This window comes from Sciurus vulgaris, assembly GCF_902686455.1.
Source record: "Sciurus vulgaris genome assembly, chromosome: 13".
Classification (NCBI taxonomy): Eukaryota; Metazoa; Chordata; class Mammalia; order Rodentia; family Sciuridae; genus Sciurus; species Sciurus vulgaris.
The window spans coordinates 12,999,931-13,060,878 of record NC_136474.1 but is presented as its reverse complement, the minus strand read 5'-3'; the positions used below and the strand labels follow the sequence as shown (position 1 = coordinate 13,060,878).

The window sequence follows — 60,948 nt, the reverse complement described above, 5'->3', positions numbered from 1 at the left end:
GTGGAAGTGAAACTGCACAGCGCGGTGCTGCGGGGTCGCCAGCATTTCCAGGAGGAGAGCCACTCTGGAAATGCAAGCCCTCACTGCGCTTTTAAAACCAGGGCTGAGCCTTGGGCTTCATAGTCATCGCTGTATTATGCTGAAAAAATGTACGTGGCTTCTTTGGATCTTGGGCTCAATAATCACTTTGATGTTTTATTTATTGATGCAAAAAGTTCTTGCCTTTCAAGTTTGTTATCTCTCATTTCAATGGACTTTTTCAAAGTATTAAGAAACCGGCTCGGCAGTCCCGTCTACCCTGCCTGAAATTGGCAGGAGATGCTGAAGTGTTACTGGGGCCCCTGGGGGTTTCCTGCCTGCTGATATTGAGCTCAGAAGGAAGCAGAGCCAGCGAGCGGTGGCCCTGAATGTGCAGCGTGCTGGAGGCCTCACGGGGGCCTCTGCAGAGCTGGCTTGGTCCCTCCGGGGACTTCGACTCCAGGCGGTAGGGGTGGTTCGTATTTGGAAATCAGCGCGATTTCTCATCTTTGACCAAACATCTCATGAGGTCTAATCTCGAAATGGACACACATTCCATCTGTGACATCACTGAGCGGTTGGTTTCCATGGTAAATGACAGCCATCAAGGCAGAGGCAAAGTGGAACACCGGGCTTCGGGGGAAGGCTTGCCCAGTGTTTAAAGCAGGGTCCCTACAGACCCCTCTGCCGGCCGCCTCCTGTGCTGGCCTGTCGCGGCCTGTGCAGCGTGGCTCCTCGATGTGCTGCTGTCCGTCAGTTTCTGTGGTTGTCGCCTGTGCTTCTGGGGTGACTTCCCCGACGTAGCTGCACGGACTTGTCAGGGAGCGTTCAGGTCCTCCTAGGAATCTCCGCTTCAGGTCTCCCACCATCCTGAGTGCCCTTCCCGGGGGTGGAGGGCTGCACGTGGACAGTCGCCATTGGTGCGACTGTCCTTTCCCGGGTGTGTTGGGTGCCTTTCAGAAGACTGGTTCACTGCACGGGCCTGGGTCCATGCCTGCATGCCCCCGCCCCTCAGGTCTCTGTCTGTCTCGGCACCTGGCTTTGTGACATGTCTCAAAATCAGGCGGAGCGATGCCTCAGACCTGTTCTTCCTTTTTGGGGCCTTTCGTGGTGTAATGTTAGTTCTGGGTCTGTTTTCTCTATTCCTGTGAAGCTGGTCGTTTGGACTTGGTTAGGTGTGTGTCATTCACACGCTTAGCCGATTTATTCCTCGGTGAAAAGGAAACCCACCCACACCTGACAAAGGTCAATAGGAAAGTGCACGGGAGGCCGCTGCCCTGGACTCCGCACGTCTTTTGCCTGGGCGCTGCTGCCATGGCCGGAGGCCTTCTCTTGAGGAACAGCTGCCCCAACACCACAGCCCCGGTGCCCGAGGACTTGTCTCCAGGTGCTGCTGCTGCTGCTGCTGCTGTTGGTGCTGTTGCCGTCGCTGACCCCCAGGGCCTGCTGCCCTGGAGCCGCCTCAGAGGGCTGGCTGCCATCTACACTGCTGCCACCAAAGCCGCTGCCGCTCCCTGAGGTCCCTGAGGTCTCCTCTCCGGGAGCTGCTGCAGCTGCAACCACAGCCACAGGCCCTCACCTGCTGCTGACCCAGGGACATCTGTGCTGCTGCTGACCCCCTCCTGCTCCACTGTGCCTGCCATTACCGCTTCCACCACTGCCCATTGGGCCGTTGCCGGGGAGACTCCAGGTCTGGTTGCACGCGGCCACGTCCATTCTGAGATCTCATTCAGAGCCTGGGGTTTGTTTGGGGTGCTGGTAGGTTTGCTGACACTGCCATCTTGGGGCTCAGCCACCTCTGTCAGGGGACACTGACCAGGACCTGGAGGTTCAGTGTTGGGGTGCCTGTGGGTTTGGCTGCCCCTGGGGTCTTCCTCCTGGGAGTGGGGTTGCCACTCTGGTTACCGTCTCTCAGGGTTGCTCCTCCCTGGTGGGCTCTCTCCAAGTCCCAGTGGCCTTGAGATCTCAGAATTGCAACGTGGCCAAACCCAGGGCTTCTGAGGCCCAGATGGTGAGAGAGTGACTGGATCTGCAGGGCCTCTTGGGTCAGACAGGCTGGTGTGAAGTCAGGGACAGGGCAGAGGGGCTTCCAGAGACAATTGCTCAAATTTCCCCCGAGATTGATTTTGTTTTTATTTTTTCCTTCTCTGGCATCTCTCTCCACCATATTTGGAGCAGGGTGTTTTTGTGCATCAGTTTGTTGAATACGGTAAGATAGGCAAGGTGTTTTGCAGTTCTGCTGCATATTCTACATATTCTTAAATTTTTAATTTTTTCCTTCTCTTTGTATGTATTCTTCCTCTCTTATCTGTCTTCCTGGATTCCCTTCTGACCTTTTCTCCACCTACCAGTCAATCTCTGTTGATTGTTCTTCCACTCTTACTGTGCATTTTTGCTTCTGGCTTCTCTCTTTCTCCCTCATGAACACCATGTCCGTCACTGTTTCTGTTCTTTATTTGACTACTAGTTGAGATTGTAAATCCATTTAGCAAATTTTCTGTCTTTATAGTGGACAGTGATTGAACTCATCATTGCTGTTTATAGTGAGAGGACAGTGGAACCCTTGCTGGGAGCTATTGGATTTGAGGCTGTATATTGTTTGCACTGGGGACTGATGATGTTGATCTCCCTCTTAAAGACAGGATAGTGAAAATCTTCACTGACGATATAGGTCTACAGGGTACAATCCGTGTTGCCTCAGACCTGTATACTAGATGGGAACACACACAGGCAACATGAAAAAACAAGGGAACAAAATGCCACAAACAAACCAAGATGTCCCAATAAAAGAATCCACTGACAACACAGTAGAAGAAATATCCAAGAAGAAGTGTAGAATGAACATAGTTAATCTGATCTGTGAAGTAAAGGATGGTATAAAGAGTGAAATCAAAGAGAAAATGCAGGAAGTGAAAGATCACTTTGATAAACAGATTGTGAAAAAAATCAAGCAGAAATCCTCAAAATGAAGGAATCAATAAATCAAATTATAAACTCAATGGAAAGCATCACCAACAGACTAGATCATTTGGCAGACAGAACCTCAGACAATGAAGACAGAAGATTTAATATTGAAAATAAAGTCGACGATGCAGAGAAGATGATAAGAACCCATGAACAGAACTTCCAAGAATTATGGGATAACATGAAAAGCCTAAATGTAAGAGTTATCTACATCAACAAAGGAGCAGAAATACAAACCAAGGGAATGCACAATCTTTTCAATGACATAATATCAGAAAATTTCCCAAACCTAAAGAATGAAATGGAAAATCAAATACAGGAGGCTTACAGGACCCCAAATGTACAAAACTACCCACACCAAGACACATAATGAAAATGACTGAAATACAGAATAAGGATAAAATCTTAAAGTCTGTGAGAGAACAAAAAAAGCAAATTACATATAGGGGAAAACCAATGCAGATCTCAACTGATTTCTCAACCCAGACCCTCAAAGCTAGGAGGTCATGGAACAACATATTTCAAGACCTCCCATGCTCCTGGATAGGCAGAATTAATATTCTCAAAATGGCAATACTACCAAAGGAGTTATACAGATTCAATGCAGTTCCTATTAAAATCACAATGACGTTCTTCATAGAACTAGAACTAGAAAAAGCAATCAAATTTATTTGGAAAATCAAGAGACCCAGAATAGCCAAGGCAGTCCTTAGCAAGAAAAGTGAAGCTGGAGGCATCACAATACCAGACCTCAAACCATACTACAGACCTATAGTAATAAAAACAGCATGGTATTGGCACCAAAACAGAATGTAGACCAATGGTACAGAATAGAAGACACAGAGACAAACCCACATAAGTACAGGTATCTCATACTAGACAAGGTGCCAAAAACATTCACTGGAGAAAAGATAGCTTATTCAACAAATGGTGCTGGGAAGAGTGGAAATTCACCTGTAACAAAATGAAATTAAACCCTTATCTCTCACCCTGCATGAAACTCAATTCACTGTGGATCAAAGGTACTAGAACAGAGACCCTGTGACTTCTAGAAGAAAAAGTAGGCCCAAATCTTCACCATATTGACCTAGGACCTGACTTCTCTAACAAGATCCCTAAAGCACAAGAAGTTAAATCAAGGATCAATAAACTGGGATGGACTCAAATTAAAAAGCTTCTTTTCAGCAAAAGAAACAATAATGTGAAGAGAGAGCCCACAGATTGGGAGAAAATCTTTACCACATGCACTTCAGATAAAGCATTAATCTCTAGGATATATATAAAGAACTCAAAAAACTTAACACCAAAAAACAAAACAAAACAAAACAAAACAAAAAAACCCCCGATCAATAAATCAACAAATGGGCTAAAGAACTGAACAGACAACTTCACAGAAGAAGAAATATAATCAATAAACAAATATATGAAAAAATGTTCAACATCTCTAGCAATTAGAGAAATGTGAATCAAAACTACTCTAAGATTTCGTCTCACTCCAATGAGAATGGTAATTATTAAGAATACAAGCAGCAATAAATGTTGGTGAGGATGTGGGGGAAGGGCACACTCATATGTTGGTGGGAATGCAAAATGGTGCAACCATTATGGAAAGCAGCATGGAGATTCCTCATAAAATTTGAAATGGAACCACCATTTGACCCAGCTATCCTACTCCTTGTTTTATACCCAAAGTACTTAAAAATCAACATACTACAGTGATACAGTCACATCAATGTTTATAGCAGCTCAGTTCACAATAGCTAAACTATGGAACCAGCCTACATGCCCTCTAAAGATAAAGGGATAAAGAAAATGTGGTATATATTCAATGGAACATTACTCAGCTTTAAAGAAGAATGAAATTCTGGCATTTGCTGGTAAATGGGAGTTAGAGAATATCATGCTAAGTGAAATAAGCCAAATCCAAAAAACTAAAGACCATATGTTTTCTCTGATATGCGGAAGCTAATTCACAATAAGGGGTAGGGGGGATAGGGAAGAATAGTTAATTTAGATTAGGTAGAGGGGAGAGAAGGGAAGGGAAGGGGATTGGGGGAAGGAATGATAGTAGAGTGAAACAGACATTATTACCTCATGTACATGTATGACTGCATGGCTGATATGATCCTGCTTGACATGTATAATCAGAAAAATGAGAAGTTACACTTCATTTCCGTATGATCTATCAAAATGTATAAATGCACTCTACTGTCATGTACGACTAATTAGAACAAATAAAATAAAAATTTTTAAAAAATACATAAAGAACTCCAAACCAGAAAAGAAAATTAATTAACGAAATGGGTAGACTGTTTGAATAGACAGTTTTCCAAAGAAGACGTGCAAAAATGAACAATAAGAACATGAAAAGACGCTCCATCTCTGACACTGGGGTGTGCAAGGCAGAACCAGGGTGAGCTATCCCCTCACACTATGGAGCCGGCTGTCATCAAGGAGCTGAGCTGAGTGGAGCCCGTCCAGGAAGAACATAGGAGCTGGAACTCTGCTTGGGGTGGAGTGTGACGGTGCAGCGCCGTGCACCATGGTGTGCGTCCCCGGACATCGAGGAGAGGAACCGCGCACGGTGGTGTGTGTCCCCCGACGACGAGGAGAGGAACCGCGCACAGTGGTGTGCGTCCCCCGACGACGAGGACGGGGACCGCGCACAGTGGTGTGTGTCCCTGGACAAGGAGGACGGAACTGTCACGGCCAGCACTCCCAGGCCTGGGATGGCCAGAGGGCTCCACTTTGCTGCACACAGCATTCCATACGATGGTCAGGACACAGAACCAACCTGGGCTCCCTCCAGGGATGGAGGGTGAGGAAAAGGACATGCACACATGGCCTGGAATACCGTGTGGCAGCCCTGTGGCCTGGCAACAGGGACGGGCCTGCAGAGCTTGGTGCTCATGAGCAGGCCAGTCCACAAGGGCAGTGTAGTATCACCCCAGCCACTGAGGTAACTAAAAGGCCAATGCTCCAAACAGTGGAGTGCGATCGTCGGCGTGTGGAGGGGAGATGTGGAGCTGCCCTCCCTGCATGGAAAGCTCTACTTCACCAGAGGGCTGAGTTTCTGAGAGCGGCACAGCACCTGCCTGCGGTGAACAGCCCTGGACAGTACAAGCGGAGACTGCTGAGAGTGCGGGTAGCTCATGCCAGTGTTCTGACCGCAACCAGGTGTGGCCGGCATTTTAACACCTGCGTGTTGGCACTGGGGACTTTTCATGTTGCAGATAAGAGCAGCCCTTGATGGAAGCCCGTGGCTGGAAGCAGCCGGTGAGAAGAGACATGCAAATACATGGTCAGCACTGGACGGTCACCTCCTCTGGTGCACAGTGGTATTCGCGTGATCTGGAAACTGTTTTTCCCTCTCATGCCCACAGGGAACCTGGGCAGTTCTGCTCCCTGTTTGAGCTCTGCTGTCTTCCCCTGTTCACACACCGTAGGGTCTGGGGGAAGGTGACAAGTGACCATTTTGGTGTGAGGCATGTGCCAGAGGATGGTGTCAGCTGCAGGGGGCTCTACTGTTTATAAAATGAAGCATGTCCTCAAATTTGGCACCCAGTTTGATCGGATGGCCTGGAGGCACGAAGGAGGCATCTGAAAGATGATTCCCGCTCCTCTGTGTAATCAGATACCCAACAAGAAAATCAGACTCAAATGTGATCATCAAAAGGGGGCTTTTTATGAAGATTACATGCAAAAGATGTTCCATCCAGAGCTCAGGAGGCTCCACCAGGGCTAGGCAGCATCCAGGGCGGGCCGTGGGAGCCGCCGCTCCCCCAGGGGAGGCTGCCCGGAAGGGCTGAGACCCGGGGCGTCTCTTCAACACCAACCCACAGAGACCAGCGGCAAAGGGCTGGGGAACCAGCCCTACCCCTCCCACCCACCCTAGATGGTCCAGCTGGAGCGGAGGAGGGCCCGGCCGCTGTCTGAGAGGAAGGAGGCCCTGTAAGCCCCCTGGGAAGCCTCTCCAGGCCCATCCTCTTCTGCCCAGCAGGCCCTCCCCACCCGAGGACCCCATGCTCAAACTGTGGCAAAGCCTCTGTACCTGCAGTGCCCAGACTGTGGACCGGCTCACACGGTCCCTCACTCATGGGCAATGCTGCACATCTGAGGGGCACGGCCACCGGGAGAGGGCAGGGGCCTGTGAGGGCCAGGCAGTGAGGGCAGGTGTGGGCATCTCAGTGACCATGTGTAAGTGAGGCCTGATCAGAGGGCAGTAAGCCGTGAAGTGCAAGCAGAGGACTGGAGGATCCTCTAAAGGACAATCTGTCCACAGGCCAGCAGAGGACCCCTCCACCCCGTGGGTTTCCATGGAGGATCTTGACCTCATTGACCCTCTCCTGTTTGACCTAAGTCTCCAGACATTTGTCTCCTGAAAGGAAGCCCCGGAGCAGCAGGCCATCCCGGAAGAGCTGCAGGCTCTGCCCTGCAGACCGGGGCCCACAAAGATCTGAAGGGTCCTTCTTGGGAAGGCTGACAACCAGAGGGTCGCACAAGCCCCAGTGAGTGTAGGGGCTGAAATTACCCTCTTGTGGTGCAGAGGGCACCCGTGGCTCTGCCTGGGCCGTTGCCGAGGACAGCAGGCCCGCCTGGCTTGCCGGAGTCCGGATGAGGGAGCGCGGGCCCAGGAATCCCACTCTCCAAGTTAAAAGCAGTCTTCTGCCCCACCGATTCCTCCTTTCTGCTCCCCAGTCAGGGACCAGACCTGAGCTTCGTAAGCTTCCCCAGGTCTCCATGGTCTGCAGGGCTCAGCAATGAAGTCTTTAAAATGAAGAGGTCTGATTGGGCGAGCACACTGCAAACTAGCGAGGTATTCTGGTAGGAAGTCCATGTTGGGCAGTTGTGGAGTGGACACAAAGCAATCTGCACAAGAAACCGTGTGCGAAGTCATACGTGTGGTGCGCTTTCAGAAGTGGTGGTTCTTGCAATGGCTGAGAAAGCTGGGCTCAAATTCTGGAGCAAAGACAGGAAGAGGCGCTAATCAGTCTCTTTGGCCCAGGGAGTTTTGCTTGGAGAGGGCACTGGGAGATGCGCATGGCTTCCAGCCAGCTCCAGGGCCAGCCCAAGTGGCCCAGGCATCCAGAGCCTTCCTCCCTGGACCTGCGTGGAGGGGAGCCAACTTGCTGCGGTGTGCACTGCCCACTCCCGACATCACGACACCACAAGCTGTCCTGCTCCAGAAGCCCTAGGGTGGGCAGCCCCTCCAGGACCGTTATGTAAAGAGCGCTCTAGGAGCCATTGGGCAAGCCCCTGGGAGTAGTCAGTACCTTCTTCCACACACATCAGGCTGAGCCTGAGACATAACACGGCTTTGCTTCCCAGTGAGTGGAGGATAAGACTTCAACATGCAGCGGTGCTTCCCAGTGAGTGGAGGATAAGACTTCAACATGCAGTGGTGCTTCCCAAGTGAGTGGAGGATAAGCTTCAACATGCAGCAGACAGCTCCATTGTTTGGTTGTTGCCCGTGGGTCCCAGGGTGCGTGCGTTACCCCATGCTCCTCTGCGGGAGCCGAGTGTGGATTCAGGAGGAGGAGATCTGACAGGAGCCATCTCTGGAGAGACTGTCCTTCACTTGTTTGCTGTCACCTTGATCGTGAAGGCTGTAGACTCAGTGTTCTAGCACGTAGTCTTAGCCACAGGACAAGACTCGGCCTCAGAGGCCAGAGTCCTCAGAGAGCACGTTCTCCTCCTCCTGAAGGATCGTCTGCCACTGGCTTCACCTGAGAGGAAGAGACTTAATGAGACGTAGGAAGGCTAACGCCATTCCTGATTCATCACCGTGGCCAGCAGTGCTAACTGCCCCCCGGCATGGGAGGGGAAGGCCTGCAGCTCCCTGCCTCTGGGCCTCCCATGCCTCTGCACTCCCAAACCCACCGTGGCTCAAGGTAAAGGGGCGGAACCATCCCGAGGGGTTGCAGGGGTGGGGTTGAGCCATACATGACGGGGTTCACGGGAACCCCCACCCTGCCTTCCAGTGTGACTGCGCCTTGGAGGACAGGACACACCCCACTTTGGGTGGCATATCACTTGGTTTCCCTGGGTCTCCGCGACTGGGTGGGATAGGATAAGTGTGTGACTTTGTTCACATCTCAGTCAACAGAGAAGCCAGAGGCCATAACTTTTCTGTTTGTTTTGTGTTTAAAGCACAATAGCGTTGCATCTGTCAATTGAAACACCAGGGAAAGGGGAAAGGGGACTCAGACCCAATGGGGGCCTGAGTTTGCAATCGGTGACTGTTTGCCTTGCAAGCCAGGAGACCCTTGATCACCACAGACACACGATTTTATTACAGGTAAGAAAAGCAGGTTGCATTTCCCCATGTCGAGAACCCAGTGGAAAGCATTTGTCCAAACACCTTCATTCACTCTTACACAAGCACCTCCAAGTGGAGGTCTGGGCACAGGGAGCTCAGCCGCCTCAGGACGCTGGTGACACTGTGTGGGTGGCAAGCCTCTGGGCTCCCTCTGTCCCACCCACCCTTCTCATTGCCACCCAGCTCTGGTGCATCTTCCTTGGGGACAGTGTCCTGCATAGCTAGCTGGCGTGCTGTGGTGTCTTGGGTGTCTTACGGGGTTGGCCATCTTAAACCTGGGCACTGTGGTGTCTGTGTGTGCTGGGGTGAGTGAAGACTTAAGTGCTGAGGACTTATTTAAAGAGGCGTGGTGCAGAGAATGACCCTTTGAGTCTCACCTGAGCTTTTCCTTCACCAGAAACCATGGTCTTACTCTCAAGTCCGTCCAAAGGGGTGTGAGGCCCTATCATGGATGTGCTGGACGGGCCCCGGTCCAGTGGGTCCTTGATATAGGGCACTGGACAAGGGGGACTGCTGCGGTGGCCACGTGGAGGTCATGGAGGCTGGGCAGGACTTGAGAAGCTGCTCTGGAAGGCCAGGGTGAATTTGCCGGAGAAGAGCAACCCCGGGGTCTGTGCTGGTAACAGGAGTGGCACATGTCTCGTGAGCTGAGGGGCAGTTTGAATTTTAGAGGGTGAAGTCTTAACTACCTCCAAACCTTACTGTTACCAGAGAGCAACTGTCTGACCCCAGTCCTCATGGGCTGGGTTAGAGGGCCCTGGGCCGTGGGGTGAGCCCTCAGGCACAGAGTGACGCCTTCCTCTTGGAAGGTGGGCCTGGACGAGTTGGCATGGGAGTGGCTGTCTCAGGGCCAGCTACACCTCAGGTCTGACCACTCCAACACACAGTGGCTTCCACCTCCCATCATGCACAGGGGCCCTTGCCAGAGCAGTCACCTAACTTTGGGCTTCTGGTCTCCAGAACTGAGTCAAAGCAAACCTTTCTTCTTTGTAAGTTCCCTGGGCTCAGGTATTCTACTACAGCAATGGACTGAGACACCCTGTTGCAGCGGGGTCAGGTCTGTCAGAGCCTCCCTTTCTTATCCCCCCTTTCTCCAAACCACGTAAAGAGAATCCCCGGCCACTGAGCCGGAGAGACTTGTCAGCTCCCAAGTGCATGGTGTGTTTCTGGGGTGCCTTGGACTCCTTATAGAATGTTCCAGGAGGAGACATCCTTGACCTCAGAGCCCATCTTGGTTTCCAGTCAGCACTGCTGACCCACATCTGAAAGGCCCTATGCCTTCAAGGTGATGGGCAGCCAGACGTGAAGCTCAGCGTGGGGTGTGCAGAGAGCGAGTGTAAGAGATGCTCCCGGGTGTTGGTGTTCCAGGACCCAGCAAGACGTCACGTGCATGGGGTGCGTGAAGGCGTCCACCTGTGGGTCAGCCTTCATGGCAAGTCATGTTCGTCCTTCTGCACTGATTCATCCTGCTCAGAATGTGACACGGCCTGGGAATTCCAGGTCATCCTAAGACTCACACGCTCACGTCCCTGGTGTACCTGCTTGTGCCCGTGCATCTGGTGTGGGTGTAGGTATGTGGCAGGCTTTTAAGAAGGACAGCCTGCTAAGGTGGGTGTCGGTGGTGGATGAGTGGTATGAGTCTGTCACTGGTGGTAAGTGCTGGGTGTTCTGTAGCAGTGAACACAGTTTGACAAGCAGTTTCATTATGTCCTGTAATAACAATATCAGAATTAATTTAAAAAACCCACCAGGCGCAGCAGCAAACACCTGCAATCCTAGTGGCTCGGGAGGCCGTGGCAGGAGGATCGTGAGTTCAAGGCCAGCCTCAGCAAAAGTGAGGCTCTAAGCAACTCAGTGAGACCCTGTCTCTAAATAAAAAACAGAATAGGGCTAGGGATGTGGCTCAGTGGTCGAGTACCTCTGAGTTCAATCCCTAGTACCAAAAAAAAAAAAAAAAAAAGATCCACAGACAAAAAAGTATTTTGTGGGAGTGTTCTGACCTCTCTGTGTATCAAACTCGGCAGATGTTGAGCTAGCGTTTTGATTTTGATCAATCCCCTGGGTATGCAGCACTTCCTAGAATCTGACCTAAGCACCAAGCGCTTTGCCGGTCCGCGCTGTCACTCCCCCGCCAGGAGGAAACCACGCAGCGAATGGGGGCTGTCTCTGGCTCGTGGAGCGTTCACCACACTGCACAGACCCTGTGCGCCGCTGCTCCTGCGGTCCAGCGACAGGGCTGCTTCTGCTCTTCCCCCGACTGCCCGCCCACCTTGAGGTGAACGAGGAGGCGGCTTGCAACCGGCACCCAGCACCAGCCTGGAGCAAGTCTCTCCTCTCAGAGTGAAAACCGTGATGCACAAATGGTTTAAATTACGTCAAAACTTTAATTACAGATTTTCCCCACTCCACAGTTCTACACATCGTGCTTCTCTTTTTGCACAAGTGCCACCTCAGCGGCGGTTTAGCTGACCCTGGCAGGCTGTCCTGCTGTGCACATCCACACCGCATCTCTTCTTTTTTGACACGAGAGGACTGAATTGCAGTCCAAACCAACTCGCCAGCACAGAAAACGCAGAGGAAATCTGTCCCCAAGGAGGGCGGGAACGGCCATGGCAAAAGGGCAGGAGACCTTGGAGCCCAACAGCAGCTTCCTCCACGCTCGACTCAGAAAAGTAAGGACGGGGAGCCGTCCCTCTGCCCTGCAACACACCAGCCGAGGCCGCGGCCACAGCCGCCTGCAGACTTGAGCTGCAGGCCCTGCTGTGTAGCCGCTCAGGCCGGGACCAGGCTGGCCCGAGTTCAAAGCAGAAACATCAAACGAGCTGCTCAGGACTCTGGGCTGCAGGGAGGGCAGGCGGGGGCAACGGCCTCAGCTTTCAAGTGCATCCGAATCAATGTCCTTCCTTTGTTGCAAACAAGATCTGTAAATGGTAAGAAATCCTGGTTTAGAAAAAATACAACCTTCTAAAGACTTCTATCTGAGGACGTTCCAATGCAGAGTCCAGAGGGCAGCGAGGGCGGCCAGCGGCGGCGGCCAGGCTGCAGTGCCTGGTGCCCGGCTGCGCGGGTGGCTGCGACCGTCTTCGGGTGAGTCCTCTGCTCTGGGTGAGGAGGAGGCACACTGGACCAGCGGCATCTGGTAGGAGGTGGCCCTCTTCTCCGGCCTGTCTGGGCTGGACCCGTCGCTGGGCCTTTGGCCGTTGAAGAGCAGGTAGCGCCCCCGGGCATCCTGTTCCATCTTGAAGATCTCGTACTCCGTGTGAGGTAGCTTGATGCCCAGGGCCACGCAGCCGTTGGTGTGTGTCACGTCCTGCTGGATGCCCACCTGCCAGGAGCCCTCGGCGCCACACTCGTTCCCGTTGAAGACGTTGAGGAGGGAGGCTGTGGCCGCATCCATGGGGGTCACCTTCATGTGATTCACTGCATGGGAGAGAGGAGAGTCCGTGACTCCAGGGGGCAGGTGGGGGCACAGACGCTCACCTGGTAAATGCTGGGGTGTGCCAGCCCAACAAGGCCACAGCCCTCCTACCCGGCCGCTGGACATCGGTCACAGGCTCTCTCAGGTAGGAAGAGTCGCCATGCTCATCTGAGTGGGAGTCACTGCGAATGCAGCCACTCAGCCCTGCATGGCCCCGTCCTACACCACAGATGGAACCAGCTGCAGGTCAACAAGGCCAGAGGAGCTGGGTCCACACCGAACACCAGTAGACTGTCCCTGTTCCCCAGACGACACCGTGCAGCCAGCACTCACATCGCAGGGCATGACGCTGCATCAGGCAGGACCAGCCTCCTGGGGTGCCGTGGACGTGCCCCAGGACCACGCAGGTCACACCAAGCACTGAGCAGTTTTACAGGAGGGGCTCAAGCAACTCGGATTTGGGGATCCTTGGGGTCCTGGGGCCAATTCCCTGTGGACACTGAGGATGGCTGCATGCAGGTGTGGCCAGAAAACACCGCATTCAGGTGTGAATGCCAAGCCCAGTCTGCAGCTGAGCGTGCTTCTGAGCGTTGCATCAAGCTGCTGGGGAAATTCTTGAGCTGTCTCTTTGGGAGCAAAAACATTCAATAAAAGCTGGAATTTAGTTTTTATGAAAAGTGTGAACATGTCTAAAAGTTTTGCTGTCAAACATCTATATTAGCGTAAGCGTTCTCATAAATTAATACAGGCCCATAGATCCAGCACCTAAAGTGGGTTAGTTCACAAGTGAGAAAAGCACAAGTAATAAACTAAGCAGAAACCCCAGCCCTGGCGGAGGCTCTACCGGGTCCTCCAGGGCAGCGCGTGCTGTTGGGACAGGTCTGGGGGACTCTGCAAAGGGTGCTTTCTCAGCTGGTCTGCCACCACCTGTGCTCGGGAGCAAACCTTCCTCTCTAGCCGGGCGCTGGGACGTTCTAGTGCCGGCCTGGGTGGTCAGGAGTCTCACCAACGGGTCTAGAAGGCCACCTGGGAGTCACACCCAGTACGGAGCCATGCCTCTTAACTGGCATGACTGGGCTGATACTGGTTTTTCAGAGGTTCAAACTTAAATCCTAGGGACAGTGGAAGCCTGCCTGCTTGCCCCCTGGGTCAGGTGACAGTGCTTGATCTGGCCCTTGTGATGACCTCTCACATGCAGGTCCAGCTCAGCTTGGAAGAGACCACTCCAAGCACCCGAGGGTCGCTATCGGTCACTCCTCACTGCCCATGGAAGAAGGCTCTCTGGGATAGCCCAGGACGGCCCCAGGGTGTGTGGCAGACTGAGGTCTCGCTGACAGTGATGGCCTTGTGGGCCACACCTGACACCTGCCCACCTGGGGGGCATGCTCAACCACCCTGGGGCCCGCAGGACAAGACTGAGCCCCGGCCCTGCCCAGGGCAGGAGGGACTTGGGGCTCTGAAGGATATCCCTGGGAGAAATGACTCCGAGTCCCCCAGCACCCCGGGCAGGAGAGGCCCTTCCTCGAGGGCTCCGCCTCAGGGAGGTGCCCAGAGCTGTCTAGCCCCGGGCAGGGCAGGCGGCTGCCTACCTTTGAACACGAACTCCGTGCCTCCCAGGACCCTGGAGGACAGGACGCCGCGGCTGTAGCGGCCGCGGGCGTAGATGGTGAAGGTGGGGTGCTTGCACACGGGGTCCGAGTAGTGGTAGTAGTGTCCCTCCCAGGTGTGGTTGTTGTCGTGGAAGATGAAGTGGCGGGTGAGGAAGAGGACCTCGGGCCGCACCTCGCAGCGCTGGCTCACCCACTCCCCGTGCAGCCCGATGGTCAGCTCGGCCTTCGGGGGCAGGATGGGAGGGTGGTGCTCGTCTGACCGGTAGATGATCCGACAGGCCATGCAGGCGTGGTCGTGGTTCTGAGGGCAGGAGACAAGTGGTCTTTGAGATCGTGAGTCCCCACAGCTGGGTCCCCGTCACTTACAACACGAACTCCCCAGAGGCACCTGGAGCCAGGCTGTGGTGCACAGAGGGAGAGGTGTGTGTGTGTGTGTGTGTGTGTGTGTGCGTGTGTGTGTACGTGTGTATGTGTGCATGTGCATGTGCATATGCGTGTGTGCAGACATGTAGGTGCAAGTCACATTCACCTGAGTCAGACCTGCCTAATACTCCAGCTGTGATAGGGACTCTGTAGAATCTTATGAGGTTTCCAGACCACAAAGGAAGGTGACGATCACAGACCCACGAGGGCTGGCAGGGTGCGGGGACACCTTGAAAGGCTGAGCTGTTCAGAACGGGGTAAGGTAGCACCTGAGTATAAAGCAGCTACCATGTGACCCAGGGACTCCCTTTCCAGGGACATGGCCAAAAGAATCCAGAGCAGCGCCCTGGACACCAACCCACATGCCTACGGTCACAGCACCATTTATGGGCACCAAGAGGTAGGAGCAATCAAGTCCCTGTCCAAAGATGGACAGAAACCAAGTCAGGGTCTACATTCACAGCAGAATGTCACTGGCACTGCCAGTCCAGGGATGAGCCTGAGGACCTCATGCCGAGTGAAGAGAGGTACCTGGAGTCTAGAAATCCAGGGACAGGAGCAGGAGGTGGCAGGCCTGGGGGTGTGGGGTCTGTGGGCAGTTTCCAGCTGGCATGATGGAGACAGCCTGGTGGAGAGTGCAGAGGCTGCACGCTGTGGACACAGTGGACACCACTGACCTGCACCCTTCAAACTGGCCACGAGGGTGTGGAGGTCAGGAGCGCGGGTTCTGACCCAAGGCACAGGACTCCTCCGAGCCAGGGCCTGCCTCGCCCTGGACGTCTCTGCCATTCTGCTCATTCGGGGGTGGCCCCAGGCCCGCGGGGCTCACAGGACACTGGCCTTGGAGCCACGCTATCCTCTGATCAGGGCTGTGGCCGGGTCAGGGAGCAGGCAGCTCGCGTTCTGGAGGATGCTTGGCTCCCTGCCCTGTGCTCCAACCCAGGCAGGTGATGGCTTGCACTGCGGCATTTGGCTCCCCAGGTCAGAGACTTCAGTCAGCAGCGTTGCTCACGTGACGTGGGGGGACTGCTCTTTGGTGAGACGCTGCCATTCTTGGAGGGGGTGGGCAAGGGCAGAAGCGGCTTCCCAGTGTCCCCTCCACCTTCCCCGCCAGCAGAACTCCGTGCTCGGGGACTCAGGCCTCCTCAGGTGAGCTGCGCTGCAGGTGGGGAGTGTTTCCCTTCTAACATGGCTGTGGTCTGTGAAATGTCCCTGCAGCACCCTGGGCCCGGGTGCTGCTGCAGGGTCTCCTGAGGGCTCTGGGGGCCCAGGGGAGGACTCGAGCTGCCCCAGGAAGCCACAGTGAGAAGCAGGGGCCATCCCAGTATGCGGCCCATTAGGGCTGTGCAGGCCGGGACCAGCCACGGCGTCACAGCTGGGGGCCTCCGGAGAGCCCTTCGCTCCTTGTCAACCTCCTCCCTGTGCGTGGCGGCCACTTGCATAACCGACAGAAGAGGGAATGGCGGAGGCTCCCACTCGGGGCACCTACCTGGGGTGAAGCCCAGACAATGGCCTGCTCCCTCCTTTCTGGGCCACTCTCAGAGGCCCCCGGGGCGAGGAAGGACAACGGAGTTAAAAGAGCAGCTGGATAGAGTGGCTCCGTTGTGCATTTCCCCAGTCAGTTACTGCTAGCTGCAGATTCTGGAATCCTCACCCCGAACAAGGGATTCTGATGGCTCAAGTCCAGAATGGAAGGTCAACACAATGCCTGAAATGCCCAGCTGGGGTCCTGTACTCCCATCAGGGCTGGGACGCCACCGTGGTCTGCACTGTCCTCATCAAAACTGCCTGCTGCCCCAGCTCCCGGTCCACACTGTCCAGAGAAACCCAGCCCAGAGCTTGCATTCAGCTCGCCGAGACGTCAGAGGACAGTGGGACTCCTGTCCTGGTGCTCTTCAGACAGGCCGTGCAAGGACCGGCGACTGGCCCAGCACCACCTGTGGGGGCCACCCTACTGGAAAGAGGAGCCGCAGGAGCTCAGTCGGTCAGGGCAGGAAAGGTGCAGCCACTGGCTTCAGAGTATCCATGAGGACCGTGTGCCCTGCCCTCTGGAGCTTGCAGCTGGCAGGCACGCGTGCCGGCCTGTCCCTGAGGTCCTCAGGGGCTGCGTGGGCTTCCCTGGCACCATCCCAGCCCACCTGCCCTTCCAGCCACGCCCCACACTCAGTCTTCCATCTGTGAGTCGGACGTTTAAAAGCATCTACCGTGACTGCTTCATTTCTGGCCATTCTAGAAACTGAGCTTCTCAATCCACGAAAAGATGTGCTTTTCCAACACCAGGATCAATTCAGGAAAAATCAGAAAGCTGCCTGGACAGGAAAAAGGGACCTTAGCTCTGTGACCAGTGCTGCTGGGATAGTCCTGAGGATCAAGTTCCTTTCGGTTCTCTCAGGAGAAGGTTCAGGAGAGTGGTGGTGGGCACAGCAGTCATCCGGGCTATTCCAGAAAAGCACCATGCTGCAGTGCTGGTGCTTGGTGCTTCAGAGGATCTCTCCTTTAAGAATAACAGGCAGGGGGCCTGAGGTTCAGATGAGGACCTGGCTGACCTGTGGTCATCTCATGATGATGCTGGTCATGGATGGGTGCTTCTGTTGGTGGCAAAGAAAAGCAGCCAGGCCTGGCCTCTACTTGTTGGGTTTGGGGATTTAGGGTCGTGCACAGGGACCAGGAGAACCTGGCTGGTAGGTGTTGGTCTTACCAAATTCCTATAGTCGCTCCTTTTGTTTTGTTGTGGTAAAAAATGCATACTGCAGAACTGGCCATCCCAATCACTGTTAAGTACACAGTTCAGTGGCAACAAGGACACTCACGCCAAGGGGCAGGCCTGGCCACTCTCCTCCTCCAGAGCTTTGTACCCCCCAGCTGAAGCTCTGTGCCACTGAGCACTGCCCCACCCGGCCCCATGGCCCCACCCACTTTGTCTCTGAATCTGACTACTCCATGTGTCTCTTACGAATGCAATCACACATATTTTGGGTGGTGGGGACCGGCTGATGTTCCACTGAGAGAGAGGGGGAGTGTGTGAGAGAGAGAGAGAGACATCTCGTTCATTCACTTATCTGCTGACTGACAGACTCAGCTGGCTCTGCCTTTGGCTACCGTGGATGAGCAGCCAGGAAGCTGGGCCACTGAACATCCGAGTCTCTGCCTTCTATCTTCTTGTGTTATCCCCCAGAAAAGGCACAGCTGGGTCACATGGTAATACGACTGTGTTTTGTTAATAGCCATTGTGATGGGCAACCTGTGTCCCAGGCTGGTTCCAATTCCGCTTCCCTAGTGACCCAGAAAGCGGACCAGCTTCTCTTGTGCCTCCTGGTCATTTGTACGTCTTCTTTCATAAAGGTCAAGTAGGGGCTGGGGCTGGGGCTCAGTGGCAGAGTGCTTGCCTAGCGCGTGTGAGGCACTGGGTTCGATTCTCAGCACCACATAAAAATAAATGAATGAAATAAAGATCTATCAACATCTAAAAATTATGTTGTTAAAGGTCAAGTTGACCACTTGTTTTTAAGGTTTTTAGTTTTCGGGAAGGGTTGCTGACTAGTTAGTTTTTTAAATGACTCCTTGGGTACCATTAGGAGCCAAAGATGGCAGAGATGATGGGGGTCCCTTGGCCTGTTGTGGGTGCTGTGAGCCAGGCACAGATGTACCCAATCTCTGACTTGAATTAAAATTAAAGAGACCTGCAGGAACAGTTCCCGGGAAGCAGAAGCAAAGCCAACACCCGGTGTCCGAAGCTTCTCTTCCCGATATGCTTCTTTTGAACAGCAGCCTTTCATGACTAAGAAACAGAGACAGACTGCCTGTGGAGCGTTTAACACCAACACTTCTCCGCACTGTGGAAATATCATCTGCTCCGTGAAATGACTCTTTTGTTTTGATCCACATCATGATACATGATCTCACTGGGAAGTGTCCTTTCCCGGGCTCACCGAGTTGGCATTGACATGAGTCCACTTCCCTGGATGTAGGAAGGGCTATTTAAAGTCCGTTTCTACACACAGAATATTTGAAGGTTAAAAGCAGGGGGGCCAGAACATGTTCCTGGTAGCTATTCTTTCCACAGCAGGGGCCGTGGGTGTGGCCCAGTGGTAGGGCACTTGCCTAGCTAGCTCAAGGCCCTGGGCTGCAACCCCAGCACTACAGAAAAGAAAAGGAAAAAAGGTTTAATTTGAAGGGGGAGGGAGAAGAAAAAAGATCCCCATACAAGAAACCTCTAAAAGGAAACATCAAGTTATTCTAGAAACTAGAACCAGAACTTCGGCCTTCTGAGTGAGCACTGCTGTCGGGCAGTGTGAAATCTGCCCCCTCTGCCTGATCCCTGCACACTCCCTGGTCACGAGTCCCATGACCGCACCTTGCAGTAGGGACCCTGGATCCCAGGGGCTCCAGTGCACCTTCTCCTTATGATCCCACCGAGAGAGACCAGGGGAACATCTTCCAGCCAAGGCGACTGAGGCACAGAGGAAATCGTGGATCAGGTGAGACAAGAGACTGGGGACTCATGGGTCTTGGGGCTGGCTGAGTCCCACCTCCTCCCTGTGCTGCCTCTCAGGCTGGGGTCCTTCAAAGAACAGATGTCCCCGGCAAAGACTCCGGCCTGGGGCAGCCTCCTGGGCTGAGCAGGGTGGGGACTCTCCAGGCTCTCACCCGTTTCCGGCCAACGTTTATTTCTGGAGAGCTACTCGGTCAACAACATCTGCTCCGGGTGTCCACTTGTGTCCATCATCTTCCCAGAATGGAAGAAGTTGCTTGAGAGGGTCCTGTTGTGAACAGACCAACCCCAGAAGGAGGCCGGACACAATGTAAGCCTCCCAAAGCTGTGTCGGAGGAGAAACAGGAACAGATCCTGGAAACGACCACCCAGGGTTCCGCACACAGGACAAAAAACACATTCCCATTTCTCAGAGAGAAGCCCTGCTGGCCAGCGGCCCATGTCGAAGCTTTTCTTGCAGCTCAGGGTGTGCGTCGGGTTGCATTTCTGCAGTAGATAGCCTGGGTGTGCATCCTTCGTGGGTCTTCTCCACTGCACTGGAGGTTCTTTGAGCCTGAGACCAGAGTCCTCTCTGGTATCTCCTGGGACATGGGCAGAATACAGCCACACAGGCCCTGGAGACACGGGGGCTCCTGGTCGACAGGGTGACCGAGAGAAAGCTGTCGGGCGACATTCAGAGTGAGCGGAGCACCAGCATTCCTCACAGCGGAGGGGGTCTGGGCACTTTCCAGACTGGATTCTGGGAGCCTAAGACCCGGGTTACGTGGATCACCTGGAGGGACCAGGATGATTCTGCTTCCTGAAGGAAGCAGAGGATGAGTGTGGCTAAGTCTCCCTGCGACTGCGGCTTTGGGTTCAGACTGCTGGGGCCAGCTGTCCACCTGCCGAGTTGGAATAAAAGCTCCTGCCCTAGAAATCCAAGTCCTGGCCCCCAGGGATGCCCTAGGAATCGGGCCTTGGGAGGGGTTAGGGCACCAGGTGGGGCCGCAGGCACGGGATGGGTGCCCTCATACAGAGCGGGGGAGGAGGCATCTGCACCCTCCACGCTGCCACCCTTCCCTCGGACTCCAGCCTCCCGAGTGTGAGGAGCACGTGCATGGCGGGAGCCACCAGCCGGGGGCCCTGATCTCGGCACCCTGAGCTGGCTCAGACAGCCTGCTCCCGCAAGCGGGCAGCATGCCACGTGAGCACTGTAGCACACTGACGCAGCAAACGAGCACCCTGCAGGAGGCGGGCGTGTGCGCTAGGCACGGGCGACGCGGAGAGGGTGGAGGGACACTGCAAGCAACCCACAGCCTCCTACCAGCATCTGTGAAGGGGTCTGGGCCGGGAGGATGAGGACAGAGGGAGAGGGGCTGACTGATGGCTTTGGGCCCTGGTGTTAGATGTGTCCCCCCCAAAGTCCACACACTCAAAACGTACCCCCAAACTCAGTTAATGATATTTCAAGGTGGGGCTTCTGGGAGGTAATTAGTGTTAGATGAGGTCATCAGGGGCCCTAGGATGAAGACAGACTCCAGCTGGCACACTTGCTCTGTCATGCCAGGCGATGCCTCTGCCACACCAGGTGCCAGCACCTCGCTCTTGGACTTTCCAGTCTCCAGAACCAGAAGCTAGCCAAACCACTATGTTTATAAGTCCCCCAGTCTCAGGTATTTTGTTACAGCAACAGAAAACAGCTTTAGACACTGTATCTATTTGCCTGCTGAATGCTGAGGGGAGCAAAAGCCAACAGAACACTCTTCTATGTCCTAGAGTTCAGAAGGGACACTTAGGGGTCCTCAGGAACAACATGATACTTCTAGAAATGGGTCTCCTAAGATGCTTGCCAAGGCTCACTGAAAAGTGAGCTCGCAAGGCCTTTCCTATTTTAGGAAATATGGATAATCCTACAGAAGCTCATCTGGCCTCCACCTTGCTGCTCAGACCCGCTGGACTCAACAGTTAGAAGACAGGGACCATAAGAAGCTGGATCTTCAGGAGAGCTGACTTTAAGATTGGTCGCAGAAGAAAATTCATATTCATTTTTACTAGATTATTTCTTCTACTCCTAGGTATTTTAATTCATTTAAATAATTGAAGTCAATTAATATTAAGAGTTAAATGGGCTACAAATCCCAAGGACCCCTGGTGTGGCCCTCCCTCCCCCTCAGTGCCCACGCTGCTCAGCTCACAGCCCCGGAGCCAGGAGCGGAGATGCGCTGTACAAATGGCCGATTTCCTGCTTCTTGGGGTTTCGTCCTGTCCTTTCAATGTTATTGCCTTTTAAGGGATGAAATGTTTACCACTTGCATTGTCCCTGACAACAAATCTTTCCTGGTCGGCTAACTCCTTAAATGCAGCGACCCTGCATGCCTGTCTGTCTCCACACACTCTGGAGGAGTCAAGGGATATAAGGATCTGCATCTGCAATACCAGGGCAGCTGGCAGTTCTGCGGGCAGCCGTCACGTGACGCTGCATCCCCGGAGCAACCCTGCGTTCCAGGCCCTGCTGACCCAGCTGCCACTCTCCTCTCACGCAGCAGGCCGCGAGCTGAGCACTGCATCCAGGGAGCCCAGGGTCCTCCGGGACGCACCTGCACCGGGACCAGCTCTGAGACGATTTCAGGTGGTGGCCCCTTGGCCCTCTGGTCCCCCAGCACCTCCTGTGTCTCCCATCACCTCTGCAGACCCCTTTTTTCCCCACACAGCAGTGGGAGAGGGACCAAGGATGCTTCCACAAGCACCTGGACACTCCCCTTCCCCACTGACACCCCACCAGGAGCACAGCAGGCACACACCCAGAGACAGAGCCCCCTGCCCACTAGCTGGGTTGAAAAGCCACCTCGGCCAAAGTCCCTCTGATGTTACCAACACCAGGAAGTCAAAGAGTTCACTTGTGTTTTTCATTTACAATCATCCCTCTGGATCTGTGGGTTTTGAATTTGAGGATTCCACTGTAGATCAAAATATTAGGGGAAAATCTACCTCTTCTGAACATGGAGACCTTATTCCCTAAACCATACAGTTCAAGAACTATTTGCCCAGCATTTATCCCGTGTGACGCATCACACGTCATCTGGAGATGATTTAGGGCGTGTGGAGGATTGTGTAGGGTCTTCGCAAATGCGACTCCACTTTATATAGGGGCTGGAGAGCCTGCGGGTTTTGATGTGTGCAGGATGGTGTCTGGAACGGATCCCTGTGGTCCCAGGATGACTGAACTCCACAACAGGACAGTGGCCTTGCAAACCTGTGTGGACCGCCAGCCACATCAGACAGTTCAGAGAGCACAGCGCTGCTGCTTCTCAGGGGGGCCTGGTGATTCCTCGCCTGGCTGCTTGGCCCCACTGCTGCCAGTCTGCTGGGGACAACAGTCAAGATACCCGGATGGGAGAAGCTGCCTGGTTTTCAGACAGCCCCTTTGACTCACACCCTGTCGTTAGACCAGAGCAGGATTTTGGAGGAAGACCATTTTCATTTGCTTGCAAGTCTGACCCTGAGGCTCTGGCAGTTCTGTGGCTCCTGGCAATCATTTGCTTTTAATTACTGCTGGATTCTACGGCTGCAGGAATGAACCTGTGCCCACCCGTCCACTGTGCGGCTCTGAAGTCCTGGGCAGGGACAGCGGCTGCCTGGTGCTGCGCTACCTTTAGGCACAGCGTCTTTGGGGTTATTTTAGGCCTTCTTCGTTTTTCTTAAGGAAGAGTGGCCAGTTGCCTCCTGAAAGAACCCTCTGCACACCTGAATCTCTGCAGACATAATTTATTTGCCAGAGGACTCAGTCTCTCAGCAAAGCTGCATAAGGCTTAGAAAAACAAGCTGGCTTGAAGGTTCTATTTTTACCTGGTGTCCTGTTTCCACAGAGGCTGAGACTAGTGGTTTCAAACTCACTTTAGCATTTAAACTAATTTTCAGCCAGGTCTCTATGGACCAGAAATTAGGGGAGGCAGAAAGCTCAGAGGAGGAAGCTCTGGCCCCTCCTGGCAGGCTGCGGGGCTTTGAAGACGCTCCCTGGCTCCTCTGTCCTGGGCCAGGTGGCCGCAGCTGCCCCACAACCTGCTGTAGCAGTGCCCCCGGGCACCTGGCCACTGGGGCTTCCAGCTCGGATAGACACCAACGGCCAAGTCCGTCTACTCCTCCGCAAGGCTGTCCTGGGGAGGATCAGAAAACTTCCTGAGGACTCCGCAGCACGCTGCAGGCCAAGAGGTACACGGAGGGTCAACAGGAGAAGAAGGGCCCTTTCAGCTCCCATAGCCACGCCGACCGACCCCGGCCAGCCTGGCCAAGCAGCTGCACTGCTCCCAGGGCCCGGCCTTGCTGGCTTTGGAAGCCCAGGCCCTCCTCCCGCCAGGCCACCGACCCCACCCCTGGCCTCCGCGTTCCTCAGAGTCCAAGCTGTGCTTTCTATTTTCTGTAATTTTAATTCTGTGTGGTGAAGGTGTTGGGTAATAAGAGGTCATGGCACAAACTGCAAAGGTAAAACAATAATGTCCCCTCCGCTGGCCCCCTTCTCACGGCTGGGCAGGCCTTCTGGGCCTGATTCCTGTCCTGCTGTTCCTGTGAGTTCACACGAGTGGGATCCATGGCTCATGCTGCGCCACGCCTTCCCTCACTTGCTGTTTTACTTAGTGCATCCTAGATAACATCTGAGTTCCTCAGTTCTTTCCACCCTTCATTTTTCTGGAACCAGGGAATCAGGCCTGGGGCTTCAGAGTCTATTTCTTAAGAATCCGGGTAAATGTTCCCACAGGGGCCTCAGCAGAGTGAAAGGAGAAGATGGAAGGAAGCGCTTTCCTGCGGCGCCTGGCACCACGCTCTGATGTCCTCGCCAACCGCCATCCCCACCCCACACCAGCCACGGGTGCACGCAGAGGAGACGGAGGCCAGACAGCACCCCACATGCTGATCCCCCCACCCCCAGATCTGGTATTCTTACCATCTTGTAGCAAAGAAAAAGTCCCAGGAGGACTGAGACGAGGACTGGACTGCAGGACGGCTCTCAGCGCCCAAGTCCACGCTCTTGCCAATTCATCCAGACCATGGTTTAAAAAACCAAAACAAAACCAAAACAAACCAATTCTTGGCGGGGTGGGGGCATAGCTCCATGGTAGGCGCTTTCCCAACACGCACTAGGGCCCCAGCATCGCAACAGCAAAACAAAACAAAAACACTCTTCAACTTTGTTTATAAAAATTCTACAAAGATCAGCATTCCAACTACCACCCCAGCTCCAGGCCCCCAGGGCCAAGTGAGTCCTGGCACACTGGCTCCTCTTGGGGGGACACTGACCCCAGGGAAGGTCCTCCCAAGCTGGACCAGGGGAGGCCAGGAGGATCCACTGGAGCTTCTCAGCTCAGCCGTGGGCCAGACCCCCAGGACCTCCCTGGAGGAGCCACCCACGCCTACAGCAAGTGGAGACCCCCGAGTTTGGCAAGAGAGGCGGGAGGGTCCCTCCTGCGCCCTTTCAGTTCTACAGAGAGCTTAGGAGACCAAAGAGCCCACGGGGACACCTGCTGGAGAGGAGCCCCACCTGGACCTGGCGAGTGCAAGCAGCACCTGAGGTCGGCTATGGGGCGACGCCAGCCTCCTACTAGCACCAGGCCTCGCCTCTCCCCAAGTTCTGGCTGCCTGGCTGCTTGAGGGACTCTGCTGGAGAGGGTGTGGGCATGGGCAGGGCTCTGCCCGCACAGTAGGTCTTCAGCAGGTGTGGAGGAGGCGGTGGAGGCTGCTGCTGGCTGAGCTGGAGTTTCTGGGTGACCTGGGGGCCACTGTCATTCCTGACAGTGCCTTCCTGCCACCAGAGACAGAGCTGGCTGCCTGGTACTCAGAGGAACCAGCTGTAGGCAAGTTCCCTTCCCTAGTATGCAGCTCACCCAGAGGCCAGGAGAGGCACCGCGTGGCTAGATACTCAGCGGTGACTGGAGATGGCCATCAGCCACAAAGTCCAGAATGTCCTGGAAGCCATGAGCTGCGTGGTTTTCCCAAGCAGCCCACCCACACCTGGCCCAGAGCTGCCCTTGTCCAGGCCCGACCCTGGAGCGCAGGTCCTCCTCTCCAGACCCTGGCCGAAGAGTGCATGCTGGGGGGCAGAGCTCTGGGCTCCTCCCTCGGCACATGCCAAGGAACCCCTGGAAGCCCACCACCTGCCACGAGGGGCCCCTTTGTCGCCTGCACCTGTTCAGGGCCTTCGAAACTTACGGTCAGAACAAACAGGCCTGGCTCCTGCATCAGGATGAGCCCCAGGGCACTGCGAGCCCTCCTGGTGGGCTGCCAAGCCAGTGGGCAGGGAGTGCTGGGTCTGAGGGCCGGCCCTCTGTGGGCCTCCCACACAGGGCACGTCCCTGAGAAGCACCCAGAGGAAGCAGCCTCCACCATGTGGCCTCTGTGGCAGATTTCCACACCTGCAAGAAAGTCTGCTTTCCTTATAGGAGCTCATGATAACAGACGGAAGAGGAGAGGCAACGGCGGGCACCTGGCTCCGAGGGAGCTCAGGACCTCTAAGGAAAGCAACAGATGCAAGTGCACAAACCACCGAAAGTCAGCTGGTGCCCCGCGAGGGCAGCCACTGCTCCGGTGCACCAGCGAAGCCTCGGGATAGCCAGGCACAGCCAGGGACACTCTGCCTGCTCCTCCCATGAGCGGCAGGCACACGGGCAGCTGCACGCTGACCACCTTCTGAGTCTGTGAATCCCACACAAGTACTGCAGAATCACTCGAGAAGAAAAAGCCACGGTCCTGGTTTCCTGCCCTCCTGCTCGGTCCTCCCTTCCGGTCACACTGACTTCCCATTTCACATGGTGAGGTGGAAAGACCTAGAAGGAGGTTCAGAGTCCAATTCCTGCCCCGAAACTCACCCCTGGGGATCAATGGGACCTAACTCTGGTCCTTGGCTGCTCACTGTGCCCAAGAGGGTCCTGATGGCCTCCACCTCCTGAGGCCACTGTGTACACCCAAAGCAGTACCAGGGACAGGCCTCTGAGACACTTAACACGCTGTGCCAGTCACATGTCACCGTCCCCTCCTCGGTCCCACCTTGGTCTGCCCCTCCCCTGAGAATGGAGCCTCCCTTTGCACTTGAGATGGGCCCTCACAAAGGGCCACCTGCCTGACTGAGTGGAGAGGAGGTGCGGGCTCGGCCACCGGGCGTTACCTTGGCGTTCTGCAGGGGCGGCTGGTAACTGGACGGCCGGTAGAACACCCGCTGGGCAGCGTCGGTGTGGATGTCCCCAAGGAAGAGCTCCTGCACCAGGTGGTCCAGGTTGTGGTGCAGGTACTGCTTCTCCACACGGATGAGCTGCAGCTCGTGCATGGCGAAGTTCACTGCCCTCGCACACTCGCAGCCGCTCTCCTCCCGCCACAGGTCATAGGCCACGTCCTGCGCCCAGGGGCTGCCGGCGGCCAGGAAGCCTGGGCATGTGCGGTTCACCAGCTGGCTGAGCTGCTCGGCCACTGCCTCCGTGTGGCAGATGACCTGGACGCTGTGCAGCTGGTAGTCAGCCTCGGTGCCTCCGCGGATGATCCAGGAGGCCTGGCGCAGGCGGATCTTACCCCGGATGACGAGGGTGTAGGTGGGATTCGTGCACCGGTTGCTGCCATAGTAAAACTGGTAAGCCTTGAAAGTGTTGTTATGGTAGAACCTGTAGGACCTGGTGATGAACTCGGGCCCTGACCGTACTTCGCAGCTGGAGGGACAAGAGGAAGGAAAGACTTGGGTGAGCCCAGGGGCACGGAAAGATTCCCAAGAGCAGTGCACACAGAATGCTTTCTATAGGACCTCTTACCGGTTCCAATCCTTTGGATCCTTACACCAGCCTAGGAGTTACATATGATTATCACCCTCATTTTATCACTGGGGAAACAGAGGCACAGGTGAGGGCACACCCCAGCACAGTCACAGAGCCAGCCACTGCCAGAGCCTGCACCAACCTGGGCAGCCAGGCTCCAAAGACTGCTCCCAGCACTGCAGTCTGCGTCCACTGGGAACAGGCCGGGGCAGAGGCCAGGTTCCCCGGCCTCCACTGTGGGCCTAGTTTACAGGGTTGCTTCCTTCTGGATAAGCCTATCAGAGGAATTCCCTTCTCTGTATCAGAAGCGGGTGACTTCACGAACACTATTTTAGGGACCATGTCTAGCACAGGCGGAGGCAAGACGTATACTGGATGAAATGGAACCTAGTCCCTAGTGGGAGACAAATTCACCCTCCCACCCACTCAAAAGGAATTTTCCCTCTAGCAGGGGAACAAAATGAGGCAATTCAGTGGAAGCCAAGCCAATACAACACGGGGAACAAGGGTCTCTTTGGTTCGTGTGGGCGACAAGGAGGAAATGCCCTTTGCTGGGGGCGTTAGATAAAGGCTAGGGTCCTAACCAGGACACTCAGACTGGCCTCCAGAGCAAAGAAGGCAGGCGGTTTCAGCTCCAGGACCGTTGAAAGGGCTCCAGTTACCAATTCACACATAGGCTGCACGGCCCAGGGCAACAGAGGTGTTCAGCGCTTGGATGCGCGATGTCTCCCAAAGACTGGTGTTTTGAAGGCTGGTCCCTAGTGCAGCAGTGTTCTGGGCTTTTGGTGATGGGCTCATGAGGGCTCTGACCCAATCAGTGGATTAACCCATCTGATGGGTTAATGATTCGAGGGGACTCTCTTGGGAGGGGGTGGAAACTATAGGAGGGACCTGCTTGGAGGCAGTGGGTCACTGGGGTGTGCCCTGGAAGGGTACTTCTTGTCCCTGAGCCCTTTCTATCTTTGCTCCCCAGCTGCCATGAGTGCAGCGCTCTTCTACCATGCCCTTCCGCCATGATGTTCTACCTCACTTGGGCCCAAAGCAATGGAGCCAGCTGACCATGGACTGAAACTTCTGAAATCATGAGCCAAAATAAACGTTTGCTCCTTAGAGCTGTCTTCTCAAGTTTTGCCACAGTGATGAAAAGCTGACTGACAGAGGGGTTCCTTAAATGGTTGGCCAAAGAGTCTGCCATAAGCTTCTATGAGATCCTGGGCTGCTGGTCAGGAGTCTCAGCTCATCAGGGTCGGCCTTCTAACCCTGCTCCCACTGAAGACTTGAACAGAGGTTCTGGGCTGAGCTGACAGACCACGGCTACCTCAATCGACAGGGCTGACATCCCAAACTAAAGTGCTCTCAAACTTGGTAACGTGCTAGTTCTTCAGTTCAGACTGGTGAGAGAGAAAGCCATGTTGGGGGTACCTCTGGCCAGGTAAATCTGTCAACTGATGTCACGTGACATCCTGTGGATGTAAGACACAGCAGTCCTTCAGGCAGCAGTCACTGGAGCCACAGGAGTGAGGGGACACTCCAGTTTTCTCCTCAAGGAGGGAGGACTCGGTGTGAGCGGCGCCCAGGCCAGTGGAGGCCAAGCAGAGCCCCTTGACCTCTTGAAGGTTTGCTCTGTTGGCACTGACGTGGTTCCGCCTCCACGTCCTGCACCTCAGGCCCAGCCATTTCCCCCTGCCCGTCACTCTGCTTCCCGAGCCACCATCCTCCCCACCCAGAAGTGAGCGAGCCTTTCAGTGTCAGTCACTTCTGCTCCTGTGCATTTGCACACAGCAGCCACAGTGCCCTTCAGTAAAGCCACAGCTGAAAACTTCCTGGTTCTCTTAGGTGAGAAGACCCGCAAGCTGGGCACGGAGGGGGGCTCCTCTCACTGCAGCAGAGGGTCGGCTGGAGCCCGGAGGTCAGAAGCCAGCCTGGGCCACGGAGTGAGACCTCATGTCACACAAACCAACACACGGAAAGGAGGCCTGGTGTGCACAGTGCCCTGGGAGCCAGCTCCGCGTGCCTCCCAGGTGCTCTCCGAGTTCACTCCACCTCGCTGGCCACAGGGCTGGGACCCTGGGTTCTCCAGCCCGCCCAGGCTCTTGCCCACTCTGCTTCCAGTCTGGGCTTTGCCAGTTCCTCCAGACGGAAAGCTCCTCCCGCAGCCTTCGCAGGCAGCCTCGCCTCTCCACTAGCCTTTCTGGCCCCCACCTGAGCCTGCAGTCGGGGACCCTGGGATCTGCTTTCCCACCTGCTCTACTCTGGCCCCTGGCCCGCAGTACTTCTTTGTGTAGAGATATATTTGGAAAATCCCTGAAGATAGGGGCCAAGTCTGTTTAGTTCACGACTTTCTACACAAAATATAAAATAGTGCTTGGTACACCATAGGTACCTAATAAATGACCATTTTAAAGTGATGATCTTGTATTAAGAATTTTATGCAAATAATTTATAATGCCATTACTTTAGGAGACCCAATATTTAGGGAAAAAATCGGAGTCTTCATCATCTTATAACTTTCTTTTCCCTCTTCTCCAATATGCATTTGATCCTTCCCCACGGTACCTGGAGGCTGCTTATCCAACTCCAGGAACAGGGCACAGGGGGAAGCGATCATATCCCAGGGTTTGTCTAGTTAATGCTCAACAATTTAGTGGGTAAAAAAAATCACAGATCTGCCTCTCTACTGTTTTTAAAAGCTCTAATGGAAGATAAGCTGGAGCTCAAACTGGGATAAACCTCGGCCTCACCGCATGGAGGAGAATCTAAGAGCTGTGCCTGGCCAGGGAGGCAGCTCTTACCTTACTGAGAGCCCTGAAGCCGTGTATTAAGTTACCAGAATATGCTAGAGCATGGAGGCTGCAGAAGCTTGCAAGTCATGTTTCAGGGTTGGTGAAACACAGACGCTTAATTTCACTTGCTAATGGTTTCTTTTTATATACGAGTGGTCCCGCAGAGTTCAGTAAACAAGGATCTATTCACTCAGGGCTGCGGTTAACAGCAGCACAATATAATCTCTGCTTCAGCATAGGATTTCTCCAGCTCTTAGCTGTTTCTCAACCAACTCTCATTTCACAGAGTGGGCTGGTTCTTCATCAGGACGCAGGCAGCACTGCAGGTCCTACAAAGTCCATTCATCAGGGAGATGGTACGAGGGGTCTTCGGTGGTCCCTCCCCCGTCCCCTGCAACCCGAGTGCTCTCACCCTGTGGAGACCCAGTGGCCCTCGACCGTGGGTGGCATCTGCACAGTGATCCGCGCCCCATTGTGGAGGTGTTTGAGCATGTGGTGGCACTGTGACTCCTTGAAGGCCCTCCAGGCACTTTTCTCTAAGGACCGAGGATGGGATCTGCTGTCCGGGTGAAGGAGGGCAGAACCTTCTCCCAGCCCTGAAAAAGAAAGGTGGAAGGTTAGGGGCAGGGACCTGGAGTGAGACCCAGAGTAAGTGGCTACGGGTGACATGAAGAAACCACCAGGATGCACTTGGACTGGCAGGCGGGTAACATTCAGATATCTATGCCATCGTGTAGCCGCGGGATCCAGAGAGTGAACCACTCCCATTTGATGGCCAGTCCTGGCTTCGAGGAGTCCGTCTCCCAACGTGTGAACTCGGGGACCTGCAAGTGAATGCTCGTCTAGGGAAGGAGCCCTCTGCAACCACTCAGGCACACCTCCTGAGCCGGCAGCAAGGAGGCAACGGTACTCCTGGTGCCTCTCAACCACAGGAAAACCCTGATCGCAGATGGCTATGCTGCACTCAGGTTAAAGGCAACCTCCCCGAGGCCCCCTCAGCCAAGTCCACTGCCTCTGGCCTGCGCTAGAACGAGAGCCACTGTGCAAGTGAGAGATCTCCGTCCAGTGACATCGCTGCTCGCAGTGGACAGGTCCCCTTCAGAGTGGCACTCCTGGGGGCCCCCTCCCAGTCCCCACCAGCCCGCCCCAGGGGAGGGAGGAAGCAGGTGTGCCTGACCCAGTCATCTTCTCCTTGTTTGTAGAACCAGCCTGTTTACACAGTGTGTGCATTTTGGTCAGCTCCCCCAGGTCCTAAGGACGCTGCCCCTTCAGTGGTTCAGCTCTGGCCCTGGGTCAGTCAGCAAGGGACACATACAGGGTGAACAACTGGCCAGCCTGTCATGGACACCACTGACCATGTCCTCTGATGAGCCCGCGTCACAGTTCTGGCCTTCCAACCCCCATCCGGCCACACCATGTCGCCCTGTTGTCCAGTTTTGAGCTGACAGTAGAGATGCTGCTCACCGGACCTCTGGAGTCCAGGGGCTGCAATTACCTTGACGACGGTGGAGCTTTCCTGAATGCCCCTGTTGGGCACTCGAGGAACAAAGCGTAATACAGCCTGCTGTGTGGAGGGTCAACGATGTGATTGATCACGCTGTGAGGAGCTTAAAATGGACTTAAAGTCACCAGGCACTGGGAGTTGGAGAGAGTCTACTTGAAATGTGACCCCAGGCGTTCAATGAAGATGCCATAGTCTTATCCTGGGCCGAGCTGAGATCTAAAACTTGGACTGTAAGCTCTGCACCCAGCGAATGTTTTCCATGAAGATCACAGAGCCAGGAGCAGTGGATGTGGTGAAAGCCCCAGAGCTGGGCAGCTCGGGTGGAGACTGGACCTGGCACTTGAAGGGTTTCATGGAACCCGGGACTTCCATGATTAAGATGCATCATTATTTCATCACCAGAGACAGAAACACTTGCATTTAAACGATGACACGAGGCTTTACCAGTAGTCTTGGGATGCCCACAAGTCACTCACAGCAGCCTCGGGCATCTCTGCCATTTCTCTGATCTATACAGGGAGACGGGGCGATGTCTCATGCAAGTCCAAGCAACCGCTTGCCTGAGCGTCTCTCGGTAGTGGAGCGTCGCCCGGCCTGGTTTCCTAGGCACCCTCCTTGCTATGACCCTGGACACACTGCATGGGAACGCTGGGCCTTGCGGCTACCCAGCCGTGCAGGTACTGGCTTCTCCCCTGCTCCGCTGCAGGGCCCCGCTATCGGCCGGGAGCGCATTTCCTCAGTGAGGTGGGGAACCCGGCACGCGGATCCACGGTGTGCGCCCGCCTTTCAGAACCTATCTGCCATCAGACTGGAGACTGGAGTGCAGGAGTGCACTGAAGGAAGAGACCAGGGCAGAGGAGGGCCGCCCTCCCGGCCGCTGCAACTTCACCACCAAAGGCCTGAGTCAGGAAAGTGGGTGTGCTGCGGCCCCGCCCGGCCCAGGTCAGCGCCGCGGCCTCCAATGCCCGACGCTCCAGGCATCGGCCTCTGCCTCGCGCATGAGCAGTGGACGTCGCGAGCCTCCAGGGGCCTCGGGTTGGCGCAGTGGTTTCTTTCCAGTGGTTTTTTTCAGAGACAAGGCTCTTAGGTCCACCTGGAAAAGCGCCCCCTCACTACAGCACAGTTAGAATGGTGGTGGAAGTCGTCCAGGTGCGCCTGACTCTGAGCTCGGACGAAGACCGGCTCGCAGGCCTCCCCACTCACCGGCTCCTGCGGAAGAGGGCGGACTGGAGCCCGGCCCGGAGCCCCACGCCCATCGACAGTACTTTGTCTATTTCAGAGATTAGAAGCACAAAATGAATACAGGTGAGTTTTTGACCTTGAGGTTCTCAAAGTCCCCTTGGCATAGATGAAAGAAAAGGGTAGAGATGATGAAGGAGGGGTCTCGGAAGGAAACCCGGGAGCCTGCTGGCGGAGGAGTGGCGGCGAGCGTGTGTACCCGTCCTTCTTGAGGCTAGAGTCCCCGGGGAAGGGACACAGTGACAGGCTCACACCAGGGCAACATTCACCTATGGGGGAGACATGGGGCTGGTGTTTGTTTTCTATTGCTCTAACAAAATACCCGAGGCTTGGTCATTTGTTTTTAAAAATGAGGTTCATTTAGCTCAGCTTTGGAGGTGCAAGTGGGTAGCAACAGCTTCGCTCAGCTCTGGTGAGGCCCACTAGCTGGGTCACATCGTGCCTGATGGTGTCATGGCAAAAAACTGTGCACAAATAAATCATGTGGGAAGACAGGAAGCCTGTGGAAGGAGAGATCACAGGACAGGAAGAGTGGAGTGTAGAAGAGTAAGGAATCATGAAACAGGAAGCGTGTAAGAAAAGATCACAAGACAGGAAGTGTGTAAGAGGCTATCACAAGACAGGAAGGGTGTGTAAGGAGCCATAGTGAGATGGGAAGTGTGTAAGGAGATCACAGGACAGGAAGACAGTGTGTGAGCTGAGAGAAGCCAAGCAGCACAGTAGCGACCTTGAACCCCAGGCTTCCTCCCAGAGAGCAGCCCTGGGGCACCTTCCAGGGCCCAGCCTGGGCTTCTGGTCCCCCAGGGGCACCTCCAGGGCCCAGCCTGAACTTCTGGTCTACCAGGCGCCTGTGTTCCCACGTCTCCTGGAGGCTAAGCCAGGCCACACACTCCAGCAATCAGAAGGCCCCAAGGGTCAGATTCTGTCTCCAGCACAGCAGCTATGAATGTCAGGGCCCAGGCGTCTGGGCTGGGTGAGAAGCCAGGCCCCAAAGGCACTTGTGAAGGAAGCAGGTCGGCATCTTCCTCTGCTTATGGAGGGCATCTCTGCCTTGATGAAGGAATGGAAGTCCAGGCAGCGCACACCACCTCCATCAGAGGCACTGCCGTTGCTGCAGGGAGAACCAGGCCGCGGGAGGGGAGATGTCCGTGGCCTGGGCGAGGGCAGAGGGGAGGCGGGCCATGGTGCAGAGCACTGACATAGGTGCCCAGGGGGGCTGCGTGGGAAGCTGAGGAGGACCCAGCGGGTTTCAGCAGTGAAACAGCAGGGCGAGGACACCACTTTGGAAAGACTACAGTTTGGGTTTTTTTCGAGGGACTGACTGGGGACAAGCAGATCAGAAAAGCAGGAAGACCACGAGGAGCTGGTATCATTTTTGCCCAAATAATGAGAACTGTAACAGCTGTCGGCACGTGAATCTCATCCCTTTATGTGGTCTTGAAGAAGCACTGGCCATTTTCGCAAACTGGGTGAAGGAAGAGAGCGAGGGGCAACAGAAAGGAAAGAGGAAGGCAGGCGGGCCAATCAGCACCACATTGAAAAGCGCTTCTGTGTCCTACTTTAACACATCTTAAGTCGAATAAATCAATCATCCTGGTGCTTCACATCGCAGAACGCAAGGACCGCAGCTAACGATAATAACAGTTCCCGCCTGGGACACCTATCATTTATCGTAATAAACGTGCTTATTATCTATAATAATTTTAAAAACCCTCCACTTAATTGGATTATTTGTGTACTGAAAGTGCTGTCAATCACGATATTGGGCTGTTGAAACTTGTACCTTTGTGTGTTGAATGCAGTTGGCACTGGGTCTTCTGATGATTGGCTTCTTCGGTGCCTGTGGACACTGGGGTGGAACAGTGCCTTACACAGAACAGGTGGCAGCCCTGTTTGGGACATGGAGGGCCTCCAGCATCACTCCAGACACAGGAAAGTGTGCGTGTGAGGCCACACGAGGACCGTCCACACCTTGGCTAATGGAGGACTCCAGATGTTTGGGCAGCTGGGCAGACTCTGCACTGCATCCAGTCCAGGGAAACAGCACCTGGAAGGATCAGGCTGCCAGTAAGAAAGTGGCTGAGATTCCACTCTTCATGTGGCACAGATGGGTCATCAGCCACGCGCCTTCCTCTCTTCTGTATGAACTAAAACGTGCAATAATGAGGATGATGACCCATGTTCAAGAGGCTGTGATGGCTCTCTTCATGTGACATCGCCTCATGGGACGGGACACCACTGCTGCGCAGGCAGGCAGGCCCTCTGGTGTGAACGTCTCACAGTCCAGGGCAGCAGCTCGCGGGCAGCCCCTGGGCTCCGTGCCCAGCAGGGCTTTCTGTCTCAAGCATGAGGAGCTGCAGGCCTGGGCCCAGGTGAAACTATGGTGGGGGCTTTCTCTTGAGGGACTATGGACAGGAAAGTGGGAGTCTGGAAGGAAACTGCTTGCCTGCTGAAAACAAACCAAGTCTTCGGGCTCCAGGGCACACTTCCAGAACAGGCCAGGGGGCCTGGGGACTTGTGCGCACTCGGGATCCATCCCCACGGGCGGGTCGCCTCTCGCAGGCTTCTTCCTTTCTGGTCTGCCACGCACACCTGGGCTGTCAAGTGCAAGCGTGTTCTCAAGTTGGAACTAGCAAGTGAGACTGGGCGCAGGTGATGGCTTGGCCATGAAGCTGCTGGGCCACTTAAGCAAGCACCATCGCCGGTGTTTCCCGGTGGGTCCTGGCAGCGGACCCAGGCTGCTTTCTGGATCGCAAGCTGCTGTGGCGTGGACAGCACTGACCGACCACGCCTCAGGGCGGGTGTGGTTCTGACCAAGTTCTTATATTTATTTCCATTTTTTTCCATGATAAACAGAAGCTAAGAGAACTGCTTTTACCAATCGGCAAATCTTGATACTAAAAGTATTTTCCTTTCAGAAGAAATAGTAAGGTCAAAAGTTCAAGCCCTGGCTCCCTTTTAACTTTAGTGTGTAAGTTACTTTTCTATGTCATCTTTCCCCAATGCCTAAGTCCCTGGGCTGGGCACTGGGATTGAACCAGAGACTGCAAGGTTATGTGTGTGTGAAGGGGGTGGATGGGAGTGTGTGTGTGTGTGTGTGTGTGTGTGTGTATGTATGGTGCATGGGGTGTGTGTGTGTGGTATATGTGTGTGCATGATATATGGGTGTGTGTAGGGTATGTGTATGAGTGTGTGGTATCTGGTGTGTGTGTGGTATAGGGTGTTTGTGTGTGTGTGTGGTGTATAGTTGTGGTATATGGTGTTGTGATGTATGGGTGTGGTTTATGGTATGTATGGTATATGATATGTGTTTGGCATATGGTATGTGTATTGTACAGGGTGTGTGTGTGGCATATAGTGTGGGTGTGCATGTAGCATATGGTGTGTGTGTGGTGTATGGTGTGTGGGTGTGTGGTGTATGGTATGTGTGTATGTGTGGTGAAGTATGTGTTGGTGTGTGTGTGGCGTATGATATTTGGGTGGTGCATGGTGTGTGTGGTGTGTGTGTGTGGTGTGGTGTATGTATGGTTTGTGTGTGTGGGCGTGTGGTATGTTGGTGTGTGTGTGATGTATGGTTTGTGTGTGGTGTGTGGTGTGTTGGTGTGTGTGTGATGTTTGGTGTGTGTGGTGTGTGGTGTGGTGTGTGTGTGATGTTTGGTGTGTGTGGTGTGTGGTATGTTGGTGTGTGTGGCATATGGTATGTGTGTATGTGTATGTGGTATAGGGTGTGTGTGTGGTGTATGGTGTGTGTGTGTGGCATATGGTGTATGTGTGGTGTATGGCGTGTGGCATATGGTGTGTGTGTGTGGTATAGGGTGTGTGTGAGTGTGGTGTATGGTGTGTGTGTGGCGTACGGTATGTGTGTGGTGTAGGGGGTGTGTGTGTGGTATAGGGTGTGTATGTGTGTGGTGTAGGATGTGTGTGTGTGTGTGGTGTAGGGGGTGTGTGGGGTGTGGGGTGTGTGGTGCGTGTGTGTAGGATGTGTGTGTGTGTGTGGTGTAGGGTGTGTGTGGCATATGGTGTGTGTGTGGTGTGTGGCATATGATGTGTGTGTGTGTGTGTATGCTGGTGTGCATGTGTGGCCTGTGGGGTGTGTGGGATCCCCGGCAGTGGAATAGTACAGGAACCCCAGGGTGCTGTCCTCCGGGCTCTGGGGCCCCGCAGTCTGTTCCTTCCCAGCCCCTGTGTGTCCTCAGGAGTCCTTGGGGTGGGGACACCCCTCCCAGTTCCCACCCTTGCAGCAGGCACACTGGACTTGGCCACAGCAGGTCTTCACAAGCCAATGAGGAACGAGGGCCCACGAGTGATCCAAACACCCTGGGTAGCACTAGTGTGGCACTGCGTGTCCCCTCTGACCTACAGCCCATCACTCCCTTTCCACAATGATTCACTCTGGAGTTGGGCAACGCTGCCCAGTGAGCAGTCCACAGAAATCCTGACTCTGTAGGGACTCACAGAGCCCACGGCGACAGGCCGACCCGCGGCTCTCTGTAATGGCTCAACTCCAGGCGTGGAGCCTGCTGAGACCCGCCTGCTGCAGGCATCCTGGGCCACGGGCCACTGCTAGCAGGCTGCTGGCGATTTCCAGTCTAAAGTGCTGCACGGTTCACCTTGATGGACTGCATCAGGTGTGCCCCTCAGCAGCAGGTTCCAGGCCCACTGCCCGCCTGTGTCGAGCTCTTCTCTTACTGAGGGGGAGGAGCAGGCAAGCAGCCGTGAGCCCCTGAACCACATCTGAAGCAGTCCAGGCCCAACCCCTTCACAGCCCGCGTACCAAGGAGTCAGGTTCCTTTCCAAGATTTCCTTTTCTTCTATGGAAAAGAGGGGAAAAGGTGTAGGGAAGACGTGCTTTCTTGGTTACAAAAACTATCTTCAAGAAAACAGTGTTTCAGAAAATTCTATTTTGCCCCATTTAGAAGTTTCTTCTCGTTTTGATGGTGATCTGCTCAGTCTTTCCATCCGGACAGAGAGGCCTGAGTGAAGGGAAGAGCGGAAGACCTCTCCACCCCAAAAGGTCAGTGTCACCTCCAGGAGTGCACACTGCAGGAAAGGCCATGTGGCCCTGTGTCAGGACCCCCAAACTGAGAGGTCACGCCTGGCTGTGTGTTCAAACACCACTTACACACGTACTCTGGACACCTCCTGCTAATCTGCCTTTCTGGGGCTGACTGATTTTTACAATTGGACATCTGAACATCCGCAGCTTTTCATCTAAGCAAAGAAAACAGTGATAATGGATATCTTCCAGCTGCATGCTTTCATGACACTCGATAGGTTTTATTTGGATTAAGAAATGCAATTGTTTCCAGAGTGAAGAAGAGGAGAGCAACGGCGACGTGTATACTTTCATGCCAACACATTTTGAACTTGGGTCTTGCCCGACATATGCAGTGTTTTAAAAAAGCAAAAATAAACACCAGGCTCAAATCCTGCCAGAGCTTAACTTACTCACCAACAGGACTTAGGGGTGATTTATGACCCGCAATGAATTGAAATAGACGTGGTCAAGATTCCAACAAAGACTGGATGCCACACATGACAGCATCACCCATGGCCTCACCTGGCTTTGTGAGCTTTTCAGTCTCACTGACCGGACCTGTCACTGTAACAATCCATGAATGCGCACGTCTGAAGAGAGATTTATTAAACTTTGTCACAAGTACAATCAGAAACATTGGACCCTTGCTTTCATCTACGAAGTTAGTATAATAAATAGACAAATGGTATCACAGGTTTCCAGAAATCAAGTGCCTGCTTATCAGGAAAAAGTCATTAAGCCACTCTAAGGAGGTTACAGAACTTTCCCCAGAGAGACATGCGTCCATTGATACAAATGGTTGAGCTTCATCTGCTTCTACAGAAGTCTTAGTGCCTGCGAATCCCTCTGTTGAGCAGACATGCTCCCCGAAACCATTCCCAGGGTTAGGTAAGTTGATAACTTTTTTCTGTTCAAACTACTTCAATCAAGTAAAAATCGGGAGGCAGAGATATCCATTTCTTTTTCTAGTGCTCAACAGTATCTAGCTAATTAAGGCAAACCTTTCTGAGATCCTGAGGATTTATAAACTGAACAACTATTCCTTCTTGCTAACCTCTTACATTGAACTCCAAAGCTTCTGGGCCTAAGTAGATCTTGGGCACTTTCATTATAAGAATTTTGTCATTGCAAATTTATTTTGAAATTGTGGCTGCTTTTGGTAGGTTAACTCATGTCACCCAATTAAACTTGCAAACCTCCCTTTTTATCTTTAATTCCCCCTCCCCATACACACAGTCTGGCTCCATGCTGCTCCCATCCATAGCTCAGACTTCGTCTTCCAGCCACCCCTGCTCCAGCATGACCACCATGACCCCTCCCAGCACCACCAGGCAGACTGTCCCCTGACTCCAAGGAGCTATCAGACTCTAGACTCAAAGTTGAGAGATTTTTGGTTGTACCAGACCGGAGGACACGTGTGGCTATGCTCAGGCTCTTGATGGCTGCCAGCTATCGCATCCCAGTTTGGACTGGTGGGGAGGAGTTTAACAATAACCCCCACCTCTCCAAGGAGGGAGGAAACCTTCAGAGGAAGCCAGGCTGCACTGAGATCACTCTGCAGTTCGACAGGCAATGCTCGTCTGCAAAGAGTTCTGTTTATGCCAAATTTCTAAGGAATTTCTCTTCTTTGAATTGAATTTTCATTTATATGATTTTCTCCATGGATACTACAATTCTTTTAAAGGGGCCAGTTTCGCCTGCTTCATCTCTGTTTTTTCTTGTGTGTGTGGCAGCTGCTGTTTGATCTGCTCGTTGGCTCTGATTTGTTTCATGTTTCAGCCAAAGATTAAAACTGCTCTGTAATTCTAAGCAGATGGGCCTAGGAGCCCAACCCTATAATGACACCTTCTCTCCTCTGCTCTGAACTGCCAGCTTCCACCCGATTCTTAAAATGATGGGATGGCTGAGGCTCAGAGCACACCTTGGCAATCAGCAGGTCTGGCCCAACCAGACATGTTCACAGGGCCTGCGAGCTACAGGAGCCTCCCATGCCGCACGACTACAAAGACATGTCCCAGCAGCTTGTGGGTTAAACTCTCTTCCCTTTCCTTGATCCTCTGGGGGGTCCACAGCCTGCTTTTCAGTTCTGACTCTACAGCATTCTGAAGTCAGAGCCAGCTGCAAACTTTTGAGGTGGCTGTGGTGGGTGCAGAGGAAGGAGATTACTGGTCACTCTTGAGATGTCAGGTGTCTGGCCATTAGGGACAGTTGCTCAGGACACCTTGTCTGGCACGTTGTGTGCTGCAGTGGCCGTGGCAAATATCAACACTGACCTGCACAAAATCTATTGTCTTCCTCCCAATGCATTTGTACTCTATTGCTCAGTGCAATTTCTGGAACTCTATTCAAGGGCTAACGCTCCCCAGAAAGTGGCACGCACGGGAAGCACACACACACACACACACACACACACACACAAAAACCCATCCAGCGAGGGAAACAGGGCGCCAGGACGCGGAACCTTAGGAAACTGGTTTTCAGGTCCTGGCTACCACAAGTTCCCTTGAACTGCACCCAGAGGACCCAGCGGAGACCACCGCACACCACCTTCCAAAAGAGAGCCAAAGTGCACGCAGACGACAAACACCAGTCCTCCGACAGCAGGACACCGCGATATGTCCTCCCCTTAAGCGGTGTCCTCCCCTTAACCATCATGGTTTCTCTTTTCAGTCTTATAAAGGCTCGGACGCATCAAGAGCCCTTCCTTGCGCGCTGACACTTTGGACACAGGATCGCAAAGCCTGCGATTTCGTGACAGTCTACAGTCTGAAAAGTCGACCGGGAGGATAAAAGTTTTCCTTCGGACGCGACGTAACAGATTCTGGAGACACAGGCGTCGGTGTGGGCGACGTTTGCGCCCTTCCAGAAAGAACACTTGGCCAACAGAACAGCTCCGGGAGCCCGGGCACCCGGCAGGGACCCCTGGGGCCGCAGCGCGCAGGGCAGTCCCCGGCCCGCGAGGGGCAGTGCAGACCGCGCGGCGAAGCCGGCTCCCGCGGTACTCACCGTGCAGCAGGAGGGCCGGGAACAGGTAGCTGAGCAGCAGGCGGCGCGGACAGGACATCTCCAGCGCTACGCGGCCTCAGTCCGCGACGCGTCCCGCGAGCCCGCGGCGCTCTGCGCTCCCTCCGCGGGGCAGGCGGGCGCGGGGCGCGTGCAGGGTCAGCTGCCGGGCGGCCAGGCCGGCCTCCGGCCTCAGGCGAGGGCAGAGTGCCCCATGCCCCGCGGGTCCCGGTGGGCGCCCGGCCCGCGTCCGCGCCGCGGCCTCCCCGCGTCCCGCCCCGGCCTCCGCGCGCCCGGGCCCGCGTCCCGCCCCGGCCGCCGCGCGCGCCGCCCCGAGCTGCAGTGGCCGCCGCCGCCGCCGCGCCTCTTCATATTTCCCCAGCGCCGCCGGCGGGGCGGCCGCGGCCGGGGCGGGGCCGGGGGCGGGGCCTCGGAGGCCGGGCCGGGGGCGGGGCGAGGAAGGGCGCTGGCCACGCCCCTCGCCCTCCGCTTGGTGTGGCTCCTGCAGCCAGCGTTCCTCCTCCCACTCCTCTCCCCACTTCTTCCCCTCCTCCTTTCCTCCCACAAGGGCCCTTCAGGACCTTCTGGCCGAACGCGCTCCTATCTTTCCCCCTTTTCCTCCTTCTCCTCCTCCTCCCTGTTCGCCTCCTGCTCCTCCTTTCCCTCGCCCTGCCCTTCCCTTCCTCGTCGCCCATCTTTACCTTCCCCCTCTCCCTCCACCTCCTCTTCCCCAGATCCTTCCCCTCCTGCCCCGCTGCGCACTGCATTCGAGCTTCCTCCCCACCCATCCCCATGAGGGGCTCACAGTCTTTGGGACTCCCAAAGACTGCATTTTCTTACTGTGTTTGCAAGTAAGGAAATGTGCCCTTCACCCTCCGGGCCTCACCGCCTGGGCATGGACTCACAGTTGAAAAGTGCCTCCATATGGGTGACAAGGGCCCGCCAGGCTGCAGGTTTGAAGTGGGAGCTGGGCTAAGTGGGCCGGCTAAAGTTGGGCGGTGGGTGTGCTCCTGCACACACACGTGCCAGAAAGAGAGAGATTAGAGCAGAGTAGAGATCTGCAAAACTGCTGTGCAGCGCTGTGCAGCCTCTGCAGCCAAGAGTGCCCTGGGGAGCCCTGCCGCAGGCCCCGACCTGTGAGGAGCAAGATGTAGGCAGTAGGAGCCCTTTCTCTTTTTCCACCCGCTTGCAGGAGCAGGAGGACTTGTTGAAACACGGAAGAAATCTCAGAGAAACTCTCCCTTAGTCCCCTTCCCTGAGTCCTCAGGCACACATCTAATAACCACAACCAGGATGATTTTATTTATGTCCTGTGGTCTGGGAGAGGGGTGCTTTTACTTTGGCCTTTTAGACTTTGAGGGAAACATCTTCCTCCCTAGTCCTGAATTCCCTGGAGGGCTAGTTCAAAGCCACTGGGTTTACCTGGGAGATCCTTCTGCAGAGGAGACTTCACTTCTCCCAGGCCAGGTTAATGGGCTCCTAAGCTAATGTCAGGCCACCTCTTCTCCTGGGATAAAGAGCAGGCATCAGGAGGGTGTAGAGAACATTGCTTGACTCGGCCCTGCTAGGGTTTTTCCTAAATAAAACACTTTACACGAATGCCTGACTCCCCAAGAGGGTTTTCTGCCCCTTTGAACAAAGCAGTAATTCAACTGCTTAGTCATTAGACTTTCAAAACTAGTTGAATCTTGACTTCATTATGATAGTGTAATAGAAGAGAATGCATTTGACAGTTTCCACTTTTCCAGTGCCCCGACCCCAAAAGTCACTGGTGTTTGGTGTGATGGTGCTGAAGCAGTTTGATGGGTTTTCATTTTATTTACCATTATTAGCATCTTTCCATCATTGATATGGGGAATCAGAGCACATACCAACTGCTAGCTCACAAGGGCATCCCGAGAGTCAGCTGTGCCTCTGTTTGCAGTTGTGAAGATCAGAGTCACTGTGTGGGTCACAGAAGATCCTGGAAATGATGCCTTTGAGCACACGAGTATTTCTGGGCAGTCTTGCTCTGCTTCCTCTTTCTGAACCTTTCTTTCTGAGCATTGCTTATCCCAGTTGCCTGGCTTGGGTATCCCACAGTGATTTGTAGGACTTGAATGTCTCCCAAGAGGCAATCAGATTTTCATTTCAAATGAAGAATTTGATTTCTTTGCAAACGTTGGGCAGTTGGAAATGATATAAGGACTAATTACCTGCTGAGGCAAAACATGGGCCTTGTCACCAAGAACATACACCAGCCTGTACCAAAAAAAGCACACACAGAGGACACTAGGCCACGTTGAGGTTTTGCAGCTCTTTCTCTTGATTCCTTTCAGTCCCAGGGAATATTTGAAACACACAAACAACAGAAGAGACTGAGTGGCAGGTGTTTTCCTATAAGCAGCTTTGTTGGTAGTAATTGAAAAATATCAAGGCCATTCATTACACATTAGCAGAACAATTAGTTAATACATTCACTTCAGTAATTATTTGATTTTGTTATATAAATAAGAAAGACTAAAGCCAAGGGCCAGCTGTAATTTGGCATCTTCTTGATGTTCAAGTTGTTTCAATGTTTTGTTTTTCCAACTGGTTTTACTGGTGTGGTGTAAACAGCCAGAATGAGGCCGGCAGTGTGGGATTCATTTGCTGGTATATTTCCCCATCAGGGCATCATAGGTTTAGATACTGGACCCTGAACAAGGCCAGTCCAGAAATGTCCCAGTGGACTTCTGCCTGCTGAGAACGTCTAGAGTTGTATCCCTGGTAGCGCTCACTTTCTGCATGGCTTCTGTCTGTTTTCTTTTCAGATGGAATCTAAGTTGCCCAGGCTGGCCTTGAACTCCTGGGTTCAAGAGATCCTCCTGCCTCAGCCTCCTCAGGAGCTGGGACTATAGGCTGCACCGCTGTGCCTGGCTACTGAATGTACTTACTGTATGAATGTACCCACTTTAGAAGAAGAAGAATGAAAAAATATAGATTCGTTTGAGAGTGGTTATCTGTGAATATGTGCTCAGAGTGTTAGGATTAGGAAGAGGCCATGACTGGGAAGTGATAAAGCTGTTTTTAAATCAGCTCAGAATGTGGAGCCACGAGCACAAGGAATTTCCCAGATAAGGTGTAAGCACGCCAGCCTGGAGCAGGAGCCTGGGTGCCCCATCCAGGTGATAATGGGAGAACCCCTGCTGGGCATCCCCAAGTGTGATAGAATATTCAGAGGACCCGTATGCAACTGGTTGGGAGAAGAAAAAGCATAAAGGAAGAACTCTCATGCTTTGCTCAGCCCGCAGCATGACTACCTAATGGTCTCCTCCTTGGGGCTCTGCTGATCCGCTCCTGACCCACGGTTCCCCATAGGAACTGTGACCACAAGCCAATGTCATAGGTTGTGCTTTGCAGGAATGGTGCTGGGTTGATCAGTTCAGCTTGGTTTTCACAGCAGGGTGTCGCAATTTTTAGGGAGCATGGAGCAGTGGAGCAGTTGTGAGTTCACTGTCATTGTAGGCCTGGGAGGTGTAGGGGCCAAGCCCCACAAACCTGTGCCACCGCTTGATTTTCTAACACAGGCCTTGCAAAAGTTGACATCATGCAAACCATCTGGAATTCCAGAGATGCTAGGCTTTTCTTTTCTTGAAGAAAAGGATATGTTTAAGAAGGGTCAGAGTATTTAAAACATGAGTACCCAAATGTGCTGCTATTGAATATGTGAAAGCATTCTGCAGCTTGTGCTTCCTCAGGCTGGGAAGTGTCAGCGGGAATAGGATGTTTCTCAAACATGCTGGACGTGGGTGCCGGGCCTCTGACATAGGTTAAGTCCCTGCAGACTGAACGTCCCCGAAGCCCGGGACCCGTTCCCTTGTGCTCCACTCCACCGCACACCTGAGCCAGGCCTTCAGCTTTGCCTGCAGCAGGCTGCGGTCAATGGTAGAGATGCAAACATTGTGAACAATCCTGTGCGGCTTCCTCAGAAGCAGAGGTAATAAAATCACCCTGAGGAAGCCTTCGGGAGGGTCACACCTAAGAGTTGTACTTTTTTACAAACACATTAACTACAGCAGATTCCATACTGAAAATTAAGCAGGTGCATCAGGGCCTAAGAGATGAAATGTCACATGTCCCACTCCTCTCCAGTTTCCTGGTGGGGGAGAGCACCAGCGAGGTGCTGCCGAGCCTGCCATTCTTCCTCCATCACTGGTCATCCCACGGGGACCGAGCAGCTGCTGAATGCCAGGCACACCCTGCAGCCATGCAAAAGTGCAGACAGGTGCATGGGAGTGACAGCTTGCCACCAGCGCCTCCGCTGTGATTGCTTGGGAAGATGACGAGGAGACTCAGGCTGAGGACTCAGCACCAGAGAGGAGACGTGCCCGGCACTTGCTGAGGCTCCTGGAGTGCTCTTGCTGGGAGGCTGGTCGCCCTCTCTAGTGGCTTGATCTGTTCCACTGGAGTTTTTGACTCTTCGAGGACAGAAGGAAGCTGGATGTTGTTCCTCTCTCCTCCCCAAGATCCTTCTCCCATAAAGGGCGCTTCTCCGGCAGGATAAGATCAGACCGTCAAGGAGGAGTCTTTCTGAGCCAGCGCCACCTGAGCCTCGGTGGCATAGGGCTCCAGCAGGAAGACACGGGAACTCTGGCATTGGAGGCCAGCCTGCCAGAGGTTGGCATGGCACCGGCCACGATGCTCAGACCTGGTTAGGGTAGAGTGCTCACCCAGCACATGCGAGGCCCTGGATTCAACCGCAGCACCACGAGAAACAACAGGTATCTGACACAAAGTTGGTACCACGTGATTGCTCAGGAACCAGATTGCTATGCACAAGCCTCTTGGCTGTGTGACCTTGGGCAGGTTACTTATGCTGGCTGGACCCCAGTCTTTCCCATTTTATCAGATGCGTGAGTATAGTTCAGCACTACACGAGTTTGCCCTAAAAAAGGAACTCGCTGACAAGAGGGAGCTTAGGTTAGACCATGCGTTCTCAACTGTGGCAAAATGGCTCCCCCAGGGTTGGGGATTTTTCCCATCCTGGGGAGTGTGTGAAAAACGTAGATGTGACTGTGATTTGTGACCCTCCAAAGAAACACAGCACGGAAACAGATGTAAAATGATTCCGCAGTACCTACATCCCAATGGGAGGAAGGTAATGAGGAAAAAAGTGTTCTCAAAGGCTCTTTGGGGGGGCAATAATGAAAAAACTTTGGAAACTCTATGTCATATGAGTAAGTAATAGATTAGTCCTGAAATAACAAGTCACATGTCAGACGATCCCAAGAACTTCATTACTTTAATTCACTGAACATTGTGACAAAATGAAACTAAGGTTCTACCTCAACTGACCATCTAGAGTGACAACCTGCCATCTGAATACGTCATTGTAAGCCACAAGCAATATTGCTCTCGCTTGCTTGCTTTCTGTAGTCTTTGAAGATGATTTTATTGGCTACCGTGGGTAAACTAACAATTCGGTATGAATTTGACATAACCTAGTATCTATTATTCTTCCTTTGCATTATTTAAATTTTATCAACATGTGTTTGGCCTGGGGAGGATGCAATTGTACTCCAACGACAATGCAGGTGAAGTATTCTCTTTGTACTTCTTTATTTATTGTTTATTTATTTTATTGGTTCTTTTTAGTTTAATATAACATTAGGACTCATTCTGACATAAACATAGAAGCATGGAATATAATTTCTTCTACTTCTGTCCCCAGTACTTCCCTCCCCTCCTTCCTCCTCCGTTCCCCTCCCTCTACTCTACTGACCTTTCTGCTCTTATGTAGTTTTTAAAATGAGTGTCCTGTGGATGAACATGGTGCTGAGACTCACTGGGATCTGTTCACATGCACAGAGGGCCAGGTCAGAGCCATGCACTGGCTTCCCTTACCTGCCCTCCTCCTTTCCCGTAACCCTCTTCCTCTGCTCCACCCAGCTCTCTTCTATTCTGATGGAATTTCTTACTCCCTTTCCTTTCCTTTCTTTCTTTCCCCTGTATCTTGGGCTAGCTTCTGCATGTCAGAGGAAGCATCTGACCTTTGACTGTGTGTCTGACTTCTTGTTTCTATTGGTTGTCGATCTGATTCATAACTACAATTTCCAAGCTATGCACCTTATATACAATTAAAAGCGTCTTATCTTTTTTGAGCTCCTGGTCTATAATCATAATATAAATTTTTAATACGGCACCGTGGACTTGCCACATGCAACTGTAGTTTCATATCACTTTCAACTTACACGAAACACGTGAGGAGAGATTTATTTCAAACTAAACTTAGAGGCTGACGTGTGTCGGGATGGTGATGCTCATGTGGCGTGACTAGGGCAATGCCACGGCCTGTTCCTGGCACAGCCTTACACAGATTCTCCATATGAGAACACTGTTACTGACCACACCGTATCAACTTCAGAGGAGAGAATATGCCATCTTCCATTGTTTTGACCATCCGAAGGCCAAAGTCAAAGCCAGAGGACTCTGATGGAAATAGCAAGGCTGGGATCCTAAGAGGAAGCATTCTTAGTTTCTTACATAACAATCTCCCAATTTCCTGTCTTGTTGCATGCTCAGTCCTGTCCGAATTGTTTATCTTTGATTTCGATTGTACCACTAGTACTAGTCTCTCTTTGTAAGTGGGAAACAAAGACCAAAGAGATTAAGTGGTTTGCTCCAAATACACAACTTCATAGAAGTGGAATTTCTATTTCATAGAAGTGGTTTTCAGACTTTCAGTGATGTACTACTTTCAGTTCTAAGTCTGTAGCAGAAAGCAAAACAGTCTTCTACTTCTCAGTGGCAGAATATTGATCTAGATGTGTCTGGAGACATCGGAGCCAACGGGAGGATACGTGAAGGCCCTTTGGACACGTGGGGATCTTGATGCTGGGTCCTAAGGTGGGTGTTCTATGAGTAAAGTACTCAAACGTCGTAGTTTTAGGACAGATGATCGCAATCTGTAGAGCAGGCAGGTGAGGCAGCCACTGACACACTGCTGCTCTGGATCTGGTTTCAGTGTTGGGCTCGATTCGTCCCCACAGTGTGATGGTGTTTCTGGTTGTGTGCATGGAGCAGGCCAGACACTTGGGAATGGCTGTGTGCAGTCACGTTGCACCTCTCTGAAGCCTAGGTATCTGAGGCAAAGATGGGCATGGAGTTCCACGCCATGGTGGCACTTCGTCTCCATATTAACATGACAGGTACAATTCCCTAGAGATCCAAATATGTGAAGTCTTGATCTTCTTGCAGTGTGGAGAAAGCCAGAAGAGAGCAGGGCTGTTCCAAGATAGAGAGGGAGCCCTGAGAGAGGCTGGCAAGGGCGCGCTGGGGTGCGCCGCACACCACAGCGCCAGTTGGGGCCCGGCTTGGGTCTGTTGCTTCCCCACAGAACGTGGTGACTTTGCTGCTCTGTGCTTGCATGGAGAGCACGAGGGAAACTTCTATAAACAGACCCGTAGTGAAAAGGTGCCAGTGTCCTGGACCCCTGAGGATGGTAATGAGCCGGCCCTGCAGGCCCAGGTGAGCCTTCTGTGGCTGGCAGTTTACTTCCCTGCATTTGCCTCTGCGTCTTCCACAGGCAGAGTAGTCTGGGTCTCCATCAGTAGCTGCTGACAGACCCCGAGTGGAGGAGATGGGGCCAACGTTTTACTACGACAGACCCATCGAGTCAGATGAAAGGCAGCAAGAGACTGGAAAATAGGGAGAGGGGAATAGGGTCAGGGGCTGCAGCCATGCTGTGGGACAGCACGTCCAGCTGGCCTCACTTCAGTGGTGATGGTCACTCAGCTGTGAGGACCACGTGTCCCACCAGGGAGGACGGCTGCCTGAGCCTGGTCTCAGGGGACAGAGTGTCTGCAGACGCCTGAGACATGGCAGGGCTCACAGGGCAGAGCCGTGTTGCCTGTTCTTCCCTCTTGGAATTCCAGAAGGGTTGAGCAGCTCCGAGACAGTCTGCAGAGGTGAATGCAAGGAACGCCAAGAGACACTCTTCAACTCCGGGAGGTGGCGTCTCCTTGCGGTGGGTGGCAGGAGCTGGGGTCCCGCCAGAGGGGTCAGAGGACTCCATCAGAGCCCCCAGGCCACCCCGAGGGGTGGCCAGGACTCCAGGTCTCCCATCTCGTCCAGGGGCACTTCCACTTCCACCTGTGCTTCTCTGCTTTCCCTTCGTGCTGATTGAAACTTGGAGGTCGGGGACCTTGTGAAACCCTGCTTATTAAATTAATTGCATTCCAATCTCCTCTTAAGTATGTCTGGTTGACCTTCTGTGGCCACCGGCTCTGCATCCTCAGCTTCAAACAATCACTAGTTGAAAACACTGGGGAGAAATTGCGTCTGCACTGAACACAGGAAGACACTTTTCCTTGTCCTTGTTCCATGATGTGACACTGTGACAACCGTTTGCACGGTGCTCTCAGTGCGTTCGGTTTTATCAGCCATCTAGAGGTGACTTAGGTCCACAGGAGGATTGCATGGGTTCTGTGCAGGTACTGTGCTATCATACACATGGGACGTGAGAACTGTGGCATCCGTGGGGTCCCTGGTTACTGAGGGCAGTGGTACCCCATGTCCCTGCTTTTTTCCTTTACTGCATCAGTTCTGCCTTTGGTGCTTCTGGACATGTGTGAGTCCTGTTCTGATGTCCAGTATTCTGTACTTCACCATGAGCTCCTGGTCTGTAATCATAATACAGATTTTTAACAGTGTGTCTAAGGGATTCAGCCTTATCTATGGCACTGGCAATTTGTCTCGCTGTCAGTGTTTCCCTGGTGCTGCTGCCCTTGGGAGGCACTGTGCTTCTGGGAGGGCAAGCCCTGCAGAAATCAGCTCTGCAGCATCCATTCAGGCTGCAGAGTGCTCCCAGGTGGTGTGGGAAAGATGACCCTTCCACGCACATTCTACTGTGCCTCCAAAGGCCTCACCCTCCACGCAGAGGGCCATGCAGAGGGATTCCCTTGCCACCACACAGTTGGATGTGTTGAGTGTCCAAGATCTGGTGGCTCTCCAAGGATGTGGGTGGGCGATGGGCAGGACAGGTAGGTTGGGGAGTGGGCAACCGTTGGTTTTGAGTGGTAGAAGGGAGGCTATGCATTTCCAGCCCAGGCTGAACTTCCCACATTGTCACCCATTCCACAGGAGCTCATGACCTCGGAAACCTTTAGAGGTGGGACTTTTGGAGAGGGCTGGCCCAGTGCATCATGCCAAACCCAATAGCCACAGTGAACCCTTGACCCAACCAGCTGCCAAAACTTTGCATAGAAGACCCTTCTCCTCCCCTCCTGGACACTCACGCGCCACTCTGCCACGGAGAAGAGCCCTGGTGTGGACCCCGGCATTGGTGCAGGTCTGAGCCCAAGAACATAGAAGATGCTGGAGCGGAAGAGCCATAAAGCGCCATCCAGACAGAACTAGTTACGTCACAGGCAGGGTGCAGGTCAACATGTCCACCCACATATCTGTCCAGTCCCGACACTTCTGCAGTGCCCCCTTGGATGTGAAGTGCCAGCAGGCACATGCTCCCCTCCAGCCATCACCAGCTGGTGTAGCACAAGGAGGTCAGTCAGCACTGCAGCAGGACTGTGGCCCGAGAGTCTGCATGAGGAGTGAGTGAAATCACGGCCCTGCAACACTCTCTGAACACAAACACTGGCTCTCTCCAGCCCGCCGAAGAACAGACGATCAGATAGGAAAGGGCATGGGAAAGAGCCATCATGGAGTGCTCCAGACTAAAGCCGGCAGATAGAGAGCGTAGCCGCAAAGACGGGAGCGAGCTCAGACCACCTTGCTTCATTCAACAAATATTTATTGAAAACCGAGTCTTACTTCTCTCACATACATTTTTGAAAATTAGACTCTACGATGACAAAGCTAGTCGAATGTGTGTGGGACTCACTATGGACGGATGCAGCCCTCACATGAAGACGGTGGTTTTCTAGAACGTTCCAGGAGGATCTAGTCACTCTATCTACAACCTTTCTAAATAAAGGTGACAGAGGAAAGAGTCATCGGGTGCACGTGAGGATATGCTTTCACTTTGCAACGGGGAAATCAGCCTGCCTGGGATGGGATTGCAGCCTTGGGGACTGAAATTCCAGACTCTTCCGTTCACTGTGGGAGAACCTGTGTGCAACCCGAAGGTCCTAATGAGATGAGAGGAGTTGGTGGGAGATTAGGGACTCGGGTTTGTCAAGCACTGAGCACAGCGAGGGGCCCCACGAATGGCGAGGCACTGGGAACCAGCCTGCAGGGGTGGCCTCGGGGCTCATTCCTCCTCTCTGTTTTCGGTTCCCCCAGATTCTGTCCCTCCTGTTTTGACCATTGCTTAGAACAAAACTAGAACCTTCTGCGGCTCGCTCAGTGAGTACACAGCATCCGCCGCATTGCAGGAGCGGTGTGCACACGCACGCCGTCACTCTCTCCAGGGAAACCCAGAAGAGCGTCAGGGCTCCGGGACAGATCCTCAGTGACAGAGCTTCCCTGCCTTCTCTCTGGGGCTCTGCTGACCTGGGTTGGTTCCTCTCCCATGCTGAAAACTCGTCTCTTTGGTGCTTCCTTTCTTTGTCTGATCCTCCCAAAAGATTCCAGTGTTCTCATGGTCTTTGCCTTTCTTCCTTAACAAACAAGATTTGAGTTCAGAAACTCACTCATGCTAAAATCTGGATGTCCTACTGGGTTGGCCGGTATCTGAGTTCTTCCTCTGAAACCCTAGGTGACCCTTTAGCCAGAGTGGAACTGGACAGTGGAATCCACAGCACCTACACCATCTGGCGTAGCCTGGCACCCCAGGCATATGCTCCAGAGGACTCTGCTGAACCTCAGAGCCTTGCCCGCCCCCATGGTTGTGCGAGTGGGAGAGAGTGGTGGAGACTTGGCTCTGCTGGGGTTTATTTTGAGCCTGGGGGAAGCCAGATTTTTCTTTCCTTTACCTTATAGCTCTGGTCCCTTTGTTTATTGTTTTAGCTGGGGCAATGCCACCAGGTGTTGTCTTTGGTGCTGTTCTGACTTGCGAACTTTATCTGGTTCTCTTCTATTTCGTCTTGTGCAACATGGATCCTGTATCTCAGTGATCTGAGCCTTTAACTGGGTTGCAAAACCCTTCTCTTTCCCATGTGAAAGCCAAGAGGGAGGGAGATGGTCTTCAGATAACCAGCATACAACTGTAGGTGGGCTTCAGGGCCCTTGTCGTCTGTCTCACCTGGCCCTCTCCCTCCTCGGGGGGCGATTCTGTCCTCCGTAGGCTATCACTGGGGAAGACTTCAGACACACGGCATACTCAGAGACTAGCTGCTTCGCTTCTGCACATCTCCCTGGCTACAGTACAGCATCTCCTTCTCTTGCATTCCCTGTCGGTGACTTCAACGTCGGCAAGCTGAGGATCTGAGATTCCTAGTCCTACAGGCCAGTGGCCTCGGCCCTGAGGTCTACACCAAAAGGGCAGTGATACATCTGAGAACTGCCAGTGTCCCGTCACGAAACATGCTAGAGGCCCTGTGCGTTCCACGGAGCTCCACCGCGGGAAGATGCAGAGGGGCCCTGGAAGTGGCCCTGTGTGTCATGATGGACATTGCAGGCTCTGGATGAATCTCAAGACGAGTCAAGGTTGCCAAATGTGTCAATAGTGGTGTGGACTGGGTGGTGCGAGGTATGACTGGCCCAAGACCCAAGGGAATGACTGGTGTCTCAGAATTAACCAGGAAAAAGGTAGTCTATCTTTACACTTGGAACTTCCGTCTCATAACTGTCACTGTAACAAACTTCTTTATAGTTGCTTATAAGAGTGAGTGTACCTAGCTTATTTAAATAACATTTAAATAAAAGGACAACTGATGGAGAGCTGAGGACTGCCCCTTGTACTCCAGAGCGAGGTTTCCCACCAGCAGATGAAAGATGTTTCCTTACCAGACTTCCCAAGCAATTTTTCCCACTTTGTATTCCACTTGGATACAACTCTTTGAAGTTAAAATAAATAGAAACAAAAAGACAGAAAACAAAGAGGCAACTTAAAAACGTTTCTCCGGACTGCAGTAACCTCCTGACTCTAAGAGAGGAAACGCAAAGAAAAGTGTCTTTTGGTCCTACGGAGAGGTACACTTTCTATGTTTATTTAAAAATACTTCTTTGTTTATTTTCCTCCTCCCAACTAGAACAATTTCTTCTAGAAATATGAAGATGTGGCATTTTTGACTTATTAAGTTAATTTCATTTCAAGTGGAGGCAGAATTACAAAAATGGGACTGATTTAGCTTTAGCTTTCATTCATTTGCTGTTTGGAGTGCAATTTTACTCACAGTTCATAAAATATGCTGAATGGCTAAAATGTAGCCTGAATTCACAAACATGGACAAAGAAAAGTACTAGTAGTGGTAGATAACGTTGTATCTTCTCACACAAAGGAAGCCTAATATAGGCCAGTTGCTCTACAACTGGAGGTCTGTGCACATGTGATGGCTTCTTCGTGTATTTATGAAATACGCATGGTAATATGAACAAACTGGAATAAAAACAAAGCAGAACTGGTCATAGTTAATGCTGCCAGCTGCTTTACAATCCTCTCTGAGCATTTTAACACGAGCATTCATACAAAGACAAAAATATTAAAACCATAGAGTCCTGAACCAACTCCTTTCATGTATGAGGCAGAGATGGTGTCTCTAGATGAGACAACGTGGCTTTGTAAGACTAAAGCAAACCATCTGTTCCAAAGGCCCGGTGTGTGGTTGTTGAGCTCCTGTCTGCACGGACTGGGCCTTCTGAGGCCTCATTTTCTTTGGTCCCAGCACCACGATGGCTTGGCCCAGCCCCTACCCAGAGGTCAGGGTTGAATCACATAGACTGACGTGGTGAGCACCCACGGCCTGCAGCACCGAGGCCGTGAGCCAGATGCTTGGGAAAGGTTCTGGGTGTTTTCGTGGTGAGTGTCGGGCGACGTGAACCACTAGCCTGCTTTAGGAGTGAGGGGGAATCGGCTCTGGGCAGTCTGCTGCACAGGGCTCCCAGAGGGCAGTGCCCCAGGCCACCACATGGGGGAACAGCATTGTCGCTCTCTCCGTAAGGCCAGGAGTTCCCCATGTTTTGGCCTTCAAAAAAAATTTTTTTTTTATTTTTCTAGTTACACTAAAGGTCACAGCCATATCTGACTGACTCGAACTGGTCATTGATAGTCACTTCTCAGCCCTGCACTGTTGGCAGCAAGGATCTGAAGGTCTAGGCTGAAAAGCGTTCCCCACTTAAACTCTATTCATGCTGGATCCAGCAGGGAGACACAGTCAGGGCCAACAATGAGCTGCTGATGAACTTGGTATTAACTGCCTGCCTGGCCCCATGTTGGGGGAACAGATGGCGGGACCATGTGTCAGTGGTAAGAGCGCACAAAGACTCCGGTGACCTAGTGGCCTCATCTCTAAACCGGACTGTATCTCTGTAACTTTGCTGCACCACTCAATCTCTGGAAAATCTCGTTTTATCTTTGGTGCAATGGTGGCAGCGTGGTGCTGACCTGGGTGTCCTGGAGACCAGAAGAGTGTCACAGAAGCTCTGCCTGGTGGCTGGTGCGTGGCACATTGGCCGAAGAGTGCTGCCTGGTGGCGGCTGAGCGGCCTCCATGAAGCCAACCGATGGGCTCCTAAGGGCGCCGCCAGCCAGTCCACGTCGACCTGGACTCCACCACCAGACCACACCGGCTGGGAGGGATCCGGGCAGTAAGCTGCAGAGACCTCCACATTGAAGCCCAGAGCACAGCTCCTCTGGGGAAACGTGCAGCTGAGGTGGCCCGGCCCAGACCTTCTGAGGGTTTAGTGAACACACCCACCGCAGACCTGGGACGCGCCACTGTGGCAGCTGCACCAACTCCGCGACCCGCTGCCCTGCCGACCCACATCCATCACTTCACGCCTCTCACCAGAACTGGGACTGGGTGGGTGGGTCTGGTCATATCCAGGTCACAGGCCCAACCCTTCTCCTGCGGGGGGCGAGTTCCACCCCTGGACAGGCACGTGGGGTTCGTATGCTTGGAAACAAGAAGATGGCAGCACCCAGACTAGGCCCAGCCATGTCCTGGGCTCCCTGCACTTGATTCACACAGACTCGCCAGTCCTGATCCAAAATCCCCAAATCTGAAACTTGAGTGCTGGCCAGATGCCCCAAGTAGAAAATTCCACACATGAAACGTTGTTACATGCTCAGAATTATCAAAAAAGATTTATGAAAGAACTGCAGGCTGTATATATGGTGTATGTGAAATATAAACGAGTTTTGAGTGTAGATATCCCCAAGATATCTTGTTATATATGTACAAATATTTTTTTAAAAAATCCTGAATCCAAAGTCTTTCTGGTCCCAAGCTTTACAGAGAAGGGGTACTTGACTTATAATAATGAGCTGATTTCCTGAAGGCCAGTGACAGATTGCAAAACGCTTTGGGGTAATAAACAAGACAGGAAATTTTCTCTCATACCCTGGATTATGTTAACTGGTTTCACGCCCAGTAGGAATCACTTTCTCATGGCCTCAAAGGTGGGCGCTGGGCTCACTTGGTCAGGGGTCCTCTGCACCTCTGAGGTTCAGAGCCACCCTGGGTGACGGAGAGGAGATGCGAGAGCCGGCAGAGCTGGGCAGCCTCAGTTGCTTATTAATTCTGTGATTTAGAATTAGCTGCAGCTTGTCCCCAAAGTCAGTTTCTTAACTGGAAAAGAGAGCGTCATCCTCAGGAACTGCAATGAGGAAAGCATGCTATGCCCACGACCGTCCCAGTGCAGGGCACTCGGTGGTGCTCTGTTCCAGACCCCTCCGTCTCCCCCAGAGGCTGTGGTGCTAGCCAAGCCTGTGTGGCAGCAGACCCTCCAGGGTCCTCTCCCCACACCTTGTCCTGTACTCTGAGCACCCCTGGGGAGTAAATCCTTAGTAGGAGCCCGAGTCTGAGTCGAGGCTCCCTGTCAAACACGAATCCAGGTGTTTGGTTGTGAGACAGGACTCTGGGGAGAGGCGGGACAGAAGGAAAAGAGGTGAAGGGTGGGAGACCCAAGCACACAACCGTGAGCTCAGACACCACCTGCCTGCCCTTCCCAACCACCTTACGTGACCCCAAGCAGATGCCCCTTCTACTCTGCTGCGCGGCACCCACGGGAAGCCCTTGGTGTTCCCTGTGGTGTGCCGGGGGTGCCTGGAGATCCTCAGGCTGTCTGCAGCCCGCCTGTAGGCTGCCCCACCTCCTCAGCCCTCAGGTCAGCAGCCCTCCAGCTGGGCATCCAGAAGCTGTAACTCCAGACGGGCTGGGCCTGGCTCTACACAGCCCTGGGTTCCTTAGGTCCACCTGAAATTGCCCTATCTTCCCTGAAGCACAGCAGGGGGCACTGGGCACTCCTGGGGGGGGGGCTGTGGGAGGGGAAAGAGGGCACAGCAAGTTGGGAGAGTGGGAAGCCACCGTGGCTGGTGGACAGTCACAGAGCCATCGTGGGCGTTGAGCAGTTAGAGGGGACTGGGCCAGGTCAGCAGCACTGGGGACAGGGCCTGGAGAGGGCACTGGGGGCAAGGTCATGCTGCTCGCCTGGGCTGTGGCCTGCGTGTCAGGAGGGTCCGAGGAAGGCCTCCTCCCCATGGCTCTGGGCTTCCTCGCCCAGCAGTGGTGGTCCGTTGCTCGGTCACAACTGAGAGCTTCCGAGGGAGGGACTTGGGTTTCTCCTGAAGACATGCTGGACCGTGCGGGGCTTGTGCTGTCTAGGGCAAGGTTCTGCTGCCTAACACACGAACAGGCAAATAAAAACTCATTCCCAAAGGCAATGCCTCTCATGAGCAGGAGGAGGTGGATGGAGGAGGTTGATGGGCTAAAATCACACTTAGGAGCAAAGGCTCTTAGCTTTTCTGAATCGGTGCATTATAAGTAGACACGACAGTGGGGTTCCCCGCGCCCCATGCCAAGGTGCACGCAACAATTCCATCAATCTCCTTCCCTACACCTGCCCTTTCCAGCCTCTGATCAATGGGAGCAAGAAGCTCTGATGCAATCTGATGTGCGATTGCACAGTAGGGTAGCTAGAGAGACATGTCCAGAAAAGTTACTTGACAGGAATTTGAAGGTTTGCACCATAAAGAGAGGATGAATGTTTGAGGAGGTAGCTATATTTGACATGATTTAAGCATTATTCAATGTACACATTTTAGAGAACATGGTACTCCATAAACATGTATAATTTTAACATTTTTATGTATCAGTTAAAATATATTTAGTAAAACACTAGTCTTAAGAAAAAGGAGACATGTTTCAGAAATTGCAGTCTTGCCTGTCACAATCATTTTGGGTCAGTGGAAAGTTACTTAGCAGGGTTCTTCTTTTGGGAAGGAGTGCTGCAAAATTAAGCAATAGAAGTTATTTTATTGTATTACTCCCAAGGCAAAGGTGACTTTAAAAGAAAAATACTATGTAGAGGGGAAACTCACAAAGAAACTCTTGCTATGGAAAAAAAAATTGAAAATAGACACTCAGAATTATTTCAAACATTATATGATTTTGTTACTAAAATAATATAAAAACCTTTATATCTCTTTTCTTAAAATACTTGGGAAAAGCTTTTCTAAAATATTCAATTTAGCATCCAAACATTAAAGCATGAAACCTTCTGATTAGTTGGCAAAGAAACAGAACAGTACAAACTTTTGATTGACATAGGAAACAAAAAATGGGGGAAAATGTAGGCAAATTTCTATGGAAAATTTGACAAATTTGGTGGGTGGGACTAAAAATAAGAGTTGCTATTTAGCATGCCCAGCCAGTAGAGCTCTTGATGAAATTTCACGTGGTGCCTTCTTCAGCCACCAAGAATCAAGACAAATTGAACTCAGAATCAGATATTTAAATCTCTCTGTCACTAACTGCAAGGTTTTGCAAAACTCTTTCAAAGACGTATAATAAATTATAAGGCAGGAAAGGTTTTTATAGTATTAAAAATGTTTATTATATTTAGTTTATATCAACTTTCAAAAAATTGTATCTTTATATGTTTTATTAAGTACTTAGAATGATGCTCTAGGATAATTTTACTTTTTGCTTAACCAGTAGAGTTAAGTGAAGAAGAATGTTAAGAAACCTCAGCTCTAGAACTTTCATAAAATTTGCTGGGGGTGGTGGTGCACACCTGTAATTCCAGCAACTCAGGAGGCTGAGGCAGGAGGATCAGCCTCAGCAACTTATCCAGACGCCATGTCTAAATAAAAAGGACTAGGGATGTTGCTCAGTGGTTAAGCACCCCTGGGTTCAACACCCAGTACAAGAAGAAGAAGGAGAAGGAGAAGGAGGAGAAAAACTTCTATAAAATTTGGAGAAATTGAATCCCTTCCTGCAGGTGAGGCAAATGAATGGAAGGTGCTCTTTCCATTTGCACTGGGGGAGCCATATTTGGCTAAATTAAAGACCCCAAGGGATTCCTGAGATTTTTTCCCCCTCACTTTGTGATTCAAGTAAACAGGTAAGGACAAAAAACATTAACTTGAGAAAGAGTGTGTAATTTTCCATGTTGAATCATTCATAGACGCATTGACAATGAGATTTTTATGCAATGGTTTGGTTTTTTCCTCTTTTTGCAGGGCTTTGCACATGCTAGTCAAGCACTCTACCACTGAGCCACACCCCAGCTTGACTATCTTAATAAACAAGGGTCAAAAAAATAGCTGGTAGCAGATGAAAGAATATAATACAGACTTCACTGACCAATTGAATATAGTAAAAAAGAACTCTGGCCCATGTAATTTAATCTGTTGGTCTTCAAAGACTTACTTTCATTTCATTTGACACATTTTAAATAATTGGTTTATGAAATAATATCAGAATTTTTTACTTTTTAAAAAGGATTTTTATAAATTTTATGCTCTACAGTGACAACTTGGGGAATGTTTTATGCCACATTAGCTTTATCACAAAGATTTGCATATTATAGATGTTCATGGAAATCTAATTATTTTAATTTAGCTTTTTATGTTTGATTTAAGTTTTTTTAATTTTAGGGTCCCGTGTATAGAAGCATTTGGGTTTTGGTCTATTTACTGCCTTCTTTTTGATCACTGATACATTGTCGCTTCTCACGAGTCTCTCATCAGTCACATCCTAACATTAAATATCCTTTCACTTTATAGTTCTGTGAAATAGCTAAACTAGGTAACCCTGAAATATTTGATCTGTTCAACTCCCAGGTACAAATAAAAAGGCAACATAATACAATATAAGATCTGTCAGGAATTTACCAGTTACCGAATAGTAATTAAAACTTTCCATCTATTGAGCATCTACAATGGACCAACCATTGTTTTAGAAGCTAACTAATAAATAAATGAATAAGTGAAAATGCACCATAGAGCCATCATAAATATAGAACATTTTCTGGAGTTACTATGTTGCTATTAATTATATAATTGCACATGAGTTTATTTTTGTGCCTACTCAGCAAATAGGATAGCTAAGCAGTTTCAACAAATGGGACTGATGAATGAATTCCGACAAAAAGATAAACTTTGCCATTAATGACTCTCAGATAACTTTTTAGATGAATTTTCCAAGTTATTGCATTAAACGCCATTTTCTTCATTTTGACCTAAAATTTTCAGAGTCCTTCAGAAATCCAAGGCCCTGGCACAGGATTGCTTCCCACTGCATATTAGGGACATCTGCCCCTAATTGCTTCCAGGTGTCTTTTCCGGGCCCTTTCCAGCTCTTCCAGAGCAGATGCCTTTGGGGGAGGGCATAATCGCGCTGAATCACAATCCGTTTTTTAAATATTCGGTGCATGAAATCGGACTGTTAAAAGTTGGACATCTGATGTGGTCAGCATCACATCTCTTCCTCTTACATATTTGATGAACATTAATTTGTCGTTTTAGGTTTTCTCCTAATGACGGACTTTAAAGAATCTTCCCAACTCTACGCTTTCTTACACCAGTGCCATCTAAAACACGCGTCTGAAACGTCACATGTGGCTTGCTGAAAACAATTATGCTTCTTCACTGCAAGGGCTTTTTTTCCTTTCTTTTTTTCCCTTTAGTTTCACTGACTTTTAAAATGTCAAGTAAAAATGCTAGGGAAAAAAAAAAAAAAAACAACAGCTAAATTATATTCACTTGAACAATAACAAGTTGCTTCAGAAAGCAGAAATTTTTTTTGACCACAACACATAAATATCAATATAAATGCACACACATATGTGTATATATTTATACATATGTGTGTGTTTAGATCTGTATCTTCAGACACCAAATGGCAATCATAAGCTTTGAAGATTGAGACTATTTTAAAAAACAAAAAAAAAAAAAAAACTATAAAGGAGCAGAAAGCTTTGAAACACGTCTGTAAGCCATGTGAAATGCATTTAGGTTTTTCAAAGTGAATCGAAGGCTTTCAATTTCAACAGAAGTAAATTGCTGTCATTATTAATAGCAGACATGTGGCAGTGTTTTTAATTGAGACCAAAAGTGTGGGTCCTTCCTGGTATAAGGACGGTACAAATAAAGGGCGATCCATGTTCAGAACTGATTTTCAATCCCTTGGAGGTTTTTCTTCTTCTTTTTCTTCTTAAACGACTAAAAACTCAGTGTCTGGTCTTAGTGTTCAAGGGAAAAGCTGGTTTGAAAAGTGGGTCCACTCTTAGAGCAGGAAGAGTCCATCACTCTGCTGAAGGCAGACACAATTTGTGCCTTTTAATGTGAATAAGGGCAAAATTCAGCCACAGAGATGCTTCAAGGCAGCCTCCGGGCACCTGCTCCTTTTCATTCTCTGACATTCTTTCTCCTAGAATCACACATTTCTCTCCAACATGATTTGACTCAGGAAACTAAATATAACTTAATAAGCCTGTTCCCTTAATAAAAGAGCTAATAAAACTGCCACAGACCTATAAACACGACTGATAGGACCTGGAAAGCTGCAGAAAGTGGCAAGGCTGCCTTCACAGAACTTGCAGTGGATGGTGCGGATGGACGTGTCACACAGACCGGAACCAGGCAGGGCCTGCCTCATGGTGAGGATGACCTGGAGCCACCGTCTGCCGGGGGAGGGGCCCTTGCTCAGGGCAGGTCCCTGAAGCAGTGGCTCTCACACTTGAGCATGCGATAGAACCTGCTGGAAGCCTCTTAAAACACAGAGTTGAGCCCCACCCCAGTGCGAGTCTGTAAGTGTGAGTGAGGCTCACAGATGTGCATTTCTAGAACATTCCCAGAGGAAGCTGATGAGTCGGCTCTTGGAGGACCACTGTCCTGGAGGAGGATATGCTTGGCTGGGTTTTGTGGCAGGAACAGTAAGAGATGGCTATTCTAGGCTACAAAATGCCAAGGGGGCGGGCCAGAGTGGAGCCTGTGGGGACCATAAATAACCCCAGGAGCGCACAGAAGGGCCCGGAGGCAGATCTGTGGCTCTGGTCTGCTGGGGACT

General features: G+C 52.3%; 1 protein-coding gene across 1 annotated transcript; it reads right to left on the bottom strand.

The window, feature by feature from the left end:
- Positions 1-11,662: 11,662 nt before the first annotated feature.
- Positions 11,663-40,933, bottom strand: APCDD1 (APC down-regulated 1). Its single transcript, XM_079108871.1, has 5 exons — positions 40,581-40,933; positions 30,206-30,389; positions 26,377-26,908; positions 14,309-14,630; positions 11,663-12,721 (listed from the first exon to the last, which is right to left on the bottom strand). The coding sequence occupies exons 1-5, from the start codon at positions 40,636-40,638 to the stop codon at positions 12,276-12,278; spliced, it is 1,542 nt and encodes a 513-aa protein (XP_078964997.1). The 5' UTR covers positions 40,639-40,933; the 3' UTR covers positions 11,663-12,275.
- Between the last annotated feature and the right edge of the window lie 20,015 nt (positions 40,934-60,948).

Coding starts and splice junctions, on each gene's coding strand:
- APCDD1 (XM_079108871.1), bottom strand. CDS start 40,638: ATGTCCTGTCCGCGCCGCCTGCTGCTCAGCTACCTGTTCCCGGCCCTC. Junction 30,390..40,580: donor CCCGGCCCTCCTGCTGCACG/GTGAGTACCGCG, acceptor TTTCTTTTTCAG/GGCTGGGAGAAGGTTCTGCC. Junction 12,722..14,308: donor CACGGAGTTCGTGTTCAAAG/GTAGGCAGCCGC, acceptor TCTCCCATGCAG/TGAATCACATGAAGGTGACC.